At 31.8% G+C, this 72,089-nt stretch overlaps 6 protein-coding genes and 1 long non-coding RNA gene across 8 annotated transcripts; 5 read left to right on the forward strand and 2 right to left on the reverse strand.

The window, feature by feature from the left end:
- Positions 1-995: 995 nt before the first annotated feature.
- LOC107922958 (histone-lysine N-methyltransferase, H3 lysine-9 specific) lies at positions 996-3,549 on the reverse strand. 2 transcript variants are annotated; one of them, XR_001691481.2, is made up of 6 exons: positions 2,522-3,278; positions 2,281-2,350; positions 2,108-2,210; positions 1,876-2,013; positions 1,476-1,563; positions 996-1,261 (listed from the first exon to the last, which is right to left on the reverse strand). XR_001691481.2 is itself a non-coding variant. In XM_016853161.2 (5 exons), exons 1-5 carry the CDS (start codon positions 2,922-2,924, stop codon positions 1,151-1,153), a joined length of 843 nt encoding a protein of 280 aa, XP_016708650.2. In that variant the 5' UTR covers positions 2,925-3,549; the 3' UTR covers positions 996-1,150. The 2 variants fall into 2 exon arrangements, 1 of the variants encoding a protein (XP_016708650.2); XM_016853161.2 differs by lacking the exon at positions 2,281-2,350 and having other exon boundaries at positions 2,522-3,549.
- An 8,851-nt stretch (positions 3,550-12,400) lies between these two features.
- LOC121223772 (uncharacterized) lies at positions 12,401-12,979 on the forward strand. Its single transcript, XR_005921122.1, has 3 exons — positions 12,401-12,470; positions 12,567-12,792; positions 12,883-12,979. It is a non-coding gene; the product is annotated as an uncharacterized lncRNA (long non-coding RNA).
- A 3,987-nt stretch (positions 12,980-16,966) lies between these two features.
- On the reverse strand, positions 16,967-18,010 carry LOC121223773 (uncharacterized). The gene has a single exon (XM_041106152.1). The coding sequence runs from the start codon at positions 17,669-17,671 to the stop codon at positions 17,201-17,203; it is 471 nt and encodes a 156-aa protein (XP_040962086.1). The 5' UTR covers positions 17,672-18,010; the 3' UTR covers positions 16,967-17,200.
- Positions 18,011-35,506: 17,496 nt separating this feature from the next.
- LOC107924051 (protein NPGR2) lies at positions 35,507-40,827 on the forward strand. The gene is made up of 6 exons (XM_016854317.2): positions 35,507-35,812; positions 36,369-36,652; positions 37,495-37,747; positions 38,387-39,603; positions 40,016-40,163; positions 40,388-40,827. Exons 2-6 carry the CDS (start codon positions 36,392-36,394, stop codon positions 40,705-40,707), a joined length of 2,199 nt encoding a protein of 732 aa, XP_016709806.2. The 5' UTR covers positions 35,507-35,812; positions 36,369-36,391; the 3' UTR covers positions 40,708-40,827.
- Positions 40,828-44,551: 3,724 nt separating this feature from the next.
- Positions 44,552-47,979, forward strand: LOC107924742 (rho GDP-dissociation inhibitor 1). The gene is made up of 5 exons (XM_016855321.2): positions 44,552-45,100; positions 46,046-46,109; positions 46,233-46,454; positions 46,938-47,062; positions 47,638-47,979. The coding sequence occupies exons 1-5, from the start codon at positions 44,876-44,878 to the stop codon at positions 47,704-47,706; spliced, it is 705 nt and encodes a 234-aa protein (XP_016710810.1). The 5' UTR covers positions 44,552-44,875; the 3' UTR covers positions 47,707-47,979.
- Positions 47,980-49,231: 1,252 nt separating this feature from the next.
- Positions 49,232-55,421, forward strand: LOC107924632 (exocyst complex component EXO84B). Its single transcript, XM_016855160.2, has 7 exons — positions 49,232-49,776; positions 49,855-49,952; positions 50,055-51,102; positions 51,694-52,185; positions 52,686-52,871; positions 53,863-53,987; positions 54,481-55,421. The coding sequence occupies exons 1-7, from the start codon at positions 49,621-49,623 to the stop codon at positions 55,172-55,174; spliced, it is 2,799 nt and encodes a 932-aa protein (XP_016710649.2). The 5' UTR covers positions 49,232-49,620; the 3' UTR covers positions 55,175-55,421.
- A 2,325-nt stretch (positions 55,422-57,746) lies between these two features.
- LOC107924643 (uncharacterized) lies at positions 57,747-59,723 on the forward strand. The gene is made up of 4 exons (XM_016855178.2): positions 57,747-58,053; positions 58,152-58,237; positions 58,343-59,339; positions 59,443-59,723. Exons 1-4 carry the CDS (start codon positions 57,970-57,972, stop codon positions 59,518-59,520), a joined length of 1,245 nt encoding a protein of 414 aa, XP_016710667.2. The 5' UTR covers positions 57,747-57,969; the 3' UTR covers positions 59,521-59,723.
- Positions 59,724-72,089: the final 12,366 nt, after the last annotated feature.

Genomic DNA, 72,089 nt, shown 5'->3' on the forward strand with positions numbered 1-72,089 from the left:
TAGCAAGAGAAGAATCACTATACTTTCAAAAATTTGCCTACACAAATTTGAAAGAAAACAAAATACTCTCTTTTTATTCCACCTCCTCTCCAATATGTAGAAAGCAAGCCTATTTATAGGTAAATTACAAGAGTAATTGAATCCTAATAAAACTCTTTCAAGAGTAATTGAAATCCTAATAAAACTCTTTAAAATTATCTAAGAAAATAAATAAATAATAACCTAACCCATAAAATTACTTAACTCATAAGTGATGTGTCCCAACCAATGAGAATTAAGTAAATAATAATAATAATAATAAGATACATAAAAGATTAATCCACCAATTTATGGGCTTTCACGATTCCAAGATTGGTCCAGTGAATTACATTCCCGTATTTTTCAACGTCACGAACATGATGAATTAAATTTGTAGCAACAAAGTCTTGGACAAAAGCATTCATCTTTGATTTTAATTGTCGTGCCTTGCTTCGAGTGATTGGACCACTAGGAAAAACAACCCCTTGAGTGTCACCTCCTTGGCTCATATCACTAAAGAAGCAAATTTTCTTTTTTGAAGGAAATTCTACACAAATGTGCATAAGAAGCAAAAATTTATACATATTTGAGTAGCATTTCCATAAACATTTTTCAAGCATTATACAGTATGTAACACTAATTTTTTTATGCAAAGTATCATTTGAGTGGACTTGAACACTTCAACAAGATGGAATATATATCTACTACATCTAAATTGCCATCTCTAAGACATCGGCAACCCACTTCGCTCTACTGGCACCTTTCTCTGTCTCACCTGCAAGATAACCGCTATAGGCAACCTCCTATCCTATGAAGTATGTTTTCTCAAAAATCCTGTCCTGAACAGACAAATTTTTGACATCGCATCCTAAAAACCCAACAACATATACGTTGCCTACCTGAAATTTCAGAAATCTACCATACATTCTCCATAATTCATAAAAAAAGAACATCACACCATATTTTAGTCTAAGAACTGTTGACAACTGAATATATATTTGTAACATCAAAAATTAGAAACACAATAATCCTCAAGGTATTAATACAATTGAGACCACAACAGGTCATGACAAAGGAATTAATACAATTAAGACCTAGACAAACCTGTCAAAAATAAATTGTATCTGGTGCATTATACTGCATTGCATTCGAGCATATTAGGAAACATCAATCTGCATGAATATCCTTGTCCAGGCAGGAGTTCATATCGATAGTCAAAAGTCAGCTCTTCACCTACAGATATCTGCAAAATAGTGAAATAGGAGGGGAAAGAAATGTCAAAGGCATGCCTATTTAAAAGCTTCTTTACCCAACTAAACTTTTTTTGATAACTAGCCACTCGATTAAACTCAGCCATCTAAACCACATCTTATTCCACAAACCATTTTCAACAATAGATCATCTAAGGTTCCATATATGCAACAGATTTGTACTCAATATTTTTTAGAAGCACTTACATCTTGACTGGCATAGAGACCAATGTGAGCTCGGTGACAATCCATGTTGTCCACAAGAACTTGAAGATTCACAAGATTTGGCGAGCAGCTGAGAAGAATTCAAGGACAGAACACGAAGTTTTCATGAGTGCATTGATAGAAACTTGGGATTTTAAAAGTAGAGATATAGCATCATTTTCTGAATACAGCAAGTTGAACTGAGCCACTTGGCAAAACTAATTCCTTCAGAAATGTCATAAATGCTAAAGTCATTATTACACATAATTAGAAAATGGTGAACATATTTAAAATCTCTGAAACTTTAGTCACACAATTTTTATTGCCAAGTTACAACTTGGAAATGCCAGAATGGGAAAACATTTCAGTATGCGATAGTGGATGTATACAAGTGTATCCTCACCTATGATTGATGAACCGCGAAACATTTTTATAGTTAGATGCATCAATAAAATATCGTGCTTGTCCTTCAATCCACCGGCTCATATCATTTATTTGAGAACCAATGTTAAACATATAGTTGCAACCATCTCTACCATACCTGATATTAGATCATACAGCCGATTTAGCATAAAGCATATAAGCATAAAAGCAAGCACAAAGTAAAAGCAGATCTCTGTAAATGAGATTGAAACCTGGTAAGCCTATTGTTTGCCTCTTGCTCGCCTAAGATCTCCCCAACGTATTCACACACAAATGTGCCACTCAGAATTGGTTCACCAGCCCTGACCCCCCAGCCTTGAAGATCAACATGAAGCAATGTTAGAGGACAGAACTCTAGAATACAACAAAAATTTGAAATAATTACCTTATTTTCGGTTTTGAAGACTTTCAGTTTTACACGTAATTCTAGAAAATAACTTCAAAATCATTTATTCCTAAACACCCAAGCACCGAAATATAAAATCAAACAATAAATCATGAAATGAATGTGAGAAAAAGGGATGACCTTGGAAGGATCGGTTTTTCCTTCTTTATAAAATAAAGAAAATCAAAGAAACGATGAACAATAATCGACGACAGAGTGAGTGAAAGGGAAAAGAAATTACCTGTGCAAGGAAGCGTGGGAGAATCGGAGCGTTGAGGATGAGGGCAGAAAAAGGAAAAGAAAAAATAAAAAGACGCGGAATGGGTAATCGGCACTGAAGGGGCGTAATGCCTATTACGCGCAATCAATGTAATGGGAGAGTAACCGATTCGGAGGGAATGGGAAAACAGCGAACCAAACAGCCGTTTCCTGGTGGGCCCGCTGCATAGGGGGAATACACATGCAGAGGGGGGAAAACAGTGAACCAAACACGCTGTTAGGCTTTGTGTGTGTGTGTGTGTGAAAAGTACAATCAACAACAAGAGATGATACAACAGAATGGCTGAATTATTTGCAAGTTGAAGGCGAAGCGAGGCTATCCAAAGATGGTAAATGTAGCACCGAGAATGAGGATGCGGCTTCATCGGTAGTTGGGGAGGAAATCACCCCACCAAAATAAAAAAGAGAAACATTGGACTTAACCCGTAAGGGATAGGGTTTAGGAGAAGCGAAATGAATACCTTAAGAAGAGAAATGAATTTGTTAAAAATATTAGCAAAGTTAGGAGAAGTTCCATCAGACTAATACGTGAATGATCCATTGACCGCCCAAGTCACCATAGTATCGGTATTAAATTCCTTCAAATTGCTGACTGAAACGTAGCAAGGAACAGAGGATTCAATGGACCATCTATATCAATGTAACAACTATATGAATATGAGAATAATGAGTCTCTGACACCCTTAAATGTAAGTAATTCTCCCTAACGCTATAAGACCACGTTAGGAGTTGGTATCAAACACTCTCGGCTAAATCTATTGGTAGTTTCGATGAGTTGGCTTGCTAGTTTGAAAACTTGCACTCCGCCAACATTGCTATGAGAGAACCCCGAAATGCTTTTCAGCACTAGACAAAACAAGGGGAAAATTTGCGAGAGTACATCTAACGGTTTAATGTTGCCACTTAGAGGATCAAAGTCCTGACGAATGATTGAGCAATTCAAACTTTCACAACTAAAGCAACCCACAAGCATTTGAAATATGAGTTGGCAGAACATTGGCTGGATAAGCTTGTACTCTTTATATGAGAAGACACATAGAAACCTAGATATTGAAAGTTTGAGTGCTTCCAGCTATATGTTCGCAGCTTCTATGTGAGATAGAAATTAAGAGATCGCAACAAGAACAAAGGCGCCTAGAAAACTTGCCTAGAGAACCATAGAATGAACCCTCACCTCAGAGTCAATATGGGGAGACAACATTTCTCAAGACACTATTAAATAAGAAGGCAACCGTCGGGGCAGAGTGACAAGTTTCGTACAAGAAATCTGCTTCCCTACCATAAATTCCACGGGTGTATTGGGTGTATATTTTAAATCAAATTGCAAGAAAGAGGTGTTGGGATCCCCTTCAGCCATGAAACATTCGCTCAGATAGTGGCAACTAATGGAAAGGTGCAAGTATTATGGTGAAGTGAGGCATAACATAGAGAAACATGTGGACCAAATAATTCTATAGAAAGGATCCATGAGGTGAGGTCAGTTGGGATAATTTGTGGAATGACAATCTAGGCAGAGAAGGTGCAAAAAAAATGGTCTAAACAAAAAGAGACAAGAGATATGAAACAAATATGGGAGATTGTTAAAGTAATAGTGGGTGCAACAAAATAATGGACTATATCGATCACGCGAAAAAAAATCTATCTTAAGAGCATTATGTCAATTGAAACACCCTTTAAAATGTCTAGGGAATGAGATAGATGAAAAATGAGTTTTGAAATGCTATAAAGGCCACCATCACCAATTACATTGTAAAGAGAATCTTGATGCATAGTGGTAATGCTATACAGGTGCTACACTATGACGCTCTGCAACAAATGAGATTGAATGAGTGTTTGTTTCAAAATTTCGAAATTATCGTAAAAGTAATCATTGAATTTTATCATCGATTTTATAAATTTTTCAAAAAAACTCACTTTAAAAATGTCATTACAATTTATTTTTAGCTAAGTTCAACAGATTTTGAGCGATTTGTAAACCAATTGGCCTAACCCCTCTTCGTGAGCTTATTCTCAATTTAACCAACTAATTTGATTTAGTTTAAACAAACACTTCTTTTGTCCGAAAAAGAGGTAACTATCAGATGGGATATTGAGATGGTACTTAATTTAATCCCATAAATAATTTCCTTTTCTTCAGCTCTCATTAGGGCATAAGACAAAAAATACGGAGAAGGAATCTCCCTTACCTTAGTCCCCTCTAACCATATTACCATTTTGCAGGACTTAAAAAGAGAACCGAAGAAATGCAAATCATTATTCTGTAAATCCACCATGAGGGAAACTCCATGGTTTCTAGAACACAACTTAAGCCTTATAATCTCGACTGTTGAATAATTTGAGGAAAAAAAAATAAAAATATATATATAAAAAAAGGGTAAACTACCAAAATAGTCACTTTAGTTTGCCTCATGTCATATTTTAGTCATTTATATTTGAAATGTTACGTTTTAGTCACTTATGCTATCGTATTGTAACATTTTAGTCACTAAGCTGTTAATTGTCGTTAACAATGTAACAGGAAGCTGATGCGGTACATTAAATCATCATTTTAAACAAAAATTTTAGGTTAAATAGCTCAAAAAAAGGGGGTCAATTGTATAATTTAACCTAAAATTTACTTTTGAAATGATGATTTAACGTGCCACATCAGCTTACCGTTACATTGTTAACGGCAATTAACGACTCAGTGTGAAAATGTTACAACATGATAACGTAAGTAACTAAAACATAATATTTCAAACATAAATGACAAACATGTAACCTAAAGCAAACAAAAGTGACTATTTTGATAATTTAACCTAAAAAAAATCAAACATACTTTGTCTAATTAAATATATAATTTAATTCTAGATAGGAGGAGAGAAGCAAATTTAAAATAAAATTAATAAATCTGGGTCGGATCTAATAGTATCAATAAAAATATTTTTGATATTTTTTAAATCTATTTTACTCTAAATTAAAACTACCATTTGTGTTTTCATTATATCAACGCATTAATGGTTGATGTAGAATATTTTTGCTTTTTACAGTCTCCAGAACATATTCGTCATTCGGTAGGAGAATGGGTCCCATAGTCTCATAAGGGCCAAGCCGCGGAAGCTGCTCAATTTGCCTTTTTGCTAAAGCCGGTCAATTTGAACTTTGAACCAAAGAAAAAGGATGTACTATTACTTTTTTCTTTTTTTTTTTCCTTTTTAGAAATTTACTCACTTTTGGGTAAACTATACTATTATATGAATAATTTTTTATTTTAGTTACTTAATTAAAAAAATCACAATTTTATAATTAATTGTTTAAAATTGTATTTTTGGTCACACAATTGTTAAATGATTAATCGTGATACTTTTTTAATTGATATAATAATATTTTTAATTTTTAATCTTAACATGTTCAGTCCATTTAATCCTAATTCTTTATAAAAAATTTATTTTTAAAAAAATCAGAATTATCTCTTAAAAAAATAAGAAAATTCATTATAAAAATTTAGGTTATTGCAACAACAATTCTTCAATATTGCTGCCATAAAATCATGAAAACGGATATCAAATTCAATCTCAACATAATATCCATCTTAAATATGATTAACTAATGTTTATATAAGAAAACTCAATATCCTATTGCAGTAAAGCTCGAGATTGTTTAATATTGAGGCATAAGAGTAAAAATGATCATTCAATAGAATCCAAAAACAAAATAATATCAAATTAGTTTATTTTCAAGTCGAATTCTACATTGTTAAAGAACTACTTCCAAACCCAATATCACTTAGACTAGTAAAATTAACTTTAATGCCATTTTTTAGTAAAAAATACAAAATATACCACATAATTTTCTTTTTCAAACTTAATTCATAATTTCTATTCATTTAAATTATTTTTCAAAAGCCAAATAGACAAACAAATTACATTTCGAGTCTTATTGTTTTTCTTTTGTTATAATGAAAAACAATTTCCCCTCATTTTCTCCCATTTTATCTATTTTTATTTTTTATTTTAAAATTTATATGTATTTTTAGAAAATTCTAACATTTTAAAAAGGATTTCAATTTTCTTTTATCATTTTATATAAAATTAGAGTCAATTTAACAGAAAGTATAAAAGCTGATAACTAAGTTTGTTATTATACCAACTAAAAAAGTGTCACTGATAGTAACTTAGGTTAGGTGATTAAAAAAACCAATTTCGAAATAATTACTGACAAAATTGTAATTTTTTTACTTAAGCGACTAAAATAAAAAGTTAATTATAATTGAGTAACTAATAGTATAATTTAGCGTAAAACAATTATGGGTAAATGGAAAATGTCAACTGAAAACATGTCCTAAAAGACGCGTTATCACTTAAAATTAATAACTTAACTCTTTTGATCAAATTGTTAAATGTTAGTGTTTTTGTCTTTGAACATTGGGTTTGATTCATCTCCTACTCACATTTGTATTTTTTATTTCATGTTATTTTAATTTTTTTTGTTACATTAGCTTTTTTGTTTAGATTGTTAGACAATTGTAATTTCGTCCTTAGGCTTCCTCTTATAAGCATTTTAATATAAGTATTTTAATATTATTTTTTATTCCATGTTGTTTCAAGCTTCTTTATTTTTAATTAATATTTATAATTAATAAATATATTGTTTTCAAGTTTTTTTTATTTTTAATTAATAACTATTTTATTTATAAAATCAAATCATAAATTTGTAATTTAAAAAAAACATCAACTAATTCTTTAAATATATATTTTTTATATATCAAATATTTATTTTCTTCACCTACATTGCAGGGTATGGTGATTTCTAATATAATAAAATCAAATCATTATTTCAAATATCATTATTATTTCAAATACGTAAAATATTTCAAATATTATTGTTTTTCATCTACATCATGGGTATGATATTTCAAATATTTTTATATGTGAAATATTACAAATACACATACAAAAAATATAATATGTCAATTTATTACACTCATGATATGGACTAAAAAATAAATATTACAAAAAAATTATATTTACTAAAAATAATAATATTTGTAATAATTATTTAATTTTAATAATTAAAGAGTTATTAATTAAAAAGATGAATTAAAAATAAAAAAATTTGAAAATAATATATTTATTAATTATAAACATTAATTAAAAATAAAAAACTTAAAACAAAAATAAAAATACAATTGTGAGTAGGAGAAAAATTAAACTCAGACTTAAGGATAAAAACACTAAGAGCTTGTTTGGTTTGGTGTATTGGCTAAGCCAATACACCCCTAATCGGTGGGGCCCACCTAATACCAATCTAAGACGCCGTTTGGTTGAGTGTATTGCTAATACGCGTCTATCCCCTTACTTCCCTAATCGGTGAAAAACACCGATTTCTACTCCCCCCTTATTCTCAGATTAGATGACCCTACCCTAAACCTTCCCTCTTTTACCCCTAATCGATCCCCTCTGTTTCTCTTCCGTTTCCCACCTTCACCCGAATTGCTTCCTTGTTTCATTGCTTTTTCCCAGTATTATTTTCTTCCCTTTTCTGCCGATTTGCTCCCCCGATTATTTTCTTTTCTATTTCGGCCGATTTGCTCACAGTTTCTGCCGATTTGCGTCATCGGTTAGTCTATGTTTCCCGATAGATTAATATCCTTTGCTATTGTAGATGAAAACCAATACTTTCGAGGTAAATATGATCTATTGTTTTTATCTAATTGGTTTCCCCTTTTGCTTTTTTCAGGTTCTTCATTGTGCCCCGATTTGCTAATAGGTTAGTTTTAGCCAATTTTATTCTGTTTGTATTGCATGTTGAATTGAAATGTGTTTTCTGTTGTTGGTTAGGCTTAAGAAATGCATGCCGTTCGAAGTTGTTCTCTCTTCTCTGCTAATCTTCGATTTCTGTTTGTTCTGTTGTAATTTTCGAGTCCTTTTCTGATCTTCAAAACCGCGAATGAGATTTCTTCCAATGTTTGTTTGTTTAAGTGCCTGAACTGAGTAGCAAAAATAGGTAAGATCATTGAGTTCTTTTGGTCCTCTGAAAGTAGCAAAAATAGGTAAGAATGCTGCTCAAGTTTTGTCAATTTGATTTGCCTTTTGCATCTTGCTCACTCTTGATGCTCTATAAGGAAAAGAAAGAGACGGAAAATGGGAGTCAAAGTAAATGGAAATTGTATTGAGAAATTCTGGTGGTAGAGACTAAAGAGAGTATTAGTGGTTATAAGAAGGTGGGGAACTGAAAGAGCGTCAATACTGAGGAAAGGCTTAAAACTTGATATGCAAGTGATTATAGGTATAGACCATAAATCCATGAGATAAATTGAGCTTCTAAATATATCCGTACAACAGAAAACCCTAATAGAACCTTAAAGCAATATCCATTATTCATCCTTGTTGGAAGAGATTGTCTTTAGAGTTAAATTGCATATACCCCTCCTTCCTTGAGTCAAAATAGATGACCTTCCCAATGAACAGAGATTATGTCATTGATCTAGAATTAAAAAGCTCATCACCAAGTTATTTCAATCCATCAACTTATTGCAATCACTAAAACACTTGTAAGGTGTGTAATGGAAAAAACATAAGGCTCAAAGATGTCCGATGAAATAATTTAGTGTTAGAATTTGCAATTTGTGTATCCAAGGCTTGTTCATTTGTTTTCTGTGTCATAATCATGTTTAAGGTGTCATGTATTTATTATAAGTTTTGACATTTTAAAAATAAGTGGTGTTATATTGATTTTGATATGCTTTTGTGCTTGTGTAATATTGTATTTTAGCTATTTTTCTTGTGTCTGTTTAGTAACAATATTATCTCTACTTTTGCCCATAAATTTTGTCGTAGTCTGGTTTTATTTTGTGAAACTTTTTGATGTTGAACAAAAGTTTCCAAATCTTTATTGAATTAAATTAAATTATCATTCATCTAACTAAATTACTCCCGACTCATTCAGACAATAATAGCCTCAAATCCTCTTTTGTTTGTTTGTTCTGTTGTAATTTGGTCATCTGAAAGTAGCAAAAATAGGTAAGATGAAAATGTTAGATGATAACGAATGTTCAAAACAATTTATAATGTTAAGAATATTGAATTTCATGCTGAGTGCAGATCAGTGAAACTAGAAGCTGTTAGATGCAATTTGTGTAGTCTGGCTTTGGGGTTTAGGGGTGAAGATACTGATACTGGTACTTAGAGGTCTTTCATGTATTCCATTTTTTCTAAATAGTTAATTAGGATGAACAGAAATATGATTTTTTTAAGATATTAAACATTTTGGAATTTGACAGCTTGTTATTGATTGAATAGGATGTTTGATATGAGTAAGAATTTCTATTTTCTTTTTGTGTTTTAATCTATGAATTTGGGCAAAATATGAATTTGAGTCATATGTATATAACTACTTTGTTGTAAATTACGAATAAAATTTGATATTTTCAGCCTTTGATAAACAGAAAAGCAATGATGAGTTGGATTTTCCAATCAGTGTAATATGATTTTTTTCTTCTAACCAAGCTATCTATATGTTTATGTTTAATTGTAGGTCCAAAGTTCTGAATTCTATAGTCAAACTTCTAATGTTTCATCGGAACTTTTTAAAAAGCAATAATATTTTTGCAAAATTCCCTACAACTACCTTTTATCAACTTGTTACAGTCATTAAGTTCTATTGTTGGTTTTTGAACTTATCAAAGTACATTGTGTTTGGATCATTTATTAAACATAATTATGTATTTTCTGCTAGTAATATCACAAGATTTTGTTGGTTTGTTCTGGACATTGTTTTGATAGTCTGCTGGAAAATGTTATTTTAGTTTGTTAGTGAGTATAAGATGAAACTGTTGTGGAAGATGAAATGTTATTTTAGTCTGCTGGACCTTGTTCTTGATTTGTTAGTCAATAGAATTTGTTATTTTAGTTCTTTTGGACCTTGTCTGCTGGAAAATTTTGATTTGTTCTTGATTGGGACGAGTATAGGATTTGAAGAGCATGTGTTTTGAACATAGGCCATGATAATACAAAGGAAAAAGTCAGCCATTAAAACAAGCAAGTAATTACTTTCAGTTTCAAATAGCATTCAAAATAGGCTTTCCTCATTTGCTTTCAAAAAAATGCTGATGTTATTGAAAAAACTTGTAAAAGCAAGTAATTAATTTCATTAAAATACCTTACCTTTCAAGCATCACTTTTCATGCCCTTCATGATGTTTTAGGGTGAAAGTTTGTAATCTATTTACCAAAGCTAAATTATAATTATATCTTTCTTTATATGACATTTCACCGACCAAAGTAAGCTAATTTAATGTGATTAATTGCTCTCTTTTTATTATGGTTTACGTCACTATCGCTCAAACCATATTAATTTCGTACACTTTTGTCTCTAATTTTTTTTACATTGGTATTTAAATTATTTATCGATTACTATTTTTAGTCAAATAATTTAACGAGTTTAAAAAATAAATAATCCATCCGATTATTATTTTTATTCATATTTAACAATCTTAAGATTTGCTTACCTAGTTTATTACTTGTATAATATTTGTCATGAGAGCAATTTTAAGTTAAAATTGTCACTTAATCCAATTTAACAAAGTAAAAGGATTAAATTTTTAAAATTATAAATAAATAAATTAAAATTTAAATGTGTAAAAAATATAGAGACGAAAGAATAATTAAACCAAAAATGGGGCTTGTGACCTAATCTATCAAAAAAAAATTCTTCATGCGGCAAAGGTTGTTATTATTTAAAATAGTACAGGTAATTTATTATAAATTCGATGTTTAATTAAATTATAAATATTATGATACTAATAATGAGAACATTATTAATAACATAAATATAATTGTAATTATTATAATTTTTATCTTTAATATTAATAATTTGAAATTAATAATAAACATGAAACCTGTTTGTTAAGTATAATGTTGATATAATTTTATGTGGAGAGAATTATATTTTTATATTAATTAATAAAAATTATCATATATATCTAAAATATACGTAAAATTAAAAGATTATACATACACCAACAATGTTTTTTAGGGTAAATAACATTAAACCAACAATTATACATACACCAACAATGTTTTTTAGGGTAAATAACATTAAACCAACAATTATACATACACCAGCAATGTTTTTTAGGGACAATAACATTAAACCAATAAGTAATTTTAGGTCAATTATACATACACCAACAATTAATTTTAGGTCAATTATACATGCTTTATAATTTCTTTATTGTTTGGGTGATTCATAAAGAAATGAAATTAAAGTTGCAACGATATCATTTAGTATCAACTATTTTGCTTCGTGTGTTCTAAATTTGTATTGTTTATTTTTATTTTATAATGTGTAATTGCAACTTCAATTCATTGATAGTGTGTGTTATAATTTTAATATGTTGCAGTAATGGCTCGTCTGCCTTTAATTGCACAAAGTGTGAGACGTAAAAGAATTGGTCTTGCTTTGACATTATGGTTGGAAATCTGTAGAATTGCGATTTGGTTCTTGTTTAGAATGGGTGCCAGCCTTAGCCTACAGACTTATCAACCAAGGATTAGGTCCTACACCTTAGATTTTTATGCAAAACGGGATTATGTGAAGAGGCTTGTATATGCTAGTGACGAGACTTGTATTGAACAAGTTAGGATGAATAGAACTGCCTTTTGTAAACTATGTGAGATGTTAGAATCGATAGGGGGATTGAAGTCGTCAAGGTTCATGCTTGTTGATGAGCAAGTAGCAATGTTTTTACATATCATCTCCCATCACCTGAAAAATCGAGTTATCAAGCATCACTTTAGAAGGTCCGGGGAAACTGTAAGCAGAGCATTTCATAGTGTTTTAGATGCTGTCATACGCTTACAAGATGTCTTATTTAAAAAGCCGGAGCCAATTACAGCCGACTCTTCTGACACAAGGTGGAAATGGTTTAAGGTAGTAGACTGAGTTTTAGATATAGCTTGTACAACATTTAGTTGACTTAGATTTAAATTAGTATTCTAACACAAGGTTTTATATCATGTGATATAGAATTGCTTAGGTGCTCTTGATGGAACCCACATAAAGATTAGGGTGCCAACAGCTGATAAACCTAGATATCGAACCCGAAAAGGTGACATAGCAACAAATATGCTAGGTGTTTGTACACCTGATATGCAATTTGTTTATGTTCTTCCTGGTTGGGAAGGTTCAGTTGCCGATGGACGGGTGCTCCGAGATGCCATCAGTAGAAGACATGGACTTAAAGTTCCTCATGGTACAGTGTATACTTAGAGGAATTTGAATTACTCATTAAGGTCAAACTTTGTTTGCTGAATTAATCATTTTTTAAAAAATTATTTTATAGGTTGTTATTATCTAGTTGATGCTGGATACACAAATTGTGAGGGATTTCTTGCACCATTTAGAGGACAGCGATATCATCTGAACGAGTGGCGTCAGGGTTATCAGCCAAGTTCTCCGCAAGAGTTTTTTAATATGAAACATGCCTCAGCACGTAATGTCATTGAAAGATGCTTTGGCTTATTAAAACTTAGATGGGGAATACTTAGGAGTCCATCGTTTTATCCTGTAAGGGTGCACAATAGAATTATTATTGCATGTTGTTTGCTCCATAATTTTATTCGAACCCATATGAGTATTGATCCCATTGAAGCGGAGGTGGGAGAAGGATTACCTACTAATGTGGTGGATGACGATGAACCGAATATCACAAATATTCATCCATCGGATGCTTGGGCAACTTGGAGGATGGAACTAGCCAACCAAATGTTCGATGAATGGCAAGCATCTAGAAATTAGTTAGGTTTAGGGACAAATTCAGTTTGAATTGATTTGTTGATGTTTTTTTATGTATAAACTTTGTGAAACTTTGGTGGTCTTTATGAAACTTTATGAAACTTTGTTGAATTATAATGTAATTATCTTTTCATTAAGCATGTGTTATAAATTTAAATTTAGTATTGAACTACCGATATAATATTATAAACTGTTCACCCAACAATTAAATGATATTCAAAATAGTAAATAATGTTAATTTGTTTTTTTTTTTAAGAACAATATGTCAGGTGTTCCACCAACGGGTGCTTCTTCTCAAGCTTCTCGAGGAAGCAAAAGAAAATGGGTTCCAGAGGAGGATGCAGCCTTGGTTTCTTGCATGGTGGATTTGCACAATGTAGGAACATTTAATGCTGATACCGGGTTCAAAGCCGGTTATTTGAACGAGCTAGAGAAAATGCTAGAAAAGGCTTTACCAAGAGCAATGTTGAAGGCGAAACCAAATATTGAATCTCGGATTAGGTGCCTAAAAAGGGAATGGTCAGTCGTCTACGACATGCTTAATGGCCAAAACAACAGTGGTTTTGGTTGGGACGAGCATAGGCAGCTCGTTGTTGCTGAAGATGGAGTTTGGGAATCCTATGTAAAGGTAAAATGTATTTCAAGTATTTATTTGTTTTTTTACAAAACTTATAACTAATATAATTTCCTCATTTTTTTTAGAGTCACAAAGAAGCCTCTCAGTTCAGACATCGTTCTTTCCCTTACTACAACCAGCTTACTGCCATATACGCAAGAGATCGGGCGACTGGGAAAGACGCTCAAACAGCTGCTGATGTTCTTGAAGAAATACATGCTGAGGATGATCGTACTACAGATATGAATGAAGAGAGAAACACATTCTATGACTGCGAAGCTGACGTCTCTTTAGATGACATGGATGTTTCCGGTATGGATCCGCGAGGAGATAGAGATCAAGGGGGTTCCTCATCTTCAAACAAGAGAAAAAAGAAATATGATGCTCGTGATAATGTGTATGCTTCATTTGAGGAGGCTGCCACCTTGTTGGGGGAAAAAATCCAGGCCGTTGGCGATCAAATCAGTAGGACTATGGCCTCCGAGGTGGTAGTTCAGCAGAAGTCTGAAGAAAAGATGGAAGAGAAAGCTTCAAATTTATATTCAGCCTTATGGTCAATTGAAGGTTTAACCGACGATCAGCGGTATGATGCTTTGAGTAAAATTCCCGATCATCCAACTCAAATGATCGTTTTCTTCAGTTTACCTTCTGTTGCCCGATTGGAATGGGTCAGAAGATTTCTTTCTCACCATTAAATATCAATGTTCAAACTTTTTGATGTTGTAAAACTTTTGAACATATTGATTATGATGTACAATTTCATTTTCATCTAACTTTTTCTTAGTATAAGTTAATTATGTTTATGCAGAATATAATTTTCAAGTTATATATTTAATAATAATTATGTTAATTTATATTTTACAGTATCATATATTATGATTTGAGTAAATTAATATAAGAATATTAATTATTAAGAATTTTTTTAAATTATATAGTTTAATTAAAATACATTTAATAATAATTATGTTAATTTATATTTTACAGTATCATATATTATGATTTGAGTAAATTAATATAAGAACATTAATTATTAAGAATTTTTTTAAATTATATAGTTTAATTAAAATATATTTAATAATAATTATGTTAATTTATATTTTACAGTATCATATATTATGATTTGAGTAAATTAATATAAGAATATTAATTATTAAGAATTTTTTTAAATTATATAGTTTAATTAAAATATATTTAATAATAATTATGTTAATTTATATTTTACAGTATCATATATTATGATTTGAGTAAATTAATATAAGAATATTAATTATTAAGAATTTCATTAAATTATATAGTTTAATTAAAATATATTTAATAATAATTATGTTAATTTATATTTTACAGTATCATATATTATGATTTGAGTAAATTAATATAAGAATATTAATTATTAAGAATTTCATTAAATTATATAGTTTAATTAAAATATATTTAATAATAATTATGTTAATTTATATTTTACAGTATCATATATTATGATTTGAGTAAATTAATATAAGAATATTAATTATTAAGAATTTTTTTAAATTATATAGTTTAATTAAAATATATTTAATAATAATTATGTTAATTTATATTTTACAGTATCATATATTATGATTTCAGTAAATTAATATAAGAATATTATCCAATTAAGAATTTCATTAAATTATATATTTTAATTAAAATATATTTAATAATAATTATGTTAATTTATATTTTACAGTATCATATATTATGATTTCAGTAAATTAATATAAGAATATTATCCAATTAAGAATTTCATTAAATTATATATTTTAATTAAAATATATTTAATAATAATTATGTTAATTTATATTTTACAGTATCATATATTATGATTTCAGTAAATTAATATAAGAATATTAATTATTAAGAATTTTATTAAATTATATATTTTAATTAAAATATATTTAATAATAATTATGTTTAAATATGATTAAATTATTTATTATTGATAATAAAAATCTTATTATAATTTAAATAACAATAACAATAATCATTTACCAAAACAAATTTCTGCTAAGGGTATTCTAGTCATTTTAGTTTTTTCTATTATGCTATTACACCTCTATTCCATTCAACCAAACACAAGATTACTATTACGCCTCTATTCCATTACATTCAACCAAACAGTGGATTAGCTATTACACCTCTAATCCAATACACCTCTAATCCCAATACACCTCTAATCCAATACGCCTCTAATCCAATACAGCGAACCAAACGTACCCTAATATTTAACCATCTACCAAAAGAGTTAAATTGTTAATTTTCAGAGAAAACGCACCCTATGAAAACGCGTCTTATCTTCAAAAACAATGTAATTAGTAAATTAAAAAACAAATTACATACTTTCTCCAATAATTTTTTCCAGCATATATATATATAAATTAGCCCACCAAAAACATTTAAATTCAGATTTAAAATACTAGAGTATATAGCCAACATCAAAGGATGAACACATTTTCATCTGCTCCTGCTTTTTCCCAATAGATTGTACAATGTTTTTTGTTTTACTCTACTTATTTGTAAAAGGAAAAGAAAAACTTTGATTATGAATATTAGATCTGATATCTTTTTTTTAGTGTTGAAAATTATTTTGTTTATAAAATTTACAAACTCCATTTCTGATATTTTGTAGTGTTTTTTTTATTTCTTAATTTATTTATGGGGACTTTAATAAATAATCTTTCGTATTTTGTAAGTACATTAAAAGATAGATGCTAGTTACAAGACGAAGATCAAATACTGCATCACCGGTTAAATTAAAAAAAACTCTTACCATCTTACCTAACTCTACATGTAACTTTCGGATATTTTTATAAAATTCCAGAACCATTATTACATATCATGCGAAAAGGTATGTGTGGATGGCAACAAGATTAAGCAGTAAATGGTAAGCTTTTGTTGTTACAGCTTCGTCCTAAACTTTGTTTTGATCTAATTTCCAAATTCAAATCAATGTTTAGACCCAGAAAAAAAGTAAAAAAGGAAACAATAGTAGTATCAAAAATAAAAGAAAGCATCTTGTATGTTTCCAGTTTGCGTTATTCAGATCATAAGCTAACATCAAATGTACATGCGAGCCTGCATGCATCTCTAAGGCATACAGTCATCCAAAACAAAAACATAGGTAGTACAAAAAAGAAGGGGAAAAGAAACTGTAGGGCAAAGGTAAGGCTACATACTGCACGAAAGAAGGAAAACGCCGCCCAATGAGATGTCTCCACGTGTGAATCAAAAACCCTCACATCTGTAAGAAACGAGCTAGCTGGGTCGGGTTGACGATGCCAGGTATATGGGCTCCATCAGTCTTGAGCAAACTCGCCACTTCCACGTACCTTTGATGATTATCCTCCCTCGGCTTCGACTCGAAGTCGCCTGCTCTGGATCTGTCGCTTGGCTCGGCGTCTTCTTTGATTCCCCTCCCGGAATCAGTGGCTGGTTGTTGCGGTTGGGCCGGGTCCCACGGTTGGCCGAACAGTGTTTCACGAGTGAGGAACTCGTAGGCCAGGTATCCAGCTAGGAGTTGGTTGGAGAGAACCGGGCGGGCGGCTTTCTGAGAAGCGGCTAAGGGGGCAGCCGGCTTGGGTAATTTTGCGGGCGGAGGGGGAAGGTGTAAGTGTTGGAGGTCAAAATCGTCTCTCTCTTTTCGCTTGACGTTGTTGCTGGGCATGGAAACCCGACGGGGCGGGAGACGCATCGTTTTGGTGTTCATTATTGCACCCTTTTAGGTGCATCCACGTCAGCACCAATCTACCACAAAAATTTAAAAAAAAAACACCAATTTCGAAATTAAAAATATATCCCTCCGAGGGATAAATAGGGGACCACTCCCTTTCTCCCTCGTTTTGAGAAACGGAAATGTTTGGGGTAAAAAGAAAAAGGAGCGGTGAAAATATGTGAACACTACAAAAAAGGTAAAACAGTAAAAAGATAAAATATTTAAAAATAAGATACTTCTATTAAAAAAATTTAAAAGTGCTTTATTTATGAATATGAAAGGAGAAAACAGGGACATAAAAATAGTGAAACGGAGAAACTTTGATAGAGAAGTTGAAGACGGAAAGATGGTGGGTTCTATGTATTTATAGAGAAGGTATTTAGAATTAGCCCCTATCAAGACGAGAAATTACTGGAACTGCCACGGAAATGTCAAATGACGAAAATGCTCTCTTCTCTTTCCGTGATTTCTATTTTGATTTTTACCTCTTTTGCCTTATGGTGGAATTACCTGATTACAACGGAATAACTCATCAATTATCTAAAAATAAAAATTTTTAAAATTGTGGCTTCAAGATTCTTGTTTAGCCCCAAAGAATAATTTTTTAATGTTGATCTTACTGTTACTGTAGCTATCTCTTCTAATAATATTATCATATATTTTCTTAATAATTACTAATTATACTTTATTTTATCACATCCTTTATTTGATTGAATTACTAAAAAAATACATCAAACAAAGAAATCTATATTTTGTTTTAAATTATTTTTCATTAAAATATTTAACATGTTATTTTTTAAAAAATAGGTATAATATATATGTGTGAAATTTTCAGCAAATTCAATTTTTTATCAAATATGTCCGTTTTAATATTTATATTCCGAGTTTGTAATTACTCCTCTCAAGAATATTATCTTCAAGGTTCTAACCTACGTCTCCCCTTCAAATTATAATATGCCTTACCACAGCACCTAAAATCTTGATTTCAAATTCTTACACAAAAATCCTCCTATGAATATATAATTTAAATGTTTTTTTTTCATAACTCTTTGGTTTTTAAAGGTCAAATTTTACTTTCAATCCTTGTAGTATGTATAAGTTGTGGATTTAATTTATGTATTCTAATTTGATCAATTTTAAATATTATACTCTTTTTAATTTTGAAATTACAATCTTGCTGGAAAATATAGCCATTAAATTTGTTAATTTTTGTTATTTTTAAAATCTTATGCGACAAACATATATTTACATTTGTAATGTTATGCCAATTTGTTATTTTCACGTAATATTCATATGAAAGTAATGTTATTTTAATTAACAGATCAATCACTACTATTTTAAAATTTTAAAATTCGAAAAATATAAGAAGAAAACATCTTACATACGCTGATACACATTTCCAAGCCTTGGAAATAATTAAAAAACGTGTATTTATTTTTATTTAATTTATGAAAGATTCGTGTAGGCTAGGCTGGATATTTAATTAGCTTTTGCTCAGCTTAAACGGCAACACCGTTGATGCTTTCAGACCTTGCAACTAAGAAGATGATGAAGCTCACGTGCGAAATTTTAGCATTAATTAACCTCGCAAATTAATATATTCTAGTTAATAAGTTTGAATAAACAAACTCAAATAATTTTAAATATTTTATTAAAAATACTTAGAAATATATCTACAAAAATTTTGTATAGGAATCTACAAAGAAATAATCTAACTGATGAAACTACACAATGAGGATCGTATACATACAATTTTTCACTTCTCGACAAATCTAATTTATTTTGTTATCTTAAATGGATATTTTATTTTGGGGAATGAAGAATTTCTTATTCTTAGCTCTTAAGTTTAAGAATTTTTATTAACATATTCACAGTGACAGAGTTAGGGGATAGTCAATGGTCCGACCTCCCTTAAAATAAATGTTTTTATTTAGGCCTTTTATAATTTATAAAATTTTAATTTAGTAATGGTAAAATTACATTTTAACTTCAAAATATAATAGAAATTTAATTTAATCTTTTAAAAATTCTAAAAATATAAACTGCTAAAGTGATATAATTATATTTTTCATTATTGTAAAAATATATAATTTAATTCTATCTTAAAATATATTTTTTAGCTCCGTCACGGCATCGGATTTCATTCTCCCAATATTGAAAACTATTGATTGGCGAGGGAAATGTGTAAGAAAGTTCAACAACATGTGTGTTTGCAAAAGGCTAGGTAATGCTTGGTGACTGAGAAGGCCCAAAACTTTCCATGACCCCCAACATAAAAGGTGCCTTAATTTCAAACTTCACTGTCTTCTCCCCTTTTATTTTACTACCAACACCACACATTCTATGTACATATTCATGTTTACTCTAAAAATATATATTATTTATACACGATGTCCTTAATTGAATTTATGTTACTCAGATTTCAGTTATGAATTTAACATAAATCATTTATTTTATAAACTAATAAATATTATTTAAAATTTAATTCATGTATTTTTTATTTTCATAAATTTAGTCCTTTTATTAAATTTGTGGGTATGGTATTTTAAAATAAAAAAATTCGACAGTCATGTAACTAAAAAAATGACGAATTCAATATTGAGCTTGAATTTTAAAATCTAAAAGTATAATAACTAAATTCTTAAAAAATAAGTGTACATAAATTAAATTTCAAATTTTTGAATGTGCACATAGACTTATGACATTTTTTAAAATATACCTGTAATGGAGTTTGAATCAAAGGCACATTAATGCTTACTCTTTTAATTATATTATTTTAACTAAAATCATATTTAATTTTAATATCAATTTTTAATAAATTTATTACATGATTATTTTCACTCACATTCACGTTATTCAAGGTGAACCGGCAACTAGAGATTAGAACAAATAAAATAAATCGAAGTTTTAATAAACTCTATTCCATTTCGATTGGGTTTGGTTATTATTATATAAATATATTTAATTCGATTCACAATTTTTTTATTAAAAAAATCATCATTTCTTTAATAAGTTTATAGTATTTTAGTATTTTATTTTTTTAATATAAAAATATTTTATATTTAAATTAGGTAAAATAATTTTAAAATGCCATATATTTTATTTTTACAATTTTTTTTTAAAAATAGATAAATTAACCAATCAAAATTTGTGGAATTCTCTTCTTTGAAAAAACTAAAATATCATATAGTAACGGAAGTGCTATCACTCATAATTCCAACTAAAAAAAAATAGATATTAGGTTCGGGAGAAGTTATAAATAATTTTAAATATTGTGTAAAAACAAGTGCGATTTTGAAATGGTTATGGTCCCATATTCAAATACATACTAGACTTTAGTCCAAAATTATTTTGATGAATTATTTAAACGTTTTTTTTTTCTGATTAGTTTGAGAAAACTTATAGTAAACATGCATGCATGGTGATGGAGGGTAACAACTGCATATCAACTCTCCTTTCAAATGACCAACCAAACTACTTAGATTCAAACCCGATTTTCCATTTGCTACCTAACCCTGTTTGGTTTGACCACCGTTTACTTGTCTTCCTCATTGTTCACGACTCACGAGTACTGTTTTCTTGGATTTAAATTCTTTTCTTAAATTACGTAATAACCAACATTAAATTCGATTAATCTTAATTTAATTAGTATTAGTATTATTATTAATGCAGGAGGATATGAGTTTAAATATCCTAAAACATATTTTCTTTCTATTTAAATGTTGAGGAAGAATTACGGTATCATTTCTATTTGTAAGTTAATTTCATGTTAAATTATATTTAATAAATATAAATTTTAAAAATCAATATCTTGTTAATAAATAAGGAAAAGAAATACTGAGCAACAAGAAACATGAATTTCGCAATTACTTTAACATCACATCATGATGCATCAGAAGAAAACCCCTTTTAAGCCCACAGCTGTTAAAGGCCTTTAAACTCAGCTACCAAATCCCCCAACCCTTAATTGGCATTGCCCCCCTCAACTAATTAAAACCACACCTTTTAGAACTCTCAAGTCTTCTTGGTTAGGCTTAGGCAAGCTTTAATTAATCCTCCTCACACTTATAATTACTTTTTTTTTTCAAAAATTAACTATTTGTCACGCAAATAATTGAACCCAATTATTGTGCAATATGGTTAATGGTTGTCATAATTAAGGGCTTGCCTTTCTTCCTTGGACGTTTGACCAACCCAAGTTAGTTACAGTTTTATTCATTCTATTTGAATTTTATGAATTTTAGTTTTTTGTATTTTTTTAATTATTGAATTTTTAGTTTTGATTAAATTGTAATTGTTAAATTATATTATTTTTAAAATATTATATTACAAATATATTATCACATATGTAATATTAATTCAGTCTGTTAAGTTTGTATAGTTAAACTATTGTCAAGATTGATTGAATCTTAACTCGATTGACATGGACATTATTCAGGAGGACGTGGGTTCGAGTGCACTGAATCGCATTATCCTCAAATTTATGAGTTGAGGTAGTTCTAGGCATTATGTCAAAACAAAACATATATAATCAGAACTTATAATAAGATTACTAAATTACCAGATGTAATAAGTATTTGATTAATTTTTGTATCTCGAAAAGTGACCAACAATTTAAAATTATGGTTAGTATTGTGTTTTTCTTTCACAAGTAATTTAAAAAAAAATTATCATGTATTTTATTTTTTAAATATCTTATTATATCGTTACACGACATTTATCAATCTTTTAATATTGTTTACGGAGTCTAAAAACTCCACTGACGGTGTATCAAATATTTTTCCTTAAAAAAACTTATTTAACCGACTAAAAGCTCCAACCGATTCGATTAAAAATTTATTAGAAATTAAAAAAAAAATTTAAAAACTCAGTTCAATCGATTTTTAATCAGTTTAACCAATTCAATCATCGTTCAATAGATTTTTAGCCTATTCAACCGGTTCATGTCAATTCTCAATCTAACTGGTTTAAAACCACTCTTCGGTCCGATACCCTGACCGGTTCTTAATCCAACCAGTCTAACCGACGGGTCCAGTCCAGTTCAAACAACATTGTTAAACTATTTGAAATCAAATTTTTTGGTCACTGAATGTTAATAGTCGTTTGAAATTCGACGGAAATGTTGACATGGGCTTTATTTTGGTCTAATAACAAATTTAACCCTCTAATGTTTACATATTCTATCAATTTGATCCTAAATATTAAAAAATTCAACAAATTGAGCCATCAATGTTTAAAAACTTTGTCATTTTAATTCAAATTCCAAAACAAAATTTAATAAATTTAGTACTCAACATTTTCAAAATTATAAATTATAAATTTTAAAACTTTTGTAAATTTTGTAAATTCCTAAAATATAAAGCATCATTCTCAACCTTATAGGATTCCATGTGAATGGATTTTCTTGAAATCTTTACCAAGTAGTCTTGAGTTAAATATCTTATTTAGTTTGTGGAATCAATGGCATATAATTAGGTACCATTGCAGTTGACAATGAAAGGTATGACAAAGTTGATAAACTCAAAGGTTATTCCAAGCTCCAAATCAACCTCACCTCCACCCAACCAAAAGAAATCAGGATTAAGCTTTACAATAGCATCATCTAAAATTACCTTAAATCAATTTCAATTTTCCAGTTAATAGAAGTATGAAGAAAAAACATGAAATGTTTCTCCGTGCCTTTGATGGTTTATATATGTGCTATATCCCTCTGTTACTTGGACATATGTCAATAAGACAGAAAACGTTGACTTCCCCCTTTAACTCCATCTGTTGCAGTGTCTCAGTTGGCTACCCGTCCAAACTAAATGAGTATCACCCTTTAGATACTAAAATCATTCGCCAGACAAGAACTCCTGACAAGTTCTCCCGCTCATCGATAATGAGATAACCACTCACTTTAAGGCACCTACTTTTACGTGTGAATATGCTTTCAATACAATAAAGGGTCCGTTTAAGCATAACAACCTCGTATTGATTGAATGCATAAAGAAATGGGTCTCGCGATGCACATCCTTCACGCTAATGAATATCCTTTACTCATTTTATAGGACTGAACATTTATCCTGCCACGTCACACTTGTGGACAATAGGACTTTTCCTATAAATACCCTTTCAACAATGAAGAATGAGTTGACTCTTAAAAAACCCTAAAGTTACTCTGAGCATATTACTCCTCCCTATCAGTTAAATTGTCTTATTGTTCCTTTCAGCTCTCTACCTCTTTAAGTGAACTGGCCTCCGCAGAACCACCCATTTCCCCTTCTTGTATCAACAACATGCATGGCCATGCGTGAACTCATGCATTTTAGCTAATTAACACGGATCATACCTTCAATGAGACATTAAAATTGGCTTTTTGTTTCTTCATGAAATTTGTAATATATTATCTCAATGAGAAAATCCAAGTCCGAAAAAATCCAAATCCAAAGAAAACTCGATTTGAGCCCGCTCCTTTGCACTTTTACTAATCATTTGATAAAGGTTTAATATAAAGGAATCTATATCTTAAGAATTTACAAAACTTAAAAAAAATAAAAAAATTTATCATTTTGTAAATGTTGAAGGCTAAATTTTTTGAATTTTTTAGAGTTTGAACTAAAATGACAAATTTTTTAAACATTGATGATTAAATTTATTATATTTAAAATCAAATTAACAGATTGTATAAATATTAAAAAACTAAGTCTATTATTAGACAAAAAAAAAAAAACCACCCAACACTTCCATCAAATTTGAAACCGTTATTAAGTGTCCTTGCTAATGCCACTTCTAATAGAAAAGTAGCAGTGAAGAGAAATACCATTATTTTAGCAAAATAATATACCACATTGAAACATAAAAAATAATCGTAGCTATACACAAAACGAAAATTAATAAATATTCAGTGATTAATGGTACAATTTATTTTAAAAAATTATTAAATTATTTATTAACCAAAATAATAAATTGAAAAGAATAAAAAAAATCTATGGATCGAAAACAAGCTTCTTTTCATCAACGTAAGGTAAAAAAGAAAAAAAGGCGAAGCTCATCAGGGAGAGCAATGGATCTACTCCTCCATGCTCATCGAAGCTCTCCCTTGTCTTTTACCCAGTGGCAAAAATTTCCATTTAAATACTTTATAATTTATAAAATTATAAATTAGTAATAATAAAATTGCATTATCACTCTCCAAAAATAATAAAAAATTAATTTAATTCTTTAAAAATTATAAATATATAGACTATTAAACTGATAAAATTATACCATTTAATTCCAAACCTCTAAAAAAATTTTCCGACTCCACCACACTGCTTTTACCACTACCAGTAATGATGATCGTCAGACGGGGAACAGAGTTCTCGTTGTCTCGGCCAAGGGAAGTATGACACTATGGAGCATAGCTAGTCTCAGAGGTTTACTCAATTGAGGAAGCAAATGTTTGAACCGATAAGTTGACGAAGCCAACGAGTAACAAAGAGCATAGATGATACGGTGGAGGTGATGAAGAGGAAATAACAAAGACTATTTTTGGGATTTCAAACGTTTGGGTTTTCTTAATTATTTAATTATTTTTAAAAATTTGGTTAATAACAAGTATTGGATAAATTATTCTTTTAATTCCTTCAAAATTAATAAGCAAGACATCAATTATAGTTTGAATAATTTAATGTTATATAAAATTATTTTCCCATGCCATTGCAACTAATATAATCTATAATATATATAAAAAAACGGGTTTAAAAAAACATTTGAACCGATGAGAATATCATTTTTTTTATCATGTCACTATATTGATGTTTAAAAATATTTATAATTTAATTTAAAATTATTAGTTATAACTCTATTTAAAAATAAGTTGCAATAATTTATTAACTCTAAGATTAAGTTATAACTTGAACAAAAGTCTAGCATACTCATTACTAATAAGTCAAAATAATTAATAACTATGGTTAAAATATCATTTTAAAATATTCTGAATTATTTTTATTTTCATATTTATTAACGTAATAAAATAAAGTTATAACTTAAGTAGAAGTATAAGTATATAAATAGAGATTGATTTTATCTTTTAATTATCATTTAATTAGTGTTAAAGTTATATATTAATTTAAATTTAAATTTAAATTTAAATCTATAAATAACATCTATTAGTAGCACCAATATCTAAAAAAAAAATATTCAAACGGCAATGGCACCGGAGAGCACCGGATAGATATGTAAGATTATTTTAATTAATTTTTATATAAGTTGCTTCTTCCATGCCAACCAAGCACTTTTTTACATTTTATTATCATTATTATTTGTAAACGTATGAGAGATATTTAAAAAAAAAGTAAAAAAAAATACCATATAAGATTTCAATATTTATTTTTTAATCACTATAATTAAATATTTTTATTAATTTAATTTAAATATATCTCATATTTAATCAATTTAATGTAAATATCTTTCGTGCTATCATGAATTATTATTGATGCATGTTGTTTTACCTTTTTATTTTAATTTAATAATATAATTTACTTTCTAATATAGTTATAAATTTCTATTTTATTTTAAATATTACTTACATTAAATATGTTATATATTATTTTTTTATTGTTTATAAAAAAAATTAAACACATAAGATCACATGTAATACACGTGCTATTAAAAACTAGTGTATATATATGTGTCTTCCATAGCCATTTTTTCCTCTTAACACAATATGGATGGATGGAATGGAGAAACATGAGGGGTGGGGGAAGAAGATAAGCTACTAAATTCTTTGAAAGATTTTTTTTAAAGTATTAGTTGGCAATGATATGAAAAAAAAAACCATCTTACGTGGCATTAGATTATTTAATGGGACCATGATTAATGTGATAGGAAGGGTTTGCCTAATAATTTTTCATAAAGAGCATTGATAATGTGGTAAATTGTGCCACATGACATCTTAAGATTCGTTCACGTGTCAAATGATGTTAGAAATTAACATTCTTTGTCAAATACCATAGTGATAAACGATATAAAAGTATAGGTACTAAAATAGACATTCGCAAAGTAGAGATACTACGTTAGAAGAGTTGATAAGGTTCAAAGAATAAATATGCCATTATTTCTAAAATAAATATTAAGAAAATTATCCAAATTTTTTTACTAAAGTATTATGGAAACAGTAATTATTTATCAAAATATTATATTCTGAACAATAATTTAGGTTTTAAATTTTTTTTTAAATTTTAAGCCAAATATCCACCATCGATAATGATTTGGGATATTGATATAGGACAAAGAATCTCTACCATATCGATATTTCAACTTGTCATGAATGGTGGTGATTGGGGGCTAAAAATCACTTTGAGAAGTCCAAATCGAAACTATTAGTGTCAATCCGGTCATGCACTGTTTATTTTATATTATTCTGCTAAATAATTTTAATGACATATTGTTTAATTAAATATTTAAAAATTTTATGATATTTGTGTAGAAAAGCTAAAATATCCAAATCTGAAATAAAAACAAGGCTTAGATGTAGAATTAGCCCTTAAATTATATTAATTTTCTCACTTAAGTATTTAAAGTATTTTTTGACCATTTTACCAATAAAGGCCCATTTCCAGTTTTATTTATGGAAATTGGCCAATTTTTTCATTATTTATAGAAAAGGGTTGAAAACTACAAAACGCGTCCATGTAAGAGCGTTTTTGGCAGAAATTTCAGCAAATCGCGTCCCTGAGGGAATGATTTTGCCATGTCAGCACAAAACGCGCTGACGTGGACGCGCTTTGCTGACGTGACAAAATCGCTCCTTCAGGGACGTGATTTAGCCCCTTTTTTTCCCAACGGCCATTTAAAAATTTGACTGTTGGGGGGTCCAACGGTAAAAAAAAACTATAAAAACTCTCTCCTATTTTTTTCGCACAACATTTCTCTCAAATTTATCAAAAAATCTTCAAATTTCTCCCTAAATCTCTCATAGCTCTTTTTAATTAAATTATTTCCTTTAATTTTTTTAAATTAGTATTATTTTTTATAATTTCCAAAATATTTGATCGTGTTAGCAATGGCCGGGGAATTAATTCGTCTCGATCATAAACATATCTCCGTCGAACAAATGAAATGGTAAGGGTTAATTTTAATTTTTGAATATTATTTAATATTTTTTTCATTTATGTAATTTTAATTAATTTTTAATTTTTAATTTTTTATAAGAGTCTGTAGATTGAGTGTTACAATGTTATATTCGTAATATGTCTGGTCCTCCATCACCATTGATAGAAAATTACTTGAAGAAAGCGAGTTTTTGGCACGTGGCCAATATAGGCCGAGGGTGCAAGTTGGACTCGAAACTCATCAGCGCGTTAATAGAGAGGTGGAGACCCGAGACACACACATTTCATCTTTCATACAAAGAGTGTACCATCACTTTGGAGGACGTACAGTTACAATTAGGATTGTCGGTGGATGGGTCCGTACTCACCGGGTCCGTTCAATCTGCTGACTGGGGAGCCATACACTATGATCTTTTGGGTGCAATTCTAGATAATATTTACGGAGGTCAGATCGAGATAGGCTGGTTACGAGACACATTCCCAAAGCCATGGAATGATTCGACTGAAGTAGAAAGAATACAATATGCTCGAGCACACATCTTTGAGATGATTGGAGGCTATCTGATGCCGGACTTGTCACAAAACCTCGTACATCTGAGGTGGCTGCTGAAACTCGTTGATTTTAGAGCAATTAGCAAACTTAGTTGGGGGTCTGCCATTTTGGTAACATTGTACCTGAGGATGTGTGAGGCGACGCCACCAAATAAAGCCAAAATTGGAGGTGGCCTATCACAACTACAATTATAGGCTCGGTTTCACTTTCTATTTTTACGTCCTTGAGTGAACCACCCATATACATTCCTATTCATAACGAAGTAAAATTTATATTAGATTTTACAATTATTACATATATTTAAAATATAATTTTATGCTAAAAATTTATTTAATTAGGTGGAACCATTCGGCGAGTTATGTTGGAATACCTACCGTTCTTGAATATATACGACTTTTATTGGACCAACGGTCGAAAGCGCTTGTAAGTATTAAATAAAATATATATACGTAACATAATTGTTCCGTATTTAGTATTTAGTATTATGTATATAACTAATATGTTTATCACATTCATATAATTCCAATAGACACCATATGAGGATCTGGCAATTCGGGCAGTAATTCTAAATAAATTCTTTCAAAATCCGAATATTTGGCATTTAAGGTCCCATTGAACAACTATACTACTGTCGAGATTCACCAGATAAATAGAGTGTTGTGACAATTTGGATTTCGACAACCGATTCCCGTGGCACCTGAGGTGCTCGTACCCTGCCAATATAAATTGATAGCGAAAATTACATACCACTCTTCCATTCAGAATAATTAAATATTACAAACGAAATTATATTAATAAAGATTAAATACCCGTGTTGGCCACTTGTCGTTGTTCAATGGTAGACCGATATTACCCGTAGTAATTGGATGCAACGTGCCTTAGAAAATACCGACGGTGTGTGCGATCTAGTAAGCTTTCCTGTTGCTCAATTACAGCTAGTATTACAGTACCCTGATCCGATATAATGCAGATATCAGTTCGGGGGCAATCATGTCACCTTAACCTAGAAAGAAAGAAATATTAGTCATCACTTGACCCCCCTGGTGTTATTGCAAACGCAATTGGAAAGATTCTCCCACCGCCATCCTATGCCACAACTAGCAATAGCCAATGGGTATATCTACTATACATAAAGACGCCGCCAATTTGTACCAATGGCTTGCAGTACACAAATGCGTCCCGACATTGCTTAAAGCTCCAAAACAGATGCTTGAACACTTTACATCCACGGAGCAATCGATCATTGTAGTATGCAGGGCTCGTTTCAAGGTCTGTTATGCAACTTGGGACGTACCTCTCCAGCACCTGACACCACTGTCACACCTCATTATATGAAGCGTCTCACCCCCTATGCATCTTTTCTAACGCCTTCTGTTTAGCTATCCAAGCCTTACGATAAGAGGGCGTGTACTTCAATTGGCTACGAATATTGGCAATTAAGACCGACACAAAAGTCCTGGGATCTGCCTTCACCATCGGTAGTATTAAGCTAGCTATCATATCTAAATCTATCTTGGGATGATCTTGTGAAACACTTGTCAACGAAATACGTTAAATAATGCAACATTAAGTAATAATAGTATTATTCAAAAACCTTAAACACCTAGTGATACTGTACCGATAATACAGGTATGTGGACTTTTGTACTTTTTTATCTCCTACAAGCCTGTCTCTTTCCTAACCGAAGCCATGATTTTCCATGAACATGCACTATCTTACACTACACACTTGGCCTCGAACTTCTCGAATTTAGATTTAACCACGTTGTCGTTAACCCTGTTCATGATGCTATGTTGTTTCAATGCACCAAGAAAAGTATCATTACTGGAAAACTCCTTACCAACCTCTAATTCACTCTAACCCAATGACGAACTTGTACGATCACACATTCTGTGTGGTAGATCTGGAAACTCTAACGCATTATCTGACGATAAATCGACATTATGCATGTGGGTTGGAGGTGGGTACGCCCTGAATTGTGGATATTCTTCTTCTTCATCTGAACTTCCTTCAACATCTTCAGGTTCGGTTGGAACAGAATTCGGTTCAGAAAATAATGCAACTTCTGCACCATTGGGGCTGGGCTCTCGAGGTGGATCCACATCGGACTCATCATTCAACCCACCATCATCTGCAATGTACGAGGTCCTTTCGCCGGTGGACGTCGTAGGGAATAAATCATCCCTTCTTGTGGACGTTTTGTAACGTCCCCAATCAGATGTGAATTGTTAACCACTAGAAGTTGATGTCATTCCTCAGTATGTATTTCCAGCATCGGACATCGACCCATCGATGTGCATGTCTCATCTACTAACCGAGTGTCATATAGGAGTTGTGTATTCCATACCGCCACCAAACACGGACGCTTCCGTATTTTGCCTCCCACTAACGGAGTGTCGGGTAGGAGTTGTGTATTCTTCTTGAACAAAAGTAGATGTTGAAACCGTAAATGCTTCATTTGGCAATGAAAATTGTATATATAACTCAAGATATAGTGATCCACTAGCGAGATGAGTCTGCACCATCGCCTCGAAGCTACGGCCACCTTTGATATCAAATGAGTCATATTTCACGGGATCAACCGAAGCACAAAATCTATACTTAATAGACGAAACTCTCATTGGCTTTGTTTCGAAGATTTTGCGTCTAATTCTTTTACGAAATTCTGTCAAATCTATGTTCTGGTTAAAAACCAGTCGCGTTGTATTCTCCGATAAAAAACAACGCAATTCTCGGTGTCATGGACTTCACCATCATAATAAATAACAACAATTATACGTTCACTCATCTTCAGTTTCTATTCTGCTTAGCCTCTCTAATTTTTCTTGTTGTAACTTATGCAACCTGAGAATGAAATTTTGCTCATTTATAGCCTAAGGCCAAACAGGAACTACTGTAGAAAAATAGCGTCCACGTGGGAGCTTTTTTCAGTAATTTTGCTAACTGTGCATACTGCTTGAAGCATTTTTGGCACTAATTTTTCAAAATTGTCTTCTCAAAATTATTTTTTCAAGAACTACTGTAGAAAAAGAGTGTCCACGTGGGAGCTTTTTTCAGTAATTTTACTGATAGTGCATCCTGCTTGAAGCATTTTTGAAACTATTTTTCCAGAACCGTGTTCTCAAAATTATTTTTCAGGAACTACTGTAGAAAAAGAGTGTCCACATGGTAGTTTTTTCAATCATTTTGCTGATAGTACATCCTGCTTGAAGCGTTTTTGACATTATCTTTTCAGAACCGTATTCTCAAAATTAATTTTTGTGAAACTACTGTAAAAAAAATAAAATCCTTATTGTCAATATAATTTTTTTCTAAACCCTTAACCTAAACACAAAATTATTTTAAAAAACTAAACCCTAATTTAATTAATTTTCTTAAAAACTCTAAACCCTAATTTAATTTATTTATTTAAAACCCCTAAAACCTAATTTAATTATTATTTTTTAAAAAACTCTAAACCCTAATTTATGTTTTTAAAATTCTTAAACCCTAAATAAATAAAACCCTAAATTATTTTAACAAAACCCTAACACTACAACTTTAAAACCCTAAACCCACAAACCATAGGGACTAAACATGCAAATAGCCCTAACCCTAGAAAAACACGGGCAAAATCGCATTCCTGAGGGAGCAATTTTACCTCGTCAGCAAAGCACGTCCAGGTCAGCGCGTTTTGTGCTGACCTGGAAAAATTGGTCCCTCAGGGACTCAATTTGCCGAAATTTCCCCCAAAAACGCTCCTACGTGGATGCATTTTATAGTTTTCGGTCATTTTTGGTAAATAATAAAAAAATTGGCCCATATCCGTAAATAAAGTTAGAAATGGGCCTTTATTGGTAAAATGATCGTTTATATATATATATATCAAAAGTGATTTAAACTATCAATTTTGTCTCGTTTTACCTCAAATCACGATACTAACTAATAAGAATGCGACTCATATCACGATTTTATTAGATTTTATACATGTTTTAGTAGAATGAGATAAAATTAATAGTTTAGTAAAATATGGTATTTCTTAATAATATTATGCTATGCAAATAATTTTGCATCAGCTCTTGTTTTAGCCTCTTTCTAGCTTTACTCCTCCCTCCACCACTTGTAGTTGCAGCCATCGCCCAGATTACTCGTTTATGCTCTTTTTCTTCAATCAGTTTCTTTCCTCATCAATCCCCCTGCTTCACAATCTAATAACTTATAATATATATATTTTTTATCATGAAACACTATCAAGAACCGATTAAAAATAAACCAATTTGATCAATTTTTTTAATGATGATGATCAAATTAACAAATATAATTAGGATGATCAAAATAGAAATAACTCTTATTTAAAATAATTAATGGAGTAGTTTATCCTTGAATTTAATTTAATTAGAGATGATAGATGATGAATTCCGATTGATCCAAATTTTCTTTCTATGTAATGGTTTCAATAATGGAAGGACTTGATTAATATAATATCAATAGTTTGGAGTTATAATTAGAAAGTTTTGAAGTTTGAAAATCAATTTAAAAATGTCTAATACAATTAACTCTAGATTAAATAATCCGAATTCTCCATCCATAATGAAATTAATGCAAAAAGAAAAGAAGAAAAAAAAAAAGAGCCCATGTCATAAAATTCCAAAAATGAAAACCCCAGTTATAATTTTTATCTTTTGGAACATTCGGGACAATGCAACCATGGAACTAAATAACCAAAAGGAAAGGTAAGGAAAATTTTTTATCAAGAAACTAAGAAGTGTTTGGAAAGAGTTAGGAATAGGGGTAACCACTTGATTGAGTCGAAAAATTTCAAGTTAGTTGATTCGACGAATTTTATTTTAGCAATCAAATTCAATTTGAAAACTTTTTAAGTTCTTTAAAAACTATAAAAATATAGACCATTAAAATGATAAAATTATATTTTTAATATCATAAAAATACACCGTTTAATTCCGGCCCACTCACAAAACATATCACTTACTATTATTACATTACAAAATTAATCAATTACAATCTATATATGTAAAATACATATATGACTTAAAAAGTATTATAGTAAAACTGTAAAAGAAATTACGAGTAAAATGCTTCCCGTATTTCGTTCCTATGATACATTTTCATTGAATTTTGATTCCACAATTTTATAAAAATATTTGTATTGAAACATATATGGTATTAGTTCAAAAATTAACATTGATATCTGGCTTAATCTTAACTCACTCAATTAGTATAAATATCATTATCGATATAGAAATACGTGGATTCAAAAGCATTAAAACGTATTTATTTTCTATCTAAAAGTTAGCAAAGATTTAAGCGCTATATATAAAACAAAGCACCCATCATATTAATTCTAATATAATAGAAAAAGAACAACATTATGCTCCTATTTGATTATTGATAGAAATCCATCAATGAATACAATTATGAAAAAAAGTTCATTAAAAATAAGGAAATTTAACCAATAATTCTTTTTTTTATCTACTTTAAAAATTAAATCCAAAATACTTTTTGAACACTTGTTAATACTGAAAAATCAGTAAATTAAGGAATTTTTTTTAAGGGGCGAAGATCAAACTCTCGACTACTAATTAAGTTTTAAAACTGTTCTATGAAAATTGATCTCTCAACCACAGGTTAAGGCAAGAGAGACACTTACTATCTCATTAACTCATGTGATTTTTGTAATAGATTTTTAAATTATATACATAAATATAAAATTTATTAAATGTTTCATTTCTTTTTTTAATTAAAACCGGTTAAACTCCAAATTGTAGAATACAAAATGTAGGGTTTTTTATCCAAATAATATTTTAAAAAAATACCTAAATGGCATGTTGTAAAAGTCATGTACCAAAACGATACATTCAAATGGGTGGAGGGTGGTGCATAGGTGGCACCACCATGATTCTGACACAATTTCGTTAAAAAAAGGGGGTATAGGGGTGTGGTGCCTATCTGATAGGTAGCACCAGTGACCCCTATCTGATATGCGGCACACTTAGTATTTCCCCCCAACACTCCCCCATTCGACTCATTTTTGTAATGTATTATTTGGTTAAAAAGAGCTATTAAGATATGTTTGTATTTATTTTATATTTTCATTCATTCATAATTTATTTTTAATGTTTATTAAAGTAAAAAAACCTATTTATGTTATGTACAAAGAATATTTTATTTTTATGTAATTTATTTGTTATGTGTGTTTTAGGTTGATTAGATTTATTTTTAATGAAATTTATTTGACATGTTATTTTGATTATTTTAATATTTTTATTTTTATTTTTTATGCAGGTAAAAGATGAGACCATTGATATGAAATTTGGAATTTATGAGATAAATTAGGAATTAGTTTATATGTTCTAATTTTTTAAGATTTTATAATTGAGAATAAGAGTTTATGTTTTTAAATTTTTATAAATATTAAAAATAAAATTTCTTTTGAAGTTCTATGCAAAAAAACTTATATTTTTTGACAATAATTAAGTTGGCATGTTATTATATATATTATATTTTAAATCAAAACATTTTACTTATTATCATTTTAAAATAATAATAAAAATATTCGTATTTATTATGTATTGTTTATATTATGTTTTTGTTATTTTTTTATTAACATGTTATTTTTATTATTTTAATATAATTTTTTTTTATTTTTTATGTAGGTAAAAGATTAAACCATGGAGATAAAATTTGTGAATGAGACCATTGAATTAGAGTTTAAGTTAGAACTTATAAGATATATTTATTTTGTTAATGTAGTATATTAAAAAAACTAGGTGTACCGCCTATCAGATAGACACTACACCTTTATACTTTTTTTTAACGAAATTATGTTAGAATCAGGGTGATATATTGAATGTACTATTTTAGTATATAATTCTTGCAACATGCTATTTAGGTATTTTTTTTTTAAATATTACTTGAGTAAAAAAATGTAAGAAAAAAAAACAAAAGGAAAGGGTTTCCGGTTTTTGACGATCAGTATCCGGTTAATGATTGTCAAACTTGGGCACTAAAACACATGAAAAGGCATATCTGACGTGGCGCAGAATTGGAGCAAGGCTTAAGAAGCCAAGCCACCGTCGTTAAATTAACCTTTTATTGATGGACCCCACCAACCCCATCTCTGACAATATTTAACCTACCATATTTAATTCCTTTTCCTTCATTTATTTATTTATTTATTCTTTAATGTTTTATAATCTCCAAATCTTCTCGCCCACGATCCAACTCACATTCCATCCTTTGTTTTTGTTTTGTTTTCTTTTCTCTTAAAAGAAGATAAAAAAAATAAAAGGAAAAAGGGAAAATTTAAAGGAAATGAAAGATTCTTGAAGGCATGGCTTCGGATTCTTCGTTGATTGATTAAGTTTATTTTATTTTTTAAAGTTATGATCTTTTATTAAAGGAGGGCTTTGTTTGGATTCGAAGGGGCAATCTTGATAAACAGATGGGTGGTGTTACTGTTGATGTCATGTGGTCTCTTTTCTTTTCTGCTGTTTGGCAAAACGAAAGGCGAGCTCTCTTTCTTCTTTTCTTCTTCTTCTTCTTCTTTTTGCTGTTTAAATTTGGGTTGGACTCGATTTTACTGTCATTTCCAGAGTTTATGGATTGTTTTTCTAGGTAAATTTAGTCTCTTTTGTTTTTTTTTTAATTTTTAATAGTTTAGAATCATGGAGTTTTTATTAGTTATTTGGTGAGAATTTTTGAAGTGGGGTTGGTGAAATATTGGAGGGTTTTTGGTCTTGATCAGTAACTTTTTTGTTTATCAATTGTGGGTATTCGGGTTTTAAGCTTATCTTATAGCACAGAAGAAATTAAATCATGATGATTTATTCTTTTGTATAACTTACTGTTGGAATTTGATTTCACTCTTGGTTTCTAGATGCCTTGAAATATTAAGTTTTGATTCTTGTAATCTGTTTTATTGGCAAAACTTTCAACTTCACTGTTTATGGATTAGTCTGATTTTTATTGATCATCAAACTGTGCATATACTAGTTATGAGTCTGTATCCTTTGGATCTGCTATTACTGTTCTGATAAAGTTATTGTTGTTTTGCACGTAGAAGATTTTGGAGAGTGGTGAAACAGTATGAAGAGCAAAATACGGATTAAACAGCCGAGAAGAGGTGGACTTAGGCGGGATTTAGGGCAGATAATGAAGTGTTTATGCACTGGAGAACAATTAAGAAAAGTAGACGAAATGATACCTTCATCAGAATCCCTTGCTGCCAAAGATTATTCACTGAGTGGTTATTCTTCTAAAATTGGTGTTCCTGAGAAAAAGCCAGATACTAGGAATATAGAAGAAGCTGAATTGTCCCTGCGTGAAAGTAGTTCACTTAATTATGAGGTTTGCTTCTTTTTCATTATTTTCGGCTCTCAATTTGATTTGTAGAGTGATTCTGTTTGTCAATGCCGTTCCTCAAATCTGGTTTCATATTGCTTTTCCTAAACATCTATCAATACCACGACTTCTCAAATCTGGGTTTGGGTCTATTTTATGTCTATTCAAGCCATCTTCTCAGTCATTTGTAGATTAGTTTTATCTGTACTGGTAACTGATGTTTTTCCATTCAAACAAATCTTTGTAACTGTAAGCATGTTTCCTTGCCATCTGGTTATTCTACTTTGCTCACAGCTTGAGATCTTTATTCAATCAAGTTCAGTGAAAATATGCCAATATAGAGATGCAATTGTTTACTCTGATGTGATTTAGGATTAAAGTTGCTAGTCTAACTTTAAATTCAATATTGTGCAGATTCTACTTGTCCTGTTTCTCTAAGCAAAGCTGGAAGTTATCCATTTCTAAAATGTTTTTTGATGAGTAACTGATTAACACTTAATACTTATACAATTAAGGTCATTTCTTCTTTTAGACCAATCGTGTCAATGCGGTAGTGTTGCTTCTTGCATTAATAGGCCATTTTTTATTTTTAAAAGCACCTTCCACTTGTGGCTGCTCACTTATCCTCACTCTTGTCAACACTGCCTGTGTGAAAGTGATCATACTATATGCATCTGAAATTTGCGGTTATTTGTCTTGCCTCTTATTTCCTACTACTGTACTCAACCTGCCTTTGCCTTTGTTTTCTTTTTGCCCCTTATTTTATCTATCTTATGGAAAATAGTTGCAGTAATTCTATGATCAGTTTGATTTGCTTTCTTTTTGGCTAAGGTGTCTGCAATTTGCAGGAAGCTAGAGCATTGCTAGGAAGAATTGAATATCAGAAAGGAAATATAGAAGCTGCACTGCATGTGTTTGAAGGAATAGATATTGCGGCAATATCTCCCAAAATGAAACTCACCCTTTCCAAAAGAGTTGATCGACGTAAGAGGCGATCTCATGACTATGCTCCTCCACCAATGTCTATACATGCTGTTAGTTTACTACTAGAAGCGATCTTTCTAAAAGCAAAATCATTGCAGCATCTCCAGAGGTTTAGAGGTATTGTTTGATGTAGTAGTACATTGATCTCAACTCTTTAATTATATAAATCAAGAAAGTGTACCTGGTTTTATGTCATTTATAAAAGAATGCTTTAGTTATTTTGCTAATATAGATGGAATTTCCTGACTGAATCTTCCAAGATACTAGTTTCCAATAAGATATATTTTCCTTTTACCCCTGCTACTTGCTATTTTATAATATTACGCTTTCATTCATAATTGGTGAAACGGCATGTTAATAATTAATATTTGTCAGTATATTGATAGATATTGCTATTATTAGTAGTATATATGAATTTGTTGTCTGAAATGCTTCTAGAGCTTAATATTTTCCAGTTCAAAATTGCTTTAACAGCCTTATTTCTGTTATCATGATTGGAATAATTCTAAATCCCAAGAATCGAGCAAATTTTAACCTAGAACACTGCAATGGTATTCTAGTTTCTTTTGTTTTCTTATTTATTTTATGCACAAGCTTCTTTGCTACTTGGATGTGGTTTGTCAAGTCTGTTATCATGAAGCTCATTGTTGTCAGATGCCCTTTCTGGTTCTCATCTTCATGATACCTTTCTCCTCTGGGAAAAGGCAATTCCATCATCACTGCATGGCTAACGTATATTTCCTACCATTCTTGCAGAAGCTGCTCAAAGTTGTACAGTCATTCTGGACATAGTTGAATCTTCCTTACCAGAAGGCTTGCCTGAAAATTTTGGTGCTGACTGTAAATTGCAGGAGACTCTAATCAAGGCAGTCGAGCTGCTTCCAGAATTATGGAAATTTGGTGATTCTCCACATGAAGCAATCTTGTCCTACCGGCGAGCTCTTCTCCATCAGTGGAATCTTGATGCAGAAACTACTGCAAGGATTCAAAAACAGTTTGCCATTTTTCTTCTGTATTGTGGAGGTGAAGCAAGCCCCCCAAACCTCCGCTGCCAAATCGACAGTTCGTTTGTCCCTAGGAATAACATAGAGGAAGCTATACTCCTGTTAATGATACTTCTAAGAAAAGTATCTTTGAAAAGAATTGAATGGGATCCGTCAATTTTGGATCATTTGTCATTTGCTCTCTCCATGTCTGGGGATTTGAGAGCTTTGGCTAACCAAATAGAAGAACTGCTTCCAGGGGTTATTAGCCGCAAAGAGAGATACAATTTTCTAGCTCTCTGTTATTACGGAGCAGGTGAGGATTTGGTTGCTTTGAATCTATTGCGGAAATTGTTACAGAGTAATGAGGATCCACACTGTGTTCCAGCATTGTTAATGGCATCAAGAATTTGTGGGGGAAAACCTAATCTTGCGGAAGAAGGGATTAAATTTGCTCATAGAGCTCTTGAAAGCCTGGATGAAGAATGCAGTGAGTTGGAAGGTACTGGTAACCTTCTATTGGGTGTGGCTCGATCGACACATTCAAACTCAGCCTTATCTGATTCTGAGAGGGTGTCCAGACAGTCTGAGGCCCTTCAGGCCTTGGAACGGGCTTGGAAAATTACAAGTATGAAAGACCCTAACATTCTTTACTACCTCTGCCTGGAAAATGCTGAGCAGAGAAAGTTGGAAGCTGCGCTATATTACGCAAAGTATTTGCTAAAACTAGAAGGTGGTTCTAACATTAAAGGGTGGTTGTTGTTGGCTCGCATATTGTCAGCTCAAAAACGTTTTGTGGATGGTGAAATCGTTCTCAATGCAGCCTTGGACCAAACTGGCAAATGGGATCAGGGAGAATTATTGCGCACCAAGGCTAAGCTTCAAATTGCACAGGGACAGCTCAAGAGTGCAATTGAGACATACAGTCAGCTTCTTGCTGTTCTTCAAGTTCAGAGTAAAAGCTTTGGTTCTGGCAAAAGGCTTCATAAGGTCTGGTTGTAGTTTAATCTTCCTATTGACCTATAATTTGTTGATTTCTATCTTTTTGGAGGAATCTGAAATGTTTTCTTCTACTAAGTTGACTTTAGGCGGTAGATGGGTTAGAAGGTAGATTTTCGGAAATGATTGCTGTAGAACATTCTTCTTAATGTTTTGCATTTGACTGTGTGCATGATACAAACTTGAGGCTTATTACTGTTTGAATGTAGGGTGGTAAATGACCTTTTGTAGCATGAAAGGGAAATTATGGTTGCCAGTTTTGAAAGTTATGACATCCTATTGAACTTAAGAAAAGATTTTTGTGTCCTTTGAGCATAAAAAGAGAAAATTGATGGTCGAAACAATTTTTGTGGAAATAAGAGAAATTTTAAAGTGGCTTACCTTTTCACTCAATTATTTACAGGATCATTCTTCAAGAAGTTTCGAACAGGAGATATGGCATGATCTAGCTTATCTCTACATAAGCTTGTCACAGTATCAGGATGCTGAGGTTTGCCTTTCAAAATCCAAGGCCATCAATTCTTACTCTGCTATTAGAAGTCATGCCACTGGTAAGGTCATTCTTCCTTGGGTTTATGTTGTAGTCGTTATACAGTAATTCTTGTATTCTTAATGTTCCTGAATAATGCCTCTAACAGTCAAAGCCGTAGATTCATAGATACTATTCTCATTTCTTAAGATGATCCTTCTTCTATTGTTCAATCAAAGTAAAAAGCTTCTTGGGATTCAAGTTAAGGGTTGGTTACCTAGTTGAATAAAACATCTTATTTTTCAGGTGTACTTTACGAGGGAAAAGGCTTATTAAAAGAAGCTCTGAAGGCTTACTGGAATGCTTTGGGCATGGACCCGAATCATGCCCTGAGCTTGATATCTGCAGCGGTTGTGTTGAGACAACTTGGCGGCCAATCTGATGCAGTGGTGAAAAGCTTGCTGATGAATGCTCTCCGAGTTGATAGAATGAATCCGTCAGCATGGTATACTCTGGGTCTCCTTCACAAAGATGAAGATTCTCCGTCTTCACTATGTGAAGCAGCTCAATGCTTTGAGGCTGCAGTTATTCTTGAAGAATCGGCGCCTGTTGAGCCTTTCAGATAGCATAACACACCTCTCCCTGCCAATTTTCTGTAAATCATTACATGGTTTCTACACATTCTGTCCTGACAATTATGTGTTGTTCTATGTTCTTCATATATATATAAAATACAAATAGCAATATGATAGGGTTCTTTCTCTCCCTCCCTCTCTCTCTTTCTCTAAATTCCGCTTTGGCCTTTGAAACAACATAGTTACATCTCAAACTCTTAATGTTGTATTGATCAAACTCTTACTTAAATTGTAAATTTAATTGTTAAATAACATGTCAGATATAAAACTAAAAACAATTCAAAGCTCCATTTTTTTCTTCTAGGTAGTGTTTGAAAAATATTTAATAATTAGATTTGAGTGTAATTGCTTGTATACATAGAGATAACATGTTTGGGTAACTATTATAATTGGTAGGTCCTATTGGATGGGTGTAATTGGAGTACTCTTATTACACTTTCTAGTTCTTGGAAAAAAACTCAAAATTATGCAGATAATTATAACTAAATCTAAGCTTTCCAAATATTCATACTTCATTTAACTTTTAAAAAAAGTTCTATTATAAACATGAAGATTTAAAAAAAGTTCTATACACGAAGATGTATGTGTTTTTGGGATGATTTATGGCCAAAAATTTCTAAAGTTATATTATAAAAAAAGTATATTATATAAAATAATGTAAGTGTATTTTATAAGATTATAACAAAAATTATAGTATTTAAATCCTAAAAACTTTTTAAAGTTATGACAAAAAAGTTTACTATAAAAAGTAAGTTACGGAATATAAAAGTATTGTAGAAATTATGACAAAAAAGTATGGAGATAACTTATTTATACGTTCATATTATACATTATAATAAACAATATACTTATTTATAAAAAAAAGTGTTATAATTTTTTAATATAACTTATTTATAAAAAATAACTTTAAAGTTATGACAAAAACTTATATTATTTATAAGAAGTGTTATAAAAGTTATTAGACACTTATGTGTTTATATTATATATTATAATAAATAATATCTTTATTTATAAAAAATGTTATAATTTTTTACTTGAACTTTTTTTATAAAAGTTAGCACTTTATAAAATCCCTTTTTATAAAACTTATATATTATAAAATTTAATAGATTTTTTTTTCAAATTTAGTTGTCAATGTTTTCCTTTTCTAAGACCCTTTAATCAGCACAAAATGGAGTTTCGATCTCGACCTTGTTTGTTCCTGGGATATAATCCTATGCATCATGGTTACAAATGTAGACATGATTCGGGGCATATCTTCATTTCTAGACATGTTTTTAATGAAAATGTGTTTCCAGCTGTTGTCTCAAAGTTGTGCTCAAGAGGTTCCTTCTTTTCTATTCCTATTCCCGTGGTGTCTAAATCCACTGATTCTCATATTCATGGAGTTGCAGATGAGAGTTCATCATGCTCGCACAATGAAGAGCCTAATGTACCAAGGTCACCTGCAAATGAGTAGCCTGTGGAGCACCTGAATCAACCATACTCTTCATTTGATGAACCTAATGTATCTGAGCCAAAATTGCGTGCGCAGCCAGTTGAGGAATTGCTTCCGCCAAGTGCTTCTCCTGATGAATTTAATGCTCATGAGTCCTTAATGGATGAGCAACCTGTTGATGATACAAATGCTCCTATTCACAACAATCATCCAATGTTACGAGGGGGAAAGCTGGAATTAGAAAGCCTAAGGTGTATCATGCTAGAGCGTCAGGTGCTAAAAAAGATCCTTCCCCTGTTTATGAGGCTTTTGAGTCCTGAGTGAAAGGCTGCTGTTGATGCTGAGTTTCAAGCTCTAGTGAACATTGGTATGTGGACACTTGTTTAGTTACCGTCAGGAAGAACTCTAGTGGGTTGTAAATGGCTGTTTAAAGTCAAATATAATCCAGGTGGGTCTGTTTCTAGATACAAAGCGCGTCTAATGGCTCAAGGATTTTCTCAGGTTCTTGGGCATGATTATAAGGAAACATACAGTCCTGTTGTGAAGACCTCCATAGTGCATTTGTTTCTTTCTCTGGCAATCACTCATAATTGGCAGCATCGACAAGTGGATATCAACAATGCATTTCTGAAAGGGGATCTTAGTGAAGATGTTTACATGCTTCAGACCCTAGGTTTAGAAAAACATGCGTCTGATGGGAGCATGTTAGTGTGCAAACTGCGGAAGGCAGTCTATGGTCTTAGGCAGGCTCCTCGCAGTTGGTATGTTAAGTTGAAAGAGTTCTTAGTTGCTTTGGGATCCAGGCATTCACAAGCTGATCATTCCTTGTTTGTTTATGAAAAAGAGCAAGTGGTTATGTATCTTGATGCATATGTTGATGTTCTCTCTGCTACGTGATAAGTTGCGAGTGGTTCAATCTGATGGGTTTGTGATTTCAAACAATAAGGGAAAGAAAGCAGGAAGTATGTTAACCATAGTTACAAAGTGTACAGTCAACATGTGTTAAATGTTCTTAGACGGATTTTAGTCCGAGGTAAAATTTCTAAATTGAATAAGGAGATGAGAGGAAGGTAATTTGAATATTTTAACTTTGTGCTCTTAATCTCGGCATCAAATTTCTTTATTTTTCTCTTGGCAGTGTCGGTACTTTACCAGAGGAAGATAATTTCTTGCCAAGACATACAAATCAAAACACAAGAAAGTCAATAACCTAATATGTATGAGTATGAGTAAAATCAATTAATTCTGGATTTTGACTTTAAAGTCCATATTGGACCTTTAAATTTAGTATTTCATACATTAATATTTGATTATCATTAAAGTTATATAATTAAAAATCAAAAAATACTTTGTTAATATAAAATATAATCTTATAGTTTAAAGGGGCGATTATATAAAATATAACTTGGTCAAAAGAGACAAATATTATATAATGTAGACCCCAAATCTAAAATACATAATAATTTATATATAAAATTAAAAAATTTGAAAATTCTATAGGTGCAACTGCCTCGTGCCCCCTCAAATCCGTCCCTGATTCTGTGGTTGTTAAATAAACAGGGGCAAAGTTATTAGTATGTTAAGAGCAGTTTACCTTTGTACACAAGAGTATATTATTAATGAATAATCTGACTTGAGGTTTTGTGTTTGTATATATTTGTTTCTTTTGTTCAATTTTTCATACATAAATAACATATAAAATATGATGATTAAATTATTAATTATTGTTATATAGTTATAATAAAATATGTAATAATGTGATCTAAATTCGACTCGAAAATTCATGATGATCTAATTCGGAAATCCATAATTGACCCATCGAAATTCGTTGATGTAATGCATGAGTTATAAAACTGTATAAAACCAATAAATATATTCCTTCTCTTAATAAATATTATTATACATGGTAGGTTGAGAAGCTAGGAATCCTTTCTACAAATAGTAGATATTTCTCATTCTCTTTTCCTTAAAGTTTATTTTCCATTTGAGATTCACGTGGATGTGGTGATGCTTCACCTAAACTGATGGATAAATCTCCAATCAATTTATTTTATTATTAATTAAAACTCATACGGAAATAATAAGGTAGTTACTCTTTCATTCATTTTAAAATAGCAATCCATTCAATGCCATTTTTCTAAACTTATAATAATTATAAAATGAAATATATATATATATATATAGAACTACCTTATAAAGATAACACTCTCCGAATCCCAATTTTAAAATATTATAATATGAGTATGTTATTTAAAATTAGTTTTTTTTATAATTTCATAATATATTAAAAATAAATCTCCACAAGTGACAGGCTTATGAAAATTAAAATTCTGAATTAAATAATTTTTATATATTTGTTTATTATTTAGGCAATATAAACTTAAGACAAGACGGGGAGGATTAGAAACCAACAAACGTAAACTGAATCTTGTAATAACGAAATTTAAGAGCGTTTTTACCAGATGGGGACGTATGCCTATGTACCAAATACGTTATTGTCCATTTTCTTTTTTTCTTTCTTTCTCACTTTCGCTTTTTTGAAATTCTAAATCTCCTGCTTTGAAAAATTTTCCTTTTTTTTTTTTTGTGAAGAAACATTTTTCTCTTGTTAAACCAAAAAAAGGGTTTTTGTTATTTTTGTATCAAAATTAAGTTTTGGGCTTTAAGTTCATTCACTGTAGCGAAAAATAGAGAGAGAGAGAGAGAGAGAGAGAGAGAGAGATGGAGAGTGGGAAAAGAGCAGAAGCAGGGCCGTCAGCAGGTGTTAGTGAGGATAAGCAACAGAGAGAAGAAAGGGAAATGAGTGAGAAGCAATTGGCTGATGAAGTTTGTGATGATCGTGAAGATGGTGATGATGATGATGATAAGGAAGATGGTGCTGGAGCTTTGGCTGGTTTTGTACCTGGTCCGCTCCTTTCTCTCAAGGAGCAGATTGAGAAAGACAAGGTCTTTTCTTTAAAAGATAGATTGTTGCTTTCTTTTCATTTCTGAACTTTCTTGCATTTTCTCACTTTTGTTTGGAATTTTTTGAGTTAAAAAAATCTTTTTTTGGCCTTGAATTACTTATGGGTTCTTTCATTCCCTGAAAATTTTTTGAGTTTTTGTTTCTTTCTCCCACCCCATTAAGGGATGCTGTTTGGTTGGAAGGAAAAGTAGGTGAGACATACACTATATGCATGCTGATTACACATTTTTTTCTGAACCTAACGTCGTTTATAGGTTTGGTTATTATGTGTCCATGCTCTAATATATGACTTGGGCTCTTTTGAGTTTTGATCTGGAATTGTTACATAGTTTAGTACCGCGAAGCTCCTTTACTGGATTTTTTTTCTATTGCTGCATTATTTGGTGTCTGGGTTTTATATTTAGTAGCTGAATGCTGATCTTCTCCACGGTCAATTGGTGAAATTTAAGCTGTGTAGGATTTCTGCAATACTTATCTTTGTTTTTTCCCCCCTATTTCCTTGGTTTACAGTATCTAGGTTTTTAGTTCAATTTCTTTTCATGCACTGGTGTTACTTTTAACCTTCTTTCAACAATGCTATATCAAAGTTCCATCACTTTCCCTGACGGCTTTGGTTGACTCTAGTGCCTTTTGTAGGCTATATTACCTAGTCTCTTCATTTTCCTAAAATACTCTTGTCTCGCACTTGCTTCCTATACCTATTCGAACATAGGTATGAGTATGATTCTCCTGAAAAACCCTTTGAAAAAATTGAGAGAACTTGCGTCAGATAAACTCATATAGACTCAAACACCTATCCCTTAGTCTGGTTTACATAGCTTGAAGGTTTGTTCTTGCACTTTGATAATAATGAAACCTATGTTGATCGATAGCTACTTATTTGGGGGGGATCCGAATTCATTTTGGCACTTACTATACCCTTGCAGGATGATGACAGCTTAAGGAGATGGAAGGAGAAGCTTCTTGGTTGTGTTGAAGAAGACCTAAATGGTATCTGTTGAGTGACTTATGTTCTGCTTTTACGCAATCGTCTTGACTTATCCTGAAACACCCGCAATTTTGTTTTTTCAATTTATTTTTATGTTTAATGTTTTTTATTTTCTGATTTTCTAGGCCAAATGGAACCTGAAGTCAAGTTTCACTCAATAGGAATTATTTCGAATGACCTTGAGGAAGTTTCTTATCCATTGCCATTGGATTTGAATCGTGAAGGCCTTGTCCTGTTTACTCTCAAGGAAGGATCTCGATATCAGCTTAAGTTAACATTCAGTGTCCTGCACAACATTGTTTCTGGCTTAACGTACTCCAACACTGTGTGGAAGGCAGGTCTTAAAGGTAGAGAAAAAAGAAACCTTCCAAAATTTCTGTTTCCATTGAAGTTGCATTAATTATGTTCTTAACATGGTAAGCCAAGATTGTGTATATCTGTCTGAACGGCATAAATTTGATACGGGACTTTGTGGGAGGTTGAATACTATATAGTCCGCTTCGATTACTGGCGAGTGACGAGGCATGCAGATGTAGTCTGTAAGCGTTTTTCCTTCCACAGAAGCAATAAAAAGCTGAAGCTCTTCATAGACTTACTAGGAGGCATAGGCTCTTCTGATTGTGTTTTCCATTGTAGGTCAAGTTTGGGAAGAATTAATGTAATACAGATTAACTAGCTATTACACATTTATTTATTTGTTTTCTTATACTATCTAGATTATTAACCCATGGCTTCTTATAAACTCAAATGAATCATGCTTTTGTATTTCATAATAACCGTTGTTTTAGTGAGTGAGGGTTTATATTTTAATTTACTGTTTTTCTTGTCAGTTGATCAAAACAAAGGAATGCTGGGTACTTTTGCTCCTCAGCGAGAACCGTATGTGCATGTTTTGGATGAAGAGACTACACCATCTGGGGTGCTGGCAAGGGGAATTTACTCTGCAAACCTTAAGGTACGTATGCATAAATGGAAGGATGCATGCATGCATGCACCCTGTAATTAATGAGTAACTGCATGTATGAAGCAAGATTATGTTATCATATTTAGCAACAGATTTCGTAGTTACCTTAGTCAAATTTTGTGCAACATTGACCTTTTATCCTCATAGAGTAAAAGAGATTGTGATGTCATTTAAAACCAATCTAGAAATAAAGACTTTTTTGAGCTGGATATGATGTTATTCAATGTCTGGGTTTTCTCTTATTTAAATCTAATGCTCCAAGCTGATATTATCACTTATGTCAACAATATGTGTCAAAAAGTGAGCCCATTTTCAGTTACAAACAACACCAAGGAATTCCTGCTTGTTTCGTTTTGTGTATAAATCTTGGTAAAACTAATATTGTTTTCAAAAGTTTCATAGCCAAGCCATGCAATATCTTGTCTGTCTTTGAAAACTTTACTTCTCTGGAAAGTTCAAAAAATTAGTGTTTGGTCAAAGGCTCAAAGCATCTAAAAGTGTAGTATTGCATTTTCCTGTGCATTCTTTGCAATAATGATTGTACCTGATTTTATGCTTCCATGCAGTTCGAGGATGATGACCGAAGATGTCACATGGAACTCAAATATGCGTTCGAGATAAAGAAGAACAGCTAGCCAAGGTTTCGTAGTGTTCTGTTTCTTGTTCACTCTCCTTATTGCTTGTCTTCTGTTTTACGAACTTGGTACATTCTTGTGGGACTGGGGATTATGAATTGGACTCTATTTGCATGCCTCCTTAGCAGTTCTGCTTAAATATTGAGAAGTAATCCCGGCAATTTCCCTTGTACGCCTCTTCTTGCTTTAACTTGCTTGGAGAATAGGGTCAGGTTCCTGTCGATTTATGCACTCATCATCATATTCAAACATATAAGATCCGCATTGTTAAAATTGTACCTGTGGTGGTAAAATGAACAAAAAGGGAAGGCTTGGATTGCTCTTGCCCTTCTATTGCTAAATACTTGAACTAAAAGCTGTATCAGCTAAAACTAGGGCTGAGTATTGGATTCAGATATGAAATTTCAACGTTAACAACTTTGACTAAAAGTTGCATATATTAAGCTATTAATTTTTACCGCTTTTGTTAATTTGATTTTTAATCAAAGAGTTGGATTTGATCATTAACCTTTCAAAAAAATTAATTGTTGTCTTTAATTGGAAAATTGACTAAAATATTAAAATTTTAAAAATGACTTGTATGAGAATCCACTTGTATTTTGTTTTTTCTTTTATTATAAATTTTTATAATTTTTTGAATATTTTTATAATTTTAAATTATTTGTTGGCCATATTGTTAATGGAGTTGGAACAAATTTAGGAATTACTTTTTATTGACGAACCTACTTTCCTAGAGTTAAAAACTCAAAAAACTCTTTCTCAATATAATTGATCTCGTTTTATTCTTATTTCTTCTATAATTTATCTTTTTGTATAACAAACATACAGGATTTAAAATTGAAACAGTATGATATTTAAAATTTACTATTTCTATCCAAAACTTTTGACATAGGGCTTGGGAGATCTTTCTTTGTATTGTTGAAAACTACGTACTAGATTTGATTTGCGTTAGATAGGAGTTTGATTAGGAACGGGCCAGGTTATATCTTGTGCCTAATTAGGTTTTATAAAGTGGTATTAAACTTATTCATGGGTTGGGTCACTCGAAAAGTGGAAAGATTTAGGTATAAATATAGGCTCGAGTTTGACAAAAAATAATGTCCATTTTTTAAATGGATTGGGCTTTGAATAAACTTTTTGGCCCAGGCCTGGTTCAAAATTACCAAAAAAATGTTTTTTTTTACTGTTTTGCTACTGTTTTTCCATTGTTTTGCTGTTATTTTATTATTATATTGCTATTATTTTTGTTGTTATTATTTGGATATTGTATAACTCTTGTTTTATTATTGATTTTGCTACTATTTTAGTGTTATTTAAGTATATATTTTTTTTAATTTTTTTATTTGTTGAGAAACATTTATTTTAATTTTTTAGTGTATTTGATGTATTATATTTTTTAAATTTATTTTTGTATAAAAATAATATTAAAATTTTAATACAGACAGATCAGATTCGAGTTTTAATATTTTTTATTTTAATCGGACTTGAACAAAATTTTAAAATCATTTTTCAATCCGACCGAATTTCGGTCTAAATTTTTTATTTGGCCCCACCTGACTCTAAGTGGTATGAAATGTTTTAAGTTGAAAAAAAATCAAAGTGGCCCGCATCATTACTCGAACCCGATCCGAACTAGACTTTACTGGAAACGGCAGCGTCTAATGTTTAGCTAACAATAATAGCCGGTGCCAAAAACAAAGAAACAGAATTTAAAAAAAAAAACAACTGAAATATTAAGTTTAAAGCGGTGAAGAAACCGAAGCTGACTCTTCCCTGTCTCTCGACGGCAATGGGCACAAAACGACGTCACAAAGCTCCAAGCGCCACACTTCTGCCAGTCTTTGAGACAGCTTTTATTTTCTTCACGCCATTTGGAATTGAAATCACGTTTTCTTTGACGTTAGATCAATTTCTATGGAATCTTCTTCAACCTCCGCCACTAGATTCCGGTTCCGAGAACAAAATCGACAGCAGATAGAGGATGACGCCGATTCCGAAACCAGCTCCGGCATGTCCTCCGTCTCCAGCGACCTCGACGGCGAAAACGAGCTCCAGTCCATGACTGGAAAGGTAAAACCAACTAATTTCTTGCCCTTTTTTTTGTTAAGTAATTTCCAAATATTGAGGTGAATTTTCATTCGAATTTAGGGAATTAAGCATCTTTGTTCGGAGCTTCTTGAGCTAAAGACGGAATCAGACGAAGATTTCCACAGGAATATTTTCTCTAATTATTCATCATTTGTTAGGTAATATTCTTCTTCATTTTTGAGTGTCCACTATCAAGTTTAATTATCTAATTTCAAATTTGATTTTCTTCTTTTAAGTTTTATTAAATTATTCGCATGCAGAATATTTGATGAAGTAAGAGGTATGGAAAATGAACTGATGCAATTAAAAGGCCAAGTTTTGACACAAAAGAAGCTTGTAAAAGACCTTATAGATGGAATTCATGTAAAAGTTTTATCAGAGGAAACAATTGATTCAGTTATTCAAGAATCTGAATTTTCTGAACCAACTCCTCAAAGTGAGTTGGCTGTTCATATCAACAGCATTTCAGAAACATTGGATATTCTTATGATAGAAAATAGGATGGACGAAGCAATAGCTATTATACAAAGGGCGGATGAAAATTTGCAAAGGATGCAGTTTGAAGACAATTCTCCTGTTGACTTGTTACTATTGTATAATTCAGCAATTGCTGAGAAAAAGGCAATGCTTACTTTACAGCTAACACTGTCGGCTGAAAACACGAGGATATCTGCTGCTGAACTTCAGAAAGTGTTAGTTGGAATTTGTAAACTGGGTGACAGTCATCTTGCAACTCAATTGTTGCTTAAGTATTACCATTCGCGACTTGCAACTGGAAGGCATCATCTTCAGAGTTCACAATCCTTTTTAGATGGCTTATATGTTAAGAATCTTGCAAAGTTTGTGTTTTCTATGATTTCTCAAGCAGCAAGGAGCTTTATGATGTTATATGGAGAAACTTCTCCCCAGGCTTCAGAACTTCTTCAATGGGCTCGGGAAGAAACCAAATTGTTCGTTGCTTCATTTAATAAATATGTAAGGTCCAGTTCTGATGTAACTGAAGGGTTATCAAAAGCTGTGGAAGCCATGCAGTTTGCAATGTCATATTGCTCCTTGTTAAAATCTCAAAGACTATTCCTCAAGCCATATTTGATCAAGAATATTCGTTCTTGTATGGAAGAGGTTTTACTGATACACATAGACCATTTTAAGAAAGTTATCAGTATGTTCACAGCAACTGATGATTGGGTTTTGGGTAGATATCTTATCTCAGGAATTTTAAGTGAAGGCAATTATATGGTTGCTGGTCAACGGCCAGAATATTGTATACTCACTAACAGCGGCCGGAAGTTCATAACTCTATTGCAGGTTTGCTTTATCTCTTTTCTAGATTAAATGTTATACGAGTATGTAAGCCCTGCATGCATATTGTTATGTACAGTTCTTTACAGGGAAATTGTATTTGTCTGCAAAAATATAATATGAAACAGCCAAGTAACCATGCAATTGAGTTCATCCTCTGCCTCCTATCTAAGGCCTAAACAAGTATGGCTTTCATTTTCAAAACAAGCTCTTTAACATATTAAGTTACTGCAATCAATTTCATTGCATGGAAATAGATACCTATAAATCCATCTACCTACCTGCCTATATCTTTTGCTTGTATTGTAAGGAAGAGATAGCTACCTATTTTTTTCCCTTAAGCCTGTGATATGATTAGACCCTGAAAGTCAGCACCATAGCCAGCAAGTTTAGGCCTCATAGTTTGTTGGATTCCCTTTATAAGTGTACCACAGCTTTTTGGGAAGCCATGGAATGCTATTGTACTTAAATGTCAAAGGAAGGATAGTTCACCAGGGATGTTAATTTCCAGTATTTTCAGTTGAGTCCCACTACTATTGTGCTATATTTACCTGTACATGTGACTGAATTTTATGCATACACTTTTCCTCTTTCCAGGCTATCATAGCAGACGTCACCTCCTTACTTGCCATTCAAATGGAAGGTTCTATCCTTAAAGGACTCATGAATCTCTTCACAGAGTACATAGCCATTCTTGAGAAAGCTATTACCTTCGAAACACATGTTTCTGAAAAAGGTTCTAAAAGAAATTTAGCAGAGTCATTGCCACAACAGCTTTCTGTGCTGGCTAATTTATCAACACTACAGCTTTTCTTCTTCAAGATTGTTAGAAGTTTCTTAAGGGGTCCTGGTCACCTGAATTCTAAGCTAAGGAAGAAAAACTCAATTGATTTTCTAAAAAAGGAACTTGATGGTTGTATTCTGTTCATTCAAGAGGCTGTTGCTAAGCTCAAAGCTCATTTCTGCCAGCAATTCATAAATAGAATGATGTCCCCTGAAACTGGATCTAAACTTATTGTAGAAACTTGGAGTGATAACCAACAAGAGCCTAGCAATTTTCAAGGTGCAATGCCCTCTGCTGCTTTTCAGGTAACCTTAGCTTCTTCTGGATAGGATGTGACAAATATGAATATATATGTTCTAATAAACTGGCATTATCCCTTTGACAACTTTATATGATTGTTTCTCATCTTCCATTCCAACATGTTGGTACCTATTTCTTGTTCACATGGAAAAGGAGTGAAAAGGGGAAGAAACATTACACTATAATCACAAGTGAAATTTCATAACCAGACTGTGCCGTCATGGTACTTGTTTCAGGTTTCAGCTTGGTTTAGGACTTCTGATGCCACTGTCTCTAGTCATATGATAATGCAGATATTTGATTTGTTGGATTTGGGCTGTTCATTGTATAGGTGTTCTTTTCTCCACATTTCCAAAGATAATGGCATATTTGATTCAAATCTTGTGAAAAAGCAAGTAGAAACAATGATGTTAATGCATTAGATGTTACTTTTCTTCGATGAGACAATTAGGATCTAGTTTCTAGCTTGTTTCCTATGGTTTTCATTTTGATTTGCTACAAGCAGGTACTATTTTTAGAACTAAGAAAAGTTGATAAAATTGATGAAGACAACGTCTTTGAAGAGGATTGGTTGATGGAGCTATTAAGGGAGTTGATAGCGGCTATATTCTCTTGGATTGTGAACAACAAAGAGATTTGGAGAAATACACAAGAGTATTCACCTGTTCAGCTTTCTGACATTATCAGTCAGGTATTTTCATTGTAATTCCAGAAAATTCCTCGAGATGAATTTTATTACACCACCATCTGCATCAGTTTATGTTGTTTAATCTTAAGAAGTGTAGATTGCACAACCTTTTTGCCACTTCTACTTAGTGAGCAAAATTTTTAATTTAATATGTGGATATCTACAAACCTTTGGTCCATTTATCTCAACAATCTGCAGGAAGTAAAGACTGGTTAACCTTCAAGTTACTCATGTTTCCTTTTCCAACTTGTTGGCTATATTAAAAGAAATCTTTTCTGCCATTTGAATATGTCAAAAGCATATTCCTCTTGAAACCTCAAGTTTTTAACTCTCCTATCCTGTACTCTTGTCACATGAGCTTATGCTGCTCCAACTCTTTAATTTTCTTGAAGTACTCATGTCTAACACCTGTGTCCAATGCATATCTGGATATGAGTATGGGGATATGATCCTTCAAATACACAGAAAAACTTAAAAAACATTGAACATACTTGTGTCCGGAACATACTTGTATCTGATACTTAGGCCCAAGTCCGAGTAACATAGACGTGTGCTCTATATCCCACCCCCAACAACAACAGAAGTTTTTTGGAAGGCTCTGACAACAGATATTGCCTCCATGTTTTCTGTACTGCAGTTAAAGTTCCTAAAATATTTTTCTGCACTGTACCTGCAATTGGGATATTTATCAGCATTAAATTTCAAGTTATGGATCAATCTGAATTTGAGACTTCTAAGCATATGTTTTTCCTCTATAAATGAATAATTCAACTTAAAGAGTCAATGTTGTACAACTTAAGCTGGTAAACATGGTTTAAATTCCTTCTTACATTTTATTTTTTAGTTTCTTACCTGCCTTTGGACCAGAACTGTCTCTATGTAAGAGAAATATACTGGAGAGGCTCGAGTAGGTTTCATTTAGATAGCTTCATTATATTTTCAATATATGCATCATTATCAGCTGAGTGACCTGCCAAATCTTGTTGCTGAACAGTTTGTCTTGGACATGCATTTTCTGGCGGAAATCGTGAAGTATGGAGGATACTTCTCCAAGAAACCCTTGGTTCTCCAAAGCCTTGTTGATACAGCGTTTACTTCTGCTGGACTTGATCCTGAGAGGTGATATTTCAAATCATTGTAGAATATATCTGATGGTAGAAACATTGGGTCCCCCTTTTTGTTTACAGATTTTTCCATGCTTAAAAGAGCCTCCAAAAAAGTATTCTCTCATCTGATCCTAGCATAGTATCGTACTATGAGATAAAAACTTCTGAGTCATTTAAGCATGTAGAGGCATTGAAGGTTCTATTCGTAAAAGAGCCTGACGAAGTCCCAAATCCCAACCCGTCTGGAATCTTGCGACTTTATTTCCAATTTCAATGATATTCTAAAAGCTAATAAACAGAGTTGGCTTAAGAGATTTAGAGTTCAGGTTTTCTTTATGATTATTTTTGTTCTCTATTACTTCTTTTGTATGTAACGATGAGCCATTTTCCCCCACACACTTCTTTTGATAAATATGGTTCTTCGGCACCATTTCACCGGTTGTATTTGCCACACAGTTATTCTCTGGATGAAGTTGTAATCCCTTAAACACATTTCTTTTCTTCAGAGATTTTGATGGTGACGGATGGGCTAGAAATGCTGCAAATGAAGCAATGCAAAAGCTACTGGAGATTGAGAAGATGCAACTGATTTCTAAAGATGATTCCACTGATGGTTTGGAGGAGGAACCATGTGAAAATGAGGCAAATGACCCTGTTCTGGATGAAAGTACTAGTACTATGACTGATTCTCAAGTAGTGTTGGATGAGGATTCACCAACCATGGACGCGGTTGAAAGTAGAAGTACTATGAAGGATTCCCTAGTGGTGTTGGATGAGGATTCACCAACCATGGATGCAGTTGAAGTTGCCATTACAACAGAAACAGCAATGAAAGCAGAAATCCCTCCTGAAGTTTCAGTATCTCTTGCTGACGTTTATGATTTTCCTGCAGTTGGATTAGAAGATGTGGATGCTGGGAGTGGCACTACGAAAGCAGCTGGTGAACTTTATTTACCGGAGAAAACTGTTCTGCCAGATCCGTCCTCATCTGATGGTATGAGTGATGCTTCGGAGCTTAGTGTTCCAGTAAAGGAGGATGCTGGCAGTGAGGCCGATGCCATTGATTCTAATGTCAATGAGCTAGAATCCATTTCAGAGCTAAGTCTCCCAGTTAAGGAGGATGCTGACAGTAATGCTGATGCCACCGCTTCTGCCATTACTGATCCAGACCGTGATGGAAAGGTAGTTGACAGAGTTTGAAGTTGCTTCTGCAATAGTGAAAAGCCATTGAAAGAAGCGCCCTGGGGGGATACCTCAAACCATAAACAAAGTGGTCACAGGGAAATGATATATGTGAAAATCATCTGGAAGAAAACCCATTTTTGTTTTGCCATAATAGAATGTAAGATACAGAGGATTTTACTTGAGATTTTTGAAGGACATACTTGATTCAACAGAAATCAGAATTTATACTGTGGATAGCAATGCAAGTTTGAATTATTAATTATTTTTTCTATATCAACCTTTAATAGTTTTCTGAACAAACATATATAATTTTCTTCCTCGTGTTTTTTTGTAGCTAAATTCCATTTTCATCGAACTTCATGCACTCTATTTCTTTCTAGTGCAACTAGACCTAACAAAACCAACATAAACTTACGGTTAAATTTTGCTTTGTTTATTTAGTTCTTGTGGTCCAATTTAGTCAATTTTAGTGATGGTAGTTTTTAAATTTTAAAATTTTGCTCCGTCAAATTCTGCTATTAGTTTTGTATTATGTTGAATTTAAGATTTATTTTTTAATTAAATTATTATTAGTTCTTATATTTTTCGAAATTAACCTTGATTCAAACGGTAATAGTAATCCATTAATTAAAATATTATGATTATTTTTGTGAATGATACATGAAAATAATAAGGTATGTCTACCATTAGACATGTGATTTACATGTTTGTTGAATAAAATAACATAATTTAACTTAATTGATTTAACCAATATTATTTGAAATAAAATAAAAATTTACAATTTTAAAAAAATACAGTGACCAAAAAGAATTAAATTAGAATATATAGACTAAAGTCATAACTTACATATATTACATGAAATAATAATAAAATTGACTTAGAATTTATAATGTTTGTGTTATTTATTCTATATGAACAAATAGGTTGTAATTAAAAGGTTTCATTAACAACTAATGACAGGTGTAGTTGAAAATGATCTGAATGATTTAAGTTTTTATTAATATAAAACCTTAGGTTTAAATTATGATTATTTGCTGGTTGCCCATTGATAAAAAAAGATCATTTAAAATTTAGTTGATATTTTTTATTAATATATATTTTTAATATTTATATTATTATTTAAATGTTTGATTAAATGAGTATTACAAATCAATTTGATTAAAAAATATAATAAAAATTAAATTTTAAAACAATTAAAATAGGTGTTTTTTTTATACTTTGATATGAAGTTTATAAAAAAAATTAAATCCAAAATAAAAACAAATTGGTAGGAACCTAAAACTTCAAATTTCCTTAAATCCTTAACTTTGGTTTATTATTTTCACCAAATCTAGTACATATGAAGAAAAACATGTAAAAAAACACCGTTTGCCACTCAAGTGAAGATGCGACCATGCGCCACGATACTCGTGCCACTTTGCATGAAAGTGGGTTGATGTGGATTGCAAAACTTTAAATGCCATATAGTTTAATTATTATTCAGTGAACAGACGGGGGTGGTGGCGCAGTTGGCGAGCGCGTAGGTCTCATAGCTATCTGAGTAATCCTGAGGTCGAAAATTCGAGCCTCTCTCACCCCATTAATTTTCTTATTCAATTTTGAAAAAATATAAATTGAAAAAAAAATTGCACTAGGAAACAAAATCAAAATTATTCGAGTAATTTATTTTCATTAATTACTTGACGAGAACACCCAATTTTTCCTGAAATCCTGCTTGTAATGATCTAATCATGAAGTAAATCCGATTAATTAATCATTATCTTAAAATCAAAGAAATCGAGATCGTATTTATGAAGAGATCTCCCATGCATTAATTTTGCAGCATCTTGATCAAAATCAATGTTTGATCCATCAAAATCATTTCACTTTATCAATAAATAAATAAAAACAAAGGTTATTTATTTTCATTGTAGAATCTACTTAAATATATTGCCTCAATTACTCTAAGAAATCTTTTTAGATGGTTGAAATTAAATTATAATTTTTACTATGGTAAAAATATAATTTTATTATTTTAATCATCTATCTCTTTATAACTTTTAAAAGATTAAATCAAATTTTTATATTTTAGAGAGGCCAAAAATTAATTTTATCTTTACTATTTTAAAGGTTTTAAATAAAAAATTTATTTTAAGGGAGTCGGCCGGCGGGCCTCTATTTTCGCCTCTAAAAAAAATGAAATAAAGGATTTTTTTATATATATAAAAAAAATTTCCTTTTGGCCAAAATGACACAAGGGAATGAATGGGATGATGTTAAAAGAAAAAAAGATGAAATACGGGTTAAAATATATAATTTTAATAAGAAATAATATTAAAAAATATTTTATTATCAAATGATTTTGAATAATGTTTTAATTAATTAACCAAATTAGCACGTACATCAAAACAAATATGGGACCTATCAACAACAAGGCAATATTAACGGTCAAGACAGCTTTATTATTATTTATTTACAATTATTAGTTTAATTTTAAGAAAAATAAAAACAAAAGCAAAATTACAGGCTGTAACCCACAATCATGATTTTTAACGGTCACTTCCTTTTTTTTTCCCTCTCTGAAGCTAATAAAATAATAATATCAACAAAAAAAAAGAACTCCCAGAACGTCAAAACTGTTTGTCGTTTCGTTTAGTCCTACCGCTCCCCTCAAAACGCTCCTCCTCTTCTCTTCACTCTGTTCCAAAACCATGAAAACCCGTTAACCCAAACAAAAGAATTTCTCTCTTTGTTTCCAAAGAAAGAAAGCCCAAGAAAAAAAGAAGAAGAAGTTTTTTTTTTCTTGATAGAGTCGAAGAGATATTCTTGTAATGGGTTGTTTTCTTGCATGTTTTGGTTCTTCCAAAGATCGTAAGAATCGAAAACAGAGGCACAAGGTCCAACATCGATCGCAAGTAAGTTTTATTTATGGGGATTTATATGATTTTAGTTAATCTGGGAACTTTTGGTTGCATGAAGCTTATCATTTCTTCTTTTTTTTGTTGTTCCTCAGAGAAATGCTGGTTACATTGCTCAATCTACAGTTTCTTTGGAACAGAGCAGCTTGGAAACGCCTATCAAGCCGGTGGAAGAAGTTCGGTGAGTAAACTTAATGGATTATTATGTTTATTTTTCTTTTTTTTTAGAATGATTAAATTAGATTTTAATATAATAATTTCTTTTGCGGTTGATTTGGGGGTTTAGAGATGGTAAGGCAGAGGAGCAGCTGGGTTCGGGTTCAGGTTCGGGTTCAAGTACTCGAAAGAAAGTAACTTTTGACGCTAATATTAAGACCTATGAACATGTTTTGGTTGATGAAAGTAACGATTTTGAATTGCATGATGAAGAAGAAGGGGGAAAGAAAGGGAAGGTGAAAGAAGAGAATTTGGCTAAACCGAGGGAGTCCCAAGCTTCCTCTGAGTCTAGCTCAAGTTCTTACCCTCCTAATCATAGGTATCAGAACTGTAGAGAAAGTGACGATGAAGAAGAGGACGAATTCGACTATGATGAAGAAAGTGATTTAGGTGATGACGAGGATGATATTGAAGATTATGTTGGTGTCGATGACGGAGCTCTCCAATCAAGTGATAGGAGCATTCATGGCCTTGGAAGGGTCACTGAGGAGGAAGAATCAAATCCAATCGGTTCGGTTCGAGGAGTTGGGGACGGTAATGTTCTGAAGCCTGTTGAAAATCTAGCTCAATGGAAAGCTGTGAAAGCCAAAGGGTCAACACCATTGAAGCCACAAAAGGAGAATCTCAGCTTGGAGCAAGAAGAGCCCCGGCTTTCGTCTAGCTTCCACCGTAGTTCCAAGGAACATTCGTTCAGTTTCAGTGAAGAAGTATCAGTTGATGCCAGTCTTTCCAACTGGTTGTCTTCAAGAGAAGCCACACCGGTCAAAAAAAGTAGCACTTTCAATGCGTGTACACCTGAGAGAAGCGTCTCACCAGCATCGGTTTCGATGAAGATGAGCCCTGAAGATAGGCCTATTTTGGGTGCATTAACACTTGAAGAGATCAACAAGTTTTCAGCATCATCTTTAACTAGTAGGAGGTCTCCAAGTAGAAGTCCAACTCCAGATGAGATGCCCATAATTGGAACTGTTGGAACCTATTGGAATCATGAGAGCACCACCACCAAGGACTCTAACTCAGGTGCTTCTTTCAAAGGAATACCGAACACTACCAGCAAGTACAGAGAGGTAAATGTAAAGTGAAAAGACGAGGGAAGCCCTTTTCTTTATTTTTTATTTTGGTGATGATGGATTTTGATTTGAGACTTTTTCTGCCATTTGGTGCATGCAGGATAAGAAAGTGAATTGGCATTCTACACCATTTGAGAAAAGGTTGGAGAGAGCTTTGAATAGAGGTTCTGAGGCATAACTCCAATGAAAAAAGATATACATGCTAGGCTAGCTTGTCTGTTCTGTGAGTGTTGATTTTGAGTGTGCATAATCTATATTTGTATTTGCTTTATTTCTTTTTCTTGCTTGTTGTAATTCATTCTCTTTTTTTTTACCTTTGTACTTATTTGGGGATGATATTGGTTTATTTTATATATTCACACATCTCTTTGGTTCTGATTACTGCATTTTGTTAAAGAATCCCCGAGGCAGAGTATTTTGTGAACCATTGAAAAGGTGACATTCTATAAGCATAAACAAAAATCAGAGGTGGTTTTATTTCGAGGGGTTCTCTTGAAATGATGGAATGTAAAGCAAAAAATGGAGCACCAAACAAAGGTATATTTTAACTGAAACGTGCGTTATCAAAGATTGATCTTTGAAGAAGTTCCGTTGGCGAGAGATAAATGTGTGTCCAAGGACCGAATTGATTTTCTTAGCAGACAACAAGGTGATCAACAACACCCATAAATTGGCTTGTGAAAGTAATCCAACCTTAGTGTTATACTAGTCTCTAAGAATAAAAAGCACAAGAACTAAGCAGCCCAAGATATAAATATACTTCATCGCAGTGCTATACATGGCATTTCAAAATAAGCACCATAACTCGTCAGGTACCTGAATCAAGCAGGACAGCAAAAGCAGTCCTTGAGCACAGCCTGACCAAGGGACGTTACATATTAGCAAGGGACACTAGCCAAATGAGTGGAGACTGCACACTCAAATGCAAGGTTTTATTCTTAATTATCTATCACCATTTTTTTCTCTTACATCCCAAAACCTCATCTCCTTTTATTTACTTAAGTATTGGAGAGCATCCTGAATTGTAGGCCCTCTCTTTGAAATCTAGTCTGTAATCATCCAAGCTCAATTATCTCCCAAAAATATTGAGTCAAACCCTTAAGAATATTGATTGTAGATAGGTTCTGATCTTAACCTTCGATGTAACTCAATCTATATCGAGAGTTAAGCTGATTGTGGCAGATTTAAACCCAATAAATCACTGAAGGTCGCACGGATTGTGAGATGAAAGCTCTAGCTCATTACAGATGCTTAATTGATAAAAGTCTATCATTTATATGAAAAGACACGTATATGTACAAAGGTAGATGAGTTGAAAATAACACACAAAAAAAATAAGCTTCTCAACCCAAGTTGTGGTTTATTAGTAAGGTGTTTACCTTTATCAAGAATAATTTGGGTTTAAATAAATATTTAAACGACTCGATAGAGACTAGAAGTAAAAAAGAAAAAGAACAGAAAAGTCGATTTGTTTCAACTATAAGAGTTATCAGTTCACTTATTAACATGATATACAATCTAGTTAGGCCAAATTAAAAAACATCAATAGATAAATTAGAAAAGAGAATAAACATCCATCCACTCTAAATTTGAACAATATACCCTTTGGAAGACCACCGAAATCAATATTATTCATGCTATCATGAAGGAAGGGTTACTTGAGAAGTTGCACGCCATGTACGGTGATTGAAGTCAAAAGAACTCTAGAATGCTCTATGAATTTTAAGATGATGTAGGTCATATGACTAAAGATTACATAAGTTTGAATATTGTGATTTAAACATTAATATGAGAAGAGGAGCTCAAATGATACGTCCAAAGAAACTCTTAACTTATTTTGTTTATCAAAATGGAATAGAACAACAATGTAATAGTTATTTAATGGAAATGAATTCTTTGGTTAATTGAATGGAATTGGCACGTAATGGTATTATAATTTTTGGTTGGATAGAATGATATAAAGAATATATAAGGAATAGACTAAAAAGGTTATTTTACTCTTAAAAATAACATTTTGTTTAAATTATTAATAATTTATAATTACATAAATTATTTAATATATATAAAATAATGATCATAATTTTTATACTTTTTAAATATATTTTATTAAAATATTTTTACAATTATATTAAAATATGATTATTAAAATAATAATTATATATCTTTAAAAATTAAGTTATTTAATATGAATAGTTTAAATTGATATTTAATATAATAAAATTTTAAATATTTAGTGATAGATACTAAAAAATAATATTTTACTATTATTTAGTTAAATACATTTATATCATATATATATATTTGAAAATATTTTTGTATATAATTTATTTAAAAAATTATTTCTGGAAGTTAAGGTTTAGTTTGCTAATTTTAACAAAAAAAAGGGTTTAGTTTCCTAATTATTTCTCTCTTTCTAGATTCTCTCCCCTCTCTCTTCTATTTCATTTTTTCTCTTCTAAGTAAATCCCCCAAAAAACCCAAGAACACCTATATTACCAGTTTCCAACAAGTTTTTGCTTGCTGCCACCGCCGACCACTGTGGCCTCACCTAGAAAGCGCTAAAATTTTGGCTCTTGCTTCATCTCCATCTCCTCTTTCAATTTTTCTAATTAATTCTCTCTAAAAATCACCACAAAAACACAAATCTACAAAAATAAGTCAACAAAATCCCCTCTTTCTGTTGCTGGAAATCGCTCCGATTGCTTTGGTTATTGACGTGTTATTCTTCCTCACCTCTTTCTCATCTGCAATTTTTCAAGCATCCAAACCACTTTAGCATGCATAACGATAAAACCTCTCTCTTCTTCTGATTCATACTAACGATTTGCAGATTTTATATATTTTTTATGAGTATGTTGTTTTGATTGAATCAGGTTACCGTTGATAGCATGGGTATTCTAGGAATTTTATTTGGGGAGGCTATTCGTTAGGGTATGGAATAGCCATTCTGAAGGGGTACCCAAAATGGCTATTCAGGCCTTATTCCCAGTCTGCTGTAATAGGCTATTCCGTAGAATAGCAAGTTTGTGAACCAAACATTTGAATTACTGTACCTCTTGGAATTAAGGCTGAATACCAAACACAACGTAAGTTCATGACAAAGCTGCAGGCAAAAGGTAAGGGCCACTATCAATGTTATTGTGACCAAAATGAGCAATGGACAAAAATAAAATAAAAGCCCAAGGTTTATAACTTATTCTATTGCTCCCGTGAAATGTGGTATAGCCCAATCCCTCGGGGGATGCTATCAAGGCAAACAACTCAGGTTTTATTTTATTACTCCCACAACTTGTAGTAGAACCCTATCAACCATAGGCTAGGTAGGGTAGCAAACACAGTCCTTAGGTGCAACCTTACGAAACAAGGGCTTAAGTCATGCCAAGATAAGGACACTTCAACCAATCAAGAGAGTGTTACATGCTAACAAGTGAGTGATACACCAACCAATAGAGTGAAGAACACAAATATACAAGGTCACAACTAAGGAGGAATAAAGATTAGGTTTGACTATAAAAGGAGAACTGACTTTTAAGGATTCATTCTAAGTTCTAACCATGTATTGCCTTCTTTTGGATATCCTAGAACCTTATCTTCTACTATGTTTGAGGATAAAAATGATCTTATGATTATTATGAATAGTGACAATATTTGATTAAAAACCTAGTAACATAATTTTTAATTATTTATAATTATTGAAACATCATTTATATTTTAAAAATGTTACAACAGTATCTTCTTCCATTAATTCAAGCATTCCCGAAGCACAAGCATTGATGCCCCTATAACCTACATTGTTTTGCAAACCTTCTCTTTGAAATCTAGTTCACAATCATCCAAACCCATCTATCTCCCAAAAAGATGTAAACAGTCGGCTATACTCTTCATTTTTCTAAAATATCCATATTTAGTAGATATGTCCAACATAAATATATATACACGCGAGAATAAACATTTCATAAGATATATATTTATATCTAACCCTCCAATTAAAATTTCAATAAGATACATTCATATGGTGGTACATTCATGTCACTCATTCATAAGCATGGACAAAAGAGAAAGGAAACTAAATATGAATACGGACCAGTAGTTGAAACTTCTTTAGATTGTGTAAGAAGGCGATAAATATTACTTCCATCACTAAGCCGATGGCTTATCACCTCTAAGGTTTCAAACAGTTAAAAACCAACAGAACAAAGTTAAACTCCCTTGATTTTGATCTATTTTCGCAGGCAGTGTTTGAATGAAATGGAAGTGGGATTCCTAGTTGGTGATGTCAGCAGATGATCAACCCTATCGGATTCCACAGTTTGGTCCACTTTCAGTAGGTAAAGTGTGAAACAGTTGTTGAGGGATCTCATACTGCAACTACGTGTCTTTGTTTTAAACATTAACTAAGGGAGAATACTATGCGCTTGTTTTTTACATAGATGACGTGAGTGTTTGTACGGTTAAGTCATGATCCACAACAAGTTGAAATAATCAACGATTCTGCTTAGAATAGTTGATTATTTACTAGTCAATAACGTATTTAAAAAAATAATTAACAACTTAGAATATTTTTCTCGTATGAATCATGGTAGCCTTGTATTAAGTGTTAGATGGTATTTTGTTATTTCTATTAAAAATAAATAAATTAGTTTTTGTATATTAGATTATCTTTTTTTTGTTAAAAATTTTATTTATTTCTACTATTAAAAACTGGTATAACTGATGGAATAATCAAAACGTATCACGTGTACCTCATGCTGACATACAAAGACCAATTTAAGTTTAATAGTAGAAATTGATAAAATTTTTAACAGAAAAACCAAATTACTCTTTGATCTGATTTATAAGAACTAATTTATTTATTTTTTAAATAAAAAGAATAAAATGTAATCTAACCGTAATACAAAGAACTTCCATAATACTTTTATCCATGAAACATATACCTCCAAAGCATAACATAAGTATATAATCTCTCTAAATTTATTATTTTGAGAAATTTTGGAACTTTGAATATTCAAAAGTTGACTTTCACTTTCGTCTCACCTACTCATTGTTTTACAAATAAAATATAAAATAATATTTTATTTAAATTTAGAATTTTATTTTCGAAATAAATTTTAAATATAATTTTTTATTATTTTGTTTAAAATACTTTTCTTTTTCTGATTAGTCTTGGCACCATCATCATCATTCATGTCAACAAATAATTTCGATGCTCCAAGTCAAAGCCAAAGCTTAACCTAAATTTCATGCTTATAATATGGGAAGTAAGGATTAAGGAATATTTTCAACTTTCACCTTTTATATATTATTTCTTCCACCTCAACAAACCAAAAAAAAAAACTTAAAAAAATGTAAAAAAAATGTGATAATCAAATTATCAAATAATTTTATAAATAAAGAAAGAAATTATTTATTACCCATTTTATTTGTGAGGTATTAAAAGTAGCAAAGTTGGACTAAAATATTATTTTATTAAAGAATTATATTTCACCAATATTATAAAAATTCATCTAATTTTAATTTATTTCGTAATATTGTTATTGCAATAATTTAGAGATTATGATATATAATATCTTTCAACTTATAGGTTTGCAGATTTATAAATAATTTAGGCTTAATATAATATTTGATATTTAAATTTGATTTTTTTTAATCTGGTATCTAAACTTCTTTTGGCTCAAATTGGTACTTGAACTTGACAATTTTTCATAACTTGGTATCTAGACTCAACACTTTTCCTTAATTTGGTACATAGTCTTTTTTTTTTGGTCCAACTTGGTACCTAAACTTGACTATTTTTCCTACTTTGGTACCAAATCTTTGTTTTATCTGATTTGGTACTTGAATTTGTCAAATGTTATACAAATTACTGACGATGTTATTTTTTATGAGGTAGCATATAGTAAATGATATGGTATTTCTTTTTTTTGTATTTTAAATGTTCAATTAATTTTAGTTTTATTTATTTATTTCATTTTATTAATTTAAAATAATAAATTTATTTTATTTTGGGTTTTAATTTTTTTTCTTATTCAATATTAATTCGATAAGTATAGCTCAATGCATAATTTTTTAACATGGTTTTCTCTAATAGTGAATATATTTTATAGCATAACACTAATTTTTTAATATCAATAGTGTTCTTAGGTAATTTGTATATCATTTAACAAGTTTGGGTACTAAATTGAACTTAAAAAATAGTTTAGGTACCAAATTAGGAAAAAGTGTTAAATTCAAGTATCAAATTGTACCAAAAAAACTTAGGTACCAAATAGGAAAATTTGTCAAGTTTAGATGCCAAATTGAGCCAAATTTGTCAATAATTTATAAATTGTATAACAAAATACATCCACCTTTATATTCAAGATCATTGGGACATACAATTTGAGCCGAGGTGGTCCAATTTTGTAATGTTAAAAATTTTCCATTTTACATCATTGAAAACTTTTTCGAGCAAAATATAAATTCAAACTTTAGAAATAATATTGTTGAGAAAGATAACTACAAACCTTGAATATTACAACTATAGGGAAAATGGTCTGAACCAAAGCCGCTGTCATTTGACTTTAGCCTTTTTATTTATTTATTTAAATTTAGTTCGTATATATTGGTTTCTAAGGTATGATTAATAGACAATTAAAAAGAATATAAAGGAATACTAAAAAGGGAAAAATAAATTAAGGATATAAATAAATTATTGTCTTATTAAGTTAGAAGTATCATAGAAGCTTTACATTAGAGGTCAGATTATATTTTTTCTTCTATTCTTAAAAAAAAGGTAAATTAATCCCTATAAGTTAGATCAAATAGTAAATAAGTTATTTTATTAAAAATTTCATTCATTTCTACTATTAAAATTGGTCTTGTATGATAACATGTGAGGTACACGTGTAAATGTTTGATTATTTCATTAGTCACGCCAGTTTTTAATAATAGAAATAGATAATTTTTTTAACAGAAAGGACTAATTTACTAATTTATCTATTTTTTAAATAAAAAAATATTTTCTGGTACATGCAAGTAGGGAAGACTAAAGAATATGAAATCATTTGTATGAAAAAATGAAATCATTAATTAAAATTTCGGAAAGTCAATGGAAGGAAAAATTGGACTCTCATTTCTAAAAGTCCAAATAATAAAAATGAACAGTGCAACTTTTATTAAAATTGAAAAAGCTTTCTCATAAAACATTCCACAAATCAAAGTATGATATTGTACAGTAAATAAGTAGTAAGTATGTTGTTTAAATTTGTTTTAATAACATTTGGTAAATCCAAATGAATATAATACTTGGCTGTGGAAGTAGCCGAGACTGGATGAGTGAAAATGGTATAGGCTTAAGATATGAGTGACATTCACAACATGGTTGTGCCAACAGCCTAAGGGTTTAAAACTGTACTCTCCCCTCTTCCTTGTAAATATTCATCTGATTCTATGGTTGCAGTTTACCTTTTGAGTTATGTGTTATCTTGTCAGACTTTTATAGCTTGCATGGTGATAAGTCGGCTTGTTTTATAAGTGACAGATGAAGTATGGTAGGATATTTACTACCACTTAACGAGATGATGGGTTTTTGGTAGGATGGACACTTGATGTGGTCTTAGTTGTTGCAGGCCCATTTACCCGGTGGCCCACTACCCGTTACAAGCCCAATTACAAAATAAACCAAACCCATCTAAAACCTGACCCAAAACCCGAGCCCAATTCCCCCTAAAAACCCAACTAGGGTTTCAGAAAAACGAAACCCTAGCCAAACCTAGCGCCGCATCCCTCCCTCTGCCGTCTGCCTTGTCCCATCGCCACCCACCGTGCCTAGCTTCATCGACACCTGCAAAATGGCAGAGAAAGTCGGAGCACACAACAGATAATGCAAAGAATACAACTAAAATACAATGTAAATGGGATATAAAAGCAAAAACAATATCTCTGTAAAAAGAAAAGGGGACAGCGTTTTGAATTCAAAAAAAAAGAAAAACAGATAAAAAAGGTTGATTCCGATTCTTTTTTCTGTTCTTGCGTTTTTGTATTCTCTTTATTTTCCTTTTATTTTATTTTGTTTTGTTTTTTTTCTACAATCTTTCTTAACGAAAACGAAACTAAAAAAGAAATACCTGTTGATTTCGGGGGCCAGAGTCAGAGCCCTCCTTCGCCGTCACCGGAGTCGAATGGGGAGGAAGGTCTCCTTTTTCCTCTCGGTCCCGCGGTCGAGAAGGCTTAGCCTTCAGGGACGCCGTGAAGGGAGGGCTAAGAAGCCTGTTTCGCGCAGCTCCGGCCACTGGCCATGGAGGCGACGGTGGATGCCTGAACTTAAGGGCTGAGATTGAGGGGGGAAAAGGGAGAGAAAAGGAGTCCTAGGTTTTTGTTTCAGTTTTTTTTTGAGAAAAAACGCAGAAAATGAAGCTAGAAAAAATTTTTGGATTTAAATAATCTTTTCAAAACGGCGCCGTTTTGCCTTAAGGCCTCTTACCCGCGCGTCGACCCGACCCGCAACCCGGGGTCCGCGTGTTTTTGTGCGGGTGGGTTATTTGCGCTTTAAGCCCTTCCGTATTTTCAGTTTGATTCGATTTAGTCCTTTTACGACTTTTCTTCATTTTTTAATTTGGATCGCAGATTTGTCTCGGTTTTTATTTTGGTCCTCAACTCGTTGGACACCTGGGGAGGGGACGCGTGGCCTGAAATTGGGTTTATTTCCCATTAGGTCCTTTGTCCTCTCGCGTCTTTCCATTTTGGTCCTTTTTTGCGCATTTTATTACTGCTCAAGCCATTAAATTTTATTTTTATCCCAGTTTGGTCCTTCTTCTTTATTTTCTTGTTGATGTTACCCCAAATCTTTGTTCTAGAATTCAAATTGGTCTTTTGTTGTTATTTTCGTTATTTTATTAATGAATATAGTTATTATACTTGTTTTTTTATATAACCATTTATTCCTCATTATTATATTATATTAATGTTGTTTAGTATTATTATTATTATTATTATTACTATTATCCTTACTATTACTATTTTTACATTCATTAATATTTTGTTATTGTTGTTGGGTTTTATTTATTTGCACTTATGAAAATTTTAGATATATTTGTTTTACCATATTATTATTATATAATTATTTTTATATACATATAGGTATATTTTTTTTTCTAACTTATTTAATATAAATACTAAATTTCGTATACATGTATATCTATGTTTTTTTTATACATTAAAATATGTATATTGTTTATATATTATGTTATTTTATTTTATCTTATTTTATTTTCCATATATGTATATATTTTCATCTACATACATATATTCTTATGTTTTGTAATGTTTATGTATACCTTTCCTATAATATATATGTACAAATTTTAACCTTTGTAAATATACACACATATACACATATTTTAATTTATGTCCACATATATACATCTCTTTACGTTTACTATGATTTCACTTTGTATTCACTATTTATTTATTTCATTTTCATTTAGTATTTTGAATGAAGGATTTAATCTTGTTCGTTTATATATTTTATTGTTTGTATGTTGTTATCGTTGTTCATATCATTTTTATACTTTCATATTCATTATGGTTTTGCCATGCATAAATAATGTAATTTGCTTTCACTATAATTTTGTGCTTTATTTTTACTCGATATAACAAAATTTATTCTTTAAAATGGCATTTCGTGTTTGGATTCGAGAAAATCGTGCCCTAACTTACTGGGTTTCGATTCTCTCGATAAATCTAAATGTACGAATCTTTCTAAACTCAAATTTTAGACGACCTCGGGATTAAAAAATCACGTCCTGACTTACTGGTCGTGATCTCATTTTTAAATCCGAGATGGCTAAAATATCTTTTAAATAAGCGTTTTTCATTCGCGTATCGAGAATTTGAGATATTGTATGCTAACTTACTGGATATGATTCTCTTTCTCGATTAACGTGAAATATATTCCTTTTTCCAAAAATTTTCATTTTAATACAAGGATCGTATTTTTAGTTCTTTCAAGTTCTCAATTTTCGACATCAAGACATTAGATAATCAACTAGGTACCAATTTCTGGGCGTTACGAGGGTGCTAATCCTTCCTCGTACGTAATCGACTCCCGAACCCATTTTTTAAATTTCGTAGACCAAAACCGTTGTTTTAATAAAATCAAATTATTTATTAAAAACAACCCTTTTCCCAGGTGACCCAATCACACCTCAAAAAAGATTGGTGGCGACTCCCTTTTTCATTTTCAAAACCTAAGTCGACCCCGTTTTCCATCAAAAAAACGGTGTCAACAGCTTGGCGACTCCGCTGGGGAAACCGATAAGAGGGTCAAGCCACGTGGTGATTACTTTTTGTTTTTTGTCAAAAATTGAAAATTCGGTTTAAAATTACGATCCTTTCATCGCATTTTATCTGTCTTTATCATAATCATCATCATTGGGGTTTATAATTGCTCGGTTTGTTTAAATTTTGGTATCTTTCCGCATTGCATTGCATGACCGTTGGTCACACCTTTTTAAGTGGGAGTGAGAAGCTACGCCTTCGTGAGGTTTTCACCTCCGCATGGGATAGTGAATCACTTTCGGGATATATCCGTACCTATGTCTTCGTGAGATTTTCATCTCCACATGGCCATAGGGAAATGTATCCCCCTGAATCGAACTCGGTCCGTATGAACCTATAATGGGTGAGGATCGAGGAATCTGCTGGTTCAGGTACCCTACTTTAGAACCAAACCACATGTAATGAGCCATAGGAACTGACCTAGGTAGAGCTACTCCAAATTTTTAGTGCTTACCTAAATGAACGTTGTATTTATTGTCGCTTATTTTAAATCTTATTCTGTGTTTAATGCTAATTTACTTTGTTTGTGATTGCATGGCATCTTCATTCTAAAAGAGGTGTCGATTTACGTTCAGTTTCTTGGTAGAAAGCTTATCATGGAAAAGGGTTTGTTGATAAAGTAGAGGATAATGCGGCTGTGCGAATAAGGGCTGAAACGACACAACGGGAGAAAGGCGATAGTCTTACCGAAGGGTACGTGTCAGAATTGTGGGATTTTACCCGTATCAGTGTAATCCAGAATGACCTTCGAGAAATGAAAGAAGTCTGGGATCAATGGGATTTCGAGGCCAAGCAGCTATTCTGTTGTAACTACGGTGACCTACCTTATCTGCTTAGTGTCAAAGTGGACAAGTATTTGTTCCGAGCCCTTGCTCAGTTTTGGAATCCTGCCTACAGTTGTTTCACTTTTGGGAAAGTAGATTTGACGCCTACTGTGGAGGAATATACGACCTTGCTTCGGTGCCCAAAGATTCAAGTCGACAAGGCTTATTCCAGAGCTGCTTGTGTCCCTCCGTTGTTAAAGAAATTAATGAACATCACTGGGATGAGCGAGCAGTGGGTCGCTGCCCGGATCCAACAGAAGGGCGACAGTAAATGTGTTCCTTGGAAAAGTTTGCGAGACTTGGTGCTTGTACATCCTGACTTAAAGAAAAGGGTCGATGTCTTCGCTTTAGGTATCTATGGACTAGTGGTTTTCCCCAAAGCTTTAGGACACATAGACGAGGCTGTATCTGATTTGTTCGATCGGCTTAGTAAAGGGGTTACACCGGTTCCGGCAATACTCGCTGAAACTTTTAGATCCTTGAGTGCGTGTCAAAAAGCAGGGGAGGGAAGGTTTATTGGATGCGCACAGCTCTTATTGGCATGGTTCCATAGCCACTTCTGGAAAGTCGAAAAGGTCTCTTATCGGGTATTCTCTGATAACTACTCCCCTCTAGGAGAATTGGTGGCCACGCCAAGACGGGATGATATTTCAGAAGAAAAATGGATAGAGATACTCCAGAATCTCCAGGATGAAGATATTGAATGGAGGGCTCCTTGGTTAATTCCCGATGAGATATTGTACCGATGTGGAGATTTTGACTGGGTTCCGTTGCTCGGGATATGGGGAGCTATCGGATATGCTCCTCTACTCGTATCAAGACAGTATAGATCACGACAATTCATACCAGCAACGCAGGGGTTGGCTTATAGTGATTTTTCCTATAGGGAGGACAATTACAAGAAGAAGGTTCGAGAAATATCTAGTGCCTGGAACCAGACTCGTCGAATGAGGATCTTAGCCGTGGGTCCGACAATTACCCCCGAGTATGGTCAGTGGCGTGATCAAAGGATCAACGACAACATCCCGGCGTCAAATTCAGAAACTGCTCGATCTTTAGAGGAACGCTTACAAGTTTTGCCTTCTGAGATGGAAATCATCAAACAAGAATTTGAAAAAAGGAGTTTAGAATTGGGGAAGAAGATAGAACAACTAGAGAAAGAAAAAATGCAGTTAGGACTGGATGTGGACATTCAAAGATTAGAGGCCGATAAATTGAGAAAAGGAAAGAACAAAGCAGAAGAAGATTTAGACAGCCTGAAGACAGATTACAAGAAGTTGCGCAGGTCGGTAAGAACTGCTGGCTTGGGTAAAACGCCAGAACAATGGCGACAAGAAATTCAGGAGGAAAAGACGAGAGCTAATCATTGGGAAAAGAAATTTCAGGATACTCGGGCTCGAGAAGTCGCCTTGGGAAAGAGTCTACTAGTTTGCCAAGACGAGAAGACGGAGTTGAAGGTTGTTGCAGGCCCATTTACCCGGTGGCCCACTACCCGTTACAAGCCCAATTACAAAATAAACCAAACCCATCTAAAACCTGACCCAAAACCCGAGCCCAATTCCCCCTAAAAACCCAACTAGGGTTTCAGAAAAACGAAACCCTAGCC

This window comes from Gossypium hirsutum, chromosome D11 (assembly GCF_007990345.1).
Source record: "Gossypium hirsutum isolate 1008001.06 chromosome D11, Gossypium_hirsutum_v2.1, whole genome shotgun sequence".
Lineage (NCBI taxonomy): Eukaryota > Viridiplantae > Streptophyta > Magnoliopsida > Malvales > Malvaceae > Gossypium > Gossypium hirsutum.

Excerpts from the sequence above, each read along its gene's own strand:
- LOC107922958 (XM_016853161.2), bottom strand. The coding sequence starts at position 2,924 with ATGAAGCCGCATCCTCATTCTCGGTGCTACATTTACCATCTTTGGATA. Across the intron at positions 2,211-2,521 it reads TCCCACGCTTCCTTGCACAG|GCTGGGGGGTCAGGGCTGGT; the intron begins GTAATTTCTTTT and ends TTGATCTTCAAG. Across the intron at positions 1,262-1,475 it reads GTCTCTATGCCAGTCAAGAT|ATATCTGTAGGTGAAGAGCT; the intron begins GTAAGTGCTTCT and ends ACTATTTTGCAG.
- LOC121223773 (XM_041106152.1), bottom strand. The coding sequence starts at position 17,671 with ATGAACACCAAAACGATGCGTCTCCCGCCCCGTCGGGTTTCCATGCCC.
- LOC107924051 (XM_016854317.2), top strand. The coding sequence starts at position 36,392 with ATGAAGAGCAAAATACGGATTAAACAGCCGAGAAGAGGTGGACTTAGG. Across the intron at positions 37,748-38,386 it reads GCATCTCCAGAGGTTTAGAG|AAGCTGCTCAAAGTTGTACA; the intron begins GTATTGTTTGAT and ends CCATTCTTGCAG. Across the intron at positions 39,604-40,015 it reads CTGGCAAAAGGCTTCATAAG|GATCATTCTTCAAGAAGTTT; the intron begins GTCTGGTTGTAG and ends AATTATTTACAG.
- LOC107924742 (XM_016855321.2), top strand. The coding sequence starts at position 44,876 with ATGGAGAGTGGGAAAAGAGCAGAAGCAGGGCCGTCAGCAGGTGTTAGT. Across the intron at positions 46,110-46,232 it reads TGTTGAAGAAGACCTAAATG|GCCAAATGGAACCTGAAGTC; the intron begins GTATCTGTTGAG and ends CTGATTTTCTAG. Across the intron at positions 47,063-47,637 it reads TTTACTCTGCAAACCTTAAG|TTCGAGGATGATGACCGAAG; the intron begins GTACGTATGCAT and ends GCTTCCATGCAG.
- LOC107924632 (XM_016855160.2), top strand. The coding sequence starts at position 49,621 with ATGGAATCTTCTTCAACCTCCGCCACTAGATTCCGGTTCCGAGAACAA. Across the intron at positions 51,103-51,693 it reads AGTTCATAACTCTATTGCAG|GCTATCATAGCAGACGTCAC; the intron begins GTTTGCTTTATC and ends TCCTCTTTCCAG. Across the intron at positions 52,186-52,685 it reads TGCCCTCTGCTGCTTTTCAG|GTACTATTTTTAGAACTAAG; the intron begins GTAACCTTAGCT and ends TGCTACAAGCAG.
- LOC107924643 (XM_016855178.2), top strand. The coding sequence starts at position 57,970 with ATGGGTTGTTTTCTTGCATGTTTTGGTTCTTCCAAAGATCGTAAGAAT. Across the intron at positions 58,054-58,151 it reads AGGTCCAACATCGATCGCAA|AGAAATGCTGGTTACATTGC; the intron begins GTAAGTTTTATT and ends GTTGTTCCTCAG. Across the intron at positions 59,340-59,442 it reads CTACCAGCAAGTACAGAGAG|GATAAGAAAGTGAATTGGCA; the intron begins GTAAATGTAAAG and ends TGGTGCATGCAG.